This window comes from Mesoplodon mirus (assembly GCF_964341445.2).
Source record: "Mesoplodon mirus genome assembly, contig: HAP1_SCAFFOLD_34, whole genome shotgun sequence".
Taxonomy (NCBI): domain Eukaryota; kingdom Metazoa; phylum Chordata; class Mammalia; order Artiodactyla; family Ziphiidae; genus Mesoplodon; species Mesoplodon mirus.
In genome coordinates this window covers 2890713-2962801 of record NW_028295813.1, presented here as the reverse complement: position 1 = coordinate 2962801, position 72089 = coordinate 2890713, and positions in this window count along the sequence as shown.

Genomic DNA, 72089 nt, shown 5'->3' with positions numbered 1-72089 from the left:
CACTTGTCATCACAATGCTCCCTAACACTTGTCATCAGAATGCTCCTTGAACCCTGTCACGAAATGCTCCCTGCCTTTTTAAGCACAATGGCCCATGCCGTTTTCATCACAATGCTCCATGTCATTGTCATCAAAATACTCCACAAGCTTGTCATCAGAATTTTCTATGACCCTTGTCATCACACTTCATGCACTTGTCAGCACAATGCTCCCTAACCATTTTCATCACAATGCTCCAAGCCATTGTCATCACAATGCTCCATTACCTTTGTCATCAGGATCCTCCATGACACTTGGCATCACAATGCCCCATGCCATTGTCATCACAATGGGCCATTACATATGTCATCACAATGCTCCCTGACACCTGTCTTCACAATAATGCATGACATGGTCATCACAATTCTCCATGCCCTTGTCATCACAATGTGCCATTCCAACTGTCATCGCAATAATCCATGCAACTTATTAGACCAATGTTCCATGCCCTTGTCATCACAATGCTCCATGACCTTGTTATCACAATGTACCGAGACCCCTGTAATCACAATGCGCCATGCCCATGTCATCAAAAAACTCCATGACACATGTCATCAGAATGTTCCATGGAATTCTCATCATAATGCTCCATGCCCTAGGCATCACAATGCTCCAAGACCCCTGAAATCACAATGATCCAGGCCCCTTTTCATCAGAATACTCCATGAGACTTGTCATCACAAGTCTTCATGGTCTTCTCATCACAGTGCTGCAGGACCTTGTCATCACCATGCTCCATTCCCTTGTCATCACAATGCTCCATGACCACTGTCATCACAACACTCCATGACACTTGAAAACACAATGATCCGGGACTCTTGTCATCACAATGCTCCATTCCCTAGTCATCACAGTGCTCCATGACCCGTGTCATCACAATACTCCATGACACAAGTCATTAGAATGCTGCATGGAGTTCTCATCACAATGCTCCATGCGCTCGTCATCACAATGCTCCAAGACCCCTGTAATCACAATGCTCCATGCACCTTTTCATCAGAATGCTCCATGAGACTTGTCATCACAAGTCGCCATGGACATCTCATCACAATGCTCCAGGACCTTGTCATCACCATGCTCCATTCCCTTGTCATCACAATGCTCCATGACACTGTCATCACAATAATCCATGAACATTTTCAGCCCAATGCTCCACGATCTACTCATCACAATGCTACTTGGCCAATATCATCACAATGCTCCATGGCCACTGTTATCACAACACTCCATGACACCTGACAACACAATGATCCGGAACTCTTGTCATCACAGTACTCCATTCCCTAGTCATCACAATGCTCCATGACCCCTGTCATCACAACATTCCATGAACATTTTCAGCCCAGTGTTCCATGACCCTTGTCATCACAATGATCCATTCCCATGTCATCCCAATGCTCCATGACCCCTGTATTCACAATGCTCCATGAGGCTTGTCATCAGAGTGCTCCATGACACCTGTCATCACAATGCTCCATGCCTTTGTCAGCAAAATGCTACATGACCTTGTCATTACAATGCTCTATGTGCTTGTCATCAGAATACTCAATTTCCATTGTCATCACAATCCTCCATGAAACTTGGGATCACATTGCTTCATGCCCTTGTCATCACAATGCTCCATGCTCCTTGAAATCAAAATGATCCATGACCTCTGTTATCACAATACATCAAATTCTTGTGATCACAATGTTCCATAACACTTGTCATCACAACGCTCCATGATGCCTGTCATCACAATACTCCATGCCCTTTTCATCACAATGCTCCATGACTTTTGTCATCACAATGCTCAATACACTTGTCATCACAATGCTCCCTGACACTTGTCATCAGAATGCTCCTTGACCCATGTCACGAAAAGTCTCCATGAAATTTTCATCACAATGCCCCATGCCGTTTTCATCACAATGCTCCATGCCATTGTCATCAAAATACTCCACAAGCTTGTCATCAGAATGCTCCATGACCCTTGTCATCACAATTCTCCATGCACTTGTCAGCACAATGCACCCTGACCCTTGTCATCACAATGCTCCAAGCCATTGTCATCACAAAGCTCCATTATCTTTGTCATCAGAATCCTCCATGACACTTGACATCACAATGTTCCATGCCATTGTCATTGCAATGGGCCATTACATATGTCATCTCAATGCGCCCTGACACCTGTCTTCACATTACTGCATGACCTGGTCATCACAATGCTCCATGCCCTTGTCATCACAATGTGCAATTCCAACTGTCATCGCAATAATCCATGAAACTTATTAGACCAATGTTCCATGTCCTTGTCATCACAATGCTCCATGCCCTTGTTATCACAATGCTCCATGACCCCTGTCATCACAATGCTCCGTGACTCCAGTCATCACAATGCTCCATGACCCGTGTCATCAACAGTATCTTTGACCTTTTTAACCACAATGCTCCATGAACTTTTCATCACAATGCTCTTTGACCCTTGTCATCACAATGCTCCATGTGCTTGTCAGCACAATGCTCGATGACACATGTCATCACAATGCACCATGCGCTTGTCATCACAGTGCTCCACAATCTTGTCATCACATTCTCCTTAAAATTTGTCATCACAATGCTGCATGCACTTCTCATCAAAATGCTCTCTCACCACTGATATCACAATGCTACATCACTATTTGTCACAATACTCTCTCACCCCTGTCATCACAATGTTCCATGACTCCTGTCATCACAATGATACATGCACTTATCATCACAATGTTCGATGACCCCTGACATCACAATGTTCCATAACACCTGTCATCACAATATTCCATGACACTTTTCATCAAATTGCTCCATTACCCTGTTATCACAATGCTCCCTGCCCTTCTCATCACAATGCACAACGCCCTTGCTATCAAAATGCTCCATGACTTTTTTCATCACAAAGATCCATGACCCTTGGCATCACAATGCTCCATGTCATTGTCATCACAATGCTGCATGAACGCTCTCATCACATTGCTCCATGACACATGTCATCAGGAATGCTCCATGGCCTTCTCAACACAATGCTCCACGCACTTGCCATCAGAATGCTCCATTACACCTGACATAACAATGCTCCATGACCCCTGCCATCACTAGGTTCCATGCATTTTTCATCACAAAGCTCCATGACCCATCTCATCATAATGCTCCAGGGACCCTGTAATCACAATGCTCTATGCCCCTTTTCATCTCAATGATCCATGAACATTGTCATCACAATGCACCATGCCCATCATCATAATGCTTCATGCTATTGTCATAACAATGATACCAAAATGCTCCATGACCTCTGTCATAACAATGCTCCAAACCCTTGTGATCACAATATAACATATCACTTGTCATCACAATGCCCCATGATGCTCGTCATCACAATTATCAATGGTCTTCTCATCACAATGCTCCATGACCTTTGTCCTCACAATGCTCTATACACTTGTCATCAACATGCTCCCTGACACTTGTTGTCTGTATGCTCCTTGAATCCTGTCATGACAAGGCTCCATGACGTTTTCATCACAATAATCCATGTCCTTTTCATCACAATGCTCCAAGACACATGTAATCTCAATGTCCGATGCCCTTGTCATCACAAAGCTCAATGACGCAGGCCATCAGAATGCTCCTTGGTCTTCTCCTCACAATGCTTCATGCCCTTGTCATCACAATGTTCCAAGACCCCTGTAATCACAATGCTCCATGCCCTTGTCATCAAAAACTCCATGACGCATGTCGTCAGAAGGCTCTATGGCCTTCTCATCACAATGCTCCATGCCCTAGTCATCACAATGCTCCAAGACCCCTGTAATCACAATGCTCCATGCCCATTTTCATCAGAATGCTCCATGAGACTTGTCATCACAAGTCTCCATGGTCTTCTCATCACAATGCTCCAGGACCTTGTCATCACCATGCTCCATTACCTTGTCATCACAATGCTCCATGACCCCTGTCATCACAATAATCCATGAATATTTTCAGCCCAATGCACCACGACCTACTCATCACAATTCTCCATGGCCAATATCATCACAATGTTCCATGACCACTGTCTTCACAACACTCCATGACACCTCACAACACAATGATCCGGGACTGTTGTCATCACAATGCTCCATTCCCTAGTCATCACAATGCTCCATGACCCCTGTCATCACAACACTCCATGAACATTGTCAGCCCAGTGCTCCATGACCCTTGTCATCACAATGATCCATGCCCTTGTAATCCCAATGCTCCATGACCTCTGTATTCACAATGCTCCGTGACGCTTGTCATCACAGTGCTCCATGACACATGTCATTACAATGATCCATGCCTTTGTCAGCAAAATGCTACTTGACCTTGTCATTACAATGCTCTATGTGCTTGTCATCACAATACTCCATTTCCATTGTCATCACAATCCTCCATGAAACTTGGGATCACATTGTTTCATGCCCTTTTCATCACAATGCTCCATGCTCCTTGAAATCAAAATGATCCATGACCCCTCTCATCACAATGCTCCAAAACCTTGTGATCACAGTGTTCCATAACACTTGTCATCACAACGCTCCATGATGACTGTCATCACAATAATCCATGCCCTTATCATCACAATGCTACATGACCTTTGTCATCACAATTCTCAATACACTTGTCCTCACAATGCTCCCTGACACTTGTCATCAGAATGCTCCTTGAACCCTGTCACGAAAAGGCTCCATGCCTTTTTCAGCACAATGTCCCATGCCGTTTTCATCACAATGCTCCATGTCATTGTCAACAAAATACTCCACAAGCTTGTCATCAGAATGCTCCATGACCCTTGTCATCACAATTCTCCATGCACTTGTCAGCACAATCCTCCCTGACACTTGTCATAACAATGTTGCAAGCCATTGTCATCACAATGATCCATGACATTTGGCATCACAATGCTCCATGCCATTGTCATCGCAATGGGCCATTACATATGTCATCCCAATGGTCCCGGACACCTGTAGTCACAATACTGCATGACCTGGTCATCACAATGCTCCATGCCCTTGTCATCACAATGCGCCATTCCAACTGTCATCGTAATAATCCATGAAACTTATTACACCAATGTTCCATGCCCCTCTCATCACAATGCTCCATGCCCTTGTTATCACAATGCTCAATGACCCCGGTCAACACCATGCTCTGTGACTCCAGTCATCTCAATGCTTCATAACGTTTGTCATCATGATGGTCCATGCCCGCGTCATCACAAGGCTCTCTGACATTTTTAACCACAATGCTACATGAAATTTTCATCACAATGCTCTTTGACAATTGTCATCACAATTCTCCATGCGCTTGTCATCACAGTGCTCCTCAAATTTGTCATCACAATGCTCCATAAAATTTGTCATCACAATGCTCCTTGCACATCTCATCAAAATGCTCTCTCACCACTGATATCACAATGCTACATCACTATTTGTCACAATACTCCCTCACCCCTGTCATCACAATGTTCCATGATTCCTCTCATCACAATGCTACATGCACTTATCATCACAATGTTCGATGAACCCTGACATCACAATGTTCCATAACAACTGTCATAAAAATGTTCCATGACACTTTTCATCAAATTGTTCCATGACCCTGTCATCACAATGCTCCCGGCCCTTCTCATCACAATGCACAACGCCCTTGCTATCAAAATGCTCCATGACCTTTTTCATCAAAAATATCCAAGACACTTGGCATCACAATGATCCATGTCATTGTCATCAAAATGGTCCATGAACGCTCTCATCACATTGCTCCATGCCCTTGTCTTCACAAAGCTCCATGACGCATGTCATCACAATGCTCCATGGCCTTCTCATCACAATGCTCCACGACCTTGCCATCACAATGCTCCATTACCACTTTCATAACAATGCTCCATGACCCCTGCCATCACGATGTTCCATGGCCTTGTCATCACAAAGCTCCATGACCCTTCTCATCACAATGCTCCAAGAACCCTGTAATCACAATGCTCTATGCCCCTTTTTGTCTCAATGATCCATGAATCCTGTCATCACAATGCCTCATGCCCATCATCATAAGGCTTCATGCTATTGTCATCACAATGAAATCAAAATGCTCCATGACCTCTGTCATAACAATGCTCTAAACCCTTGTGATCACAATATTCCATATCACTTGTCATCACAATGCCCCATGACGCTCGTCATCAAAATTATCCATGGTCTTCTCATCACAATGCTCCATGACCTTTGTCATTACAATGCTCAATACACTTGTCATCAAAATGCTCCCTGACACTTGTTGTCTGTATGCTCCAAGAATCCTGTCATGACAAGGCTCCATGCTTTTTTCATCTCAAAGTTCCATGCAATTTTCATCACAATGCTCCAAGACCCATGTAATCACAGTGCTCCATGCCCTTGTTATCACAAAGCACAATGACACGTGCCATAAGAATGCTCCTTGGTCTTCTCCTCACAATGCTCCATGTCCTTGTCATCACAATGTTCCAAGACCCCTGTAATCACAATACTCCATGCCCCTTTTCATCAGTATGCTCCAAGAGACTTGTTATCACAAAGCTCCATGGTTTTGTCATCAGAATGCTCCAGGAAATTTTCATCACAATGCTTCACGACCTTTTCATGAAAATTTTCAATGGCCCTTATCATCATAATGCTCCAAGCCGTAACCATCACAATGCTCCATTATATTTGTCATCACAATCCTCCATTACATTCGGCATCACAGTGCTCCATGCCATTGTCATCGCAGTGGACTATGACATATGTCATCACAATTCTCCCTGACACCTGTCTTCACAATACTCCATGACCTTCTCATCACAATGCTCCATGCCCTTGTCATCACAATGCACCATGCCCACTGTGATCACAATAATCTATGAAACTTGTCAGACCAATGCTCCATTCCCCTGTCAAAACAATGCTCCATGCCCTTGTCATCACAATGTTCAATGACCCGTGTCATCACAATGCTCCATGACTCCAGTCATCTCAATGCTTCATAACGTTTGTCATCAAAATGGTCCATACCCACGTCATCACAAGGCTCTGTGACCTTTGTAACCACAATGCTCCATGAACATTTCATCACAATTCTCTGTGACCCTTGTCATCACAATGCTCCATGTCTTTGTCAGAACAATGCTCCATGACCATTGTCATCACAATGTGCCACGCGCATTTCCTCACAACGTTTCACAACTTTGTCATTGCAATGCTCCATAAATCTTGTAATCACAATGGTCCATGCTCTTCTCATCAAAATGCTCTCTCACAAGAGATATCACAATGATCCATCACTAGTCATCACAATACGCCCTCACCCCTGTAATCACAGTGTTCCATGACCCTGTCATCCCAATGCTACATCCCTTTATCATCACAATGTACCATGACCCCTGACATCACAATGTTCCATAACCCCTGTCATCAAAATGCTCCATGACACTTTTCATCCCAAAGCTCTAAGACCCCTGACATCACAATGTTCTATAACCCCTGCCATCAAAATATTCCATTACACTTTTTATCAAATTGCTGCATGAACTGGTCATCAAAATGCTCCCTGCCCTTCTCATCACAATGCACCAAGCCCTTGTCATCAAAATGCTCCATGACTTGTCATAACAAAGCTCCATGACACTTGTCATCACAATGCTCCATGACATTGTCCTCACAATGCTCCATGAACCCTCTCATCACATTGCTCCATGCCCTTGTCATCACAAAGCTCCATGACACTTGTCATCACAATTCTCGATGTCCTTCTCATCACAATGTTCCATGCCCTTTTCATTACAGTCCTGCATGACACATGTATCACAGTGTTCTGTGCACTTGTCATCACAATGCTCCATGCCCATTCTCCTCACAATAATCCATGAAATACTTCAGACCAATATTCCCTACGCTTCTCATCACAATGCTCCATTACCCCTGTCATAACAATGCACCATGACCACCGCCATCAAAATGTTCCACGGCCTAATCATCACAATATTCCATGACACTTCTCATCACAATGCTCAACACCCCTGAAATCACAATGCTCCATTCCCTTGTCATCACATAGCTCCATGACGCCTGTCATCAGAATGTTCCATGACCTTCTCATGACAATGCTCCATGCCCTTGTCATCACAATGCTCCAAGACCCTTGTAATCACAGTGCTCCTTGCCGCTTTTCATCTCAATGCTCCATGAACCCTGTAATCACAATGCACCATGCCCATCATCATAATGCTTCAGGCTATTGTCATCACAGTGAAATCAATATTCTGCATGACCTCTGTCATCATAATGCTCCAAACCCTTGTGATCACAATGTTGCATAACACTTATCATCAAAACACCCCATGACGCTCATCATCACAATTATCCATGGTCTTCTTATCACAATGCTCCATGATCTTTGTCATCACAATGCTCAGTACACTTGTCATCACAATGCTCCCTGACCCTTGTCATCAGTATGCTCCTTGAACACTATCATGACAAGGCTCCATGCCGTTTTCATCAAAATGATCCATGACCTTTTCTTCACAATGCTCCACGATCCCTGTAATCGCAATGCTCCATGCCCTTGTCATCACAAAACTCCATGACGCATGTCATCAAAATGCTCCATGGCCTTCTCATCACAATGCTCCATGCCCTAGTCATCACAGTGCTCCAAGACTCTTGTAATCACAATGCTCCATGACAGTTTTCATCAGAATGCTCCATGAGACTTGTCATCACAAGTCTCCATGGACTTCTCATCACAATGCTCCAGGGCCTTGTCATCACCATGCTCCATTTCCTTGTCATCACAATGCTCCATGACCCCTGTCATCACAATAATCTATGAATATTTTCAGCCCAATGCTCCATGACACTTGTCATCACAATGATCCATGCCCTTGTCATCCCAGTGCTCCATGACCCCTGTATTCACAATGCTACGTGACGCTTGTCATCACAGTGCTCCATGACACCTGTCATCACAATGATCCATTCCTTTGTCAGCAAAATGCTACATGACCCTGTCATTACAATGCTCTATGCGCTTGTCATCACAATACTCCATTACCATTGTCATCACAACCCTCCATGAACTTTGGGATCACATTGCTTCATGCCCTTGCCATCACAATGTTCCATGCTCCTTGAAATCAAAATGATCCATGACCTCTGTCATCACAATGCTACAAAGCCTTGTGATCACAATGTTCCATAGCCCTTGTCATCAAACGCTCCATGATGCCTGTCATCACAATACTCCATGCCCTTTTCATCACAATGCTCCATGACATTTGTCATCACAATTCTCAATACACTTGTCACCACAATGCTCCCTGACACTTGTCGTCAGAATGCTCCTTGAACCCTGTCACGAAAAGGCTCCATAACTTTTTCATCACAATGCCCCATGCCGTTTTCATCACAATGCTCCATGCCATTGTCATCAAAATACTCCTCAAGATTGTCATCAGAATGCTCCATGACCCTTGTCATCACAATTCTCCATGCACTTTTCTGCACAATGCTCCCTGACACTTGTCATCATAATGTTGCAAGCCATTGTCATCACAATGATCCAAGACATTTGGCATTACAATGCTCCATGCCATTGTCATCACAATGGGCCATTACATATGTCATCACAATGCTCCCTGACACTTGTCTTCACAAAACTGCAACACCTGGTCATCAGAATGCTCCATGCACTTGTTATCACAATGTTCCATGACCCCTATCATCACAATGCTCCGTGAATCCAGTCATCACAATGCTTCATGACCTTTTTCATCACAATGGTCCATGCGCTCATCATCAACAGTCTCTGTTACTTTTTAACCACAATGCTCCATTAACTTTTCATCACAATGCTCTTGGACCCTTGTCATCACAATGCTCTATGCCTTTCTCAGCACAATGCACCTTGACGCATGTCATCACAATGCTCCATGGCATTCTCCTGACAACGCTCTTTGCCCTTGTCATCACAGTGCTCCAAGACCCCTATAATCACAATTCTCCATGCCCCTTTTCATCAGAATGCTCCATGATACTTGTCACCACAGGTCTCCATGGTCATGTCATCACAATGCTCAAGGACCTTATCATCACAATGCTCCATGACTCCAGTCATCACAATGCTTCATAATATTTGTCATCACAGTGGTCCATGCCCGCGTCATCACAAGGCTCTGTTACATTTGTAACCACAATGCTCCATGAACATTTCATCACAATGCTCCGTGACAATTGTCATCACAATGCTCCATGCCTGTGTCACAAATATGCTCGATGACCATCGTCATCACAATGTGCCACGTGCTTTTCATCACAACGGTCCACAAATTTGTCATCACAATGCTCCATAAAACTTGTAAGCACAATGCTGCATGTCCTTCAAATCACAATGCTCCATTACCCCTGTCATAACAATGCTCCATGACCCCTGTCATCACAATGTTCCACGGCCTTGTCATAACAACGCTCCATGACACTTTTCATCACAATGCTCCAAGACCCCATTAATCACAATGCTCCATGCTGTTGTCATCACAAAGCTTCATGACATATGTCATCAGAATGTTCCATGGCCTTCTCATCAAAATGCTCCATGCACTTGTCATCACAATGCTCCAAGACCCCTGTAAACACAAAGCTCCATGCCCCTTTTCATCTCAATGCTCCATGACCCATGTCATCACAATACTCCATGAATATTTTCAGCCCAATGCTCCAAGACTTTCTCATCACAATGCTCCATGACCAATATCATCACAATGCTCCATGACCAATGTCATCACAACACTCCATGACACCTGACAACACAATGATCCGGGACTCTTGTCATCACAATGCTCTATTCCCTAGTCATCACAATGCTCCATGACCCCTGTCAGCACAGTACTCCATGAACATTTTCAGCCCAATGCTCCATGACGGGTGTCATCACAATGATCCATGCCCTTGTCATCCCAATGCTCCATGACCACTGTATTCACAATGATCCGTGACGCTTGTCATCACAGTGCTCCATGACACCTGTCATCACAATGCTCCATGCCTTTGTCAGCAAAATGCTACATGACCTTGTCATTACAATGCTCTTTGCGCTTGTTATCACAATACTCCATTGCCATTGTCATCACAATCCTCCATGAACCTTGGGATCACATTGCTTCATGCTCTTGTCATCACAATGCTCCATGCTCTTTGAAATCAAAATGATCCAAGACGTCTGTCATCACAATGCTCCAAACACTTGTGATCACAATGTTCCATAACGCTTGTAATCACAGCACTCCATGATGCCTGTCATCACAATACTCCATGCCCTTTTCATCACAATGCTCCATGACCTTTGTCATCACAATTCTCAATACACTTGTCATCACAATGCTCCCTGACACTTGTCGTCAGAATGCTCCTTGAACCCTGTCACAAAAAGGCTCCATGCCTTTTTCATAACAAAGCCCCATGCCATTTTCATCACAATGCTCCATGCCATTGTCATCAAAATACTCCACAAGCTCGTCATCAGAATGCTCCATGATGCTTGTCATCACAATTCTCCATGCACTTGTCAGCACAATGCTCCCTGACCCTTGTCATCACCATGCTCCAAGCCATTGTCATCACAATGCTCCATTACCTTTGTCATCAGAATCCTCCATGACACTTGGCATCACAATGCTCCATGCCATTGTCATCACAGTGGGCCATTACATATGTCATCACAATGCTCACTGACACCTCTCTTCATAATACTGCACGACCTGGTCATCACAATGCTCCATGCCCTTGTCATCACAATGTGCCATTCCAACTGTCATCACAAAAATCCATGAAACTTATTAGACCAATGCTCCATGCCCTTGTCATCACAATGCTCCATGCCCTTGTTATCACAATCTTCCAAGACCCCTGTGAGCAGAATCCTCCATGCCCCTTTTCATCAGTATGATCCATGAGATTTGTCATCACAAGGCTCCATGGATTTCTCATCACAATGCTCCAGGACTTTGTCATCACAATGCTTCACGACATTGTCAGGAAAATTCTCAATGGCCCTTGTCATCATAATATTCCAAGCCCTAGTCTTCAAAATGCTCCATTATATTTGCCATCACAATCCTCAATTACATTAGGCATCACAATGCTCCATGCCATTGTCATCGCAATGGACCATGACAAATGTCATCACAATGCTCCCGGACACATGTCTTAACAATACTCCATGCCCTTGTCTTCAAAATGCTCAATGCCCTTGTCATCACAATGCACCATGCCAACTGTCATCACAATAATCTATGAAACATGTCAGACCAATGCTCCATGCCACTTTTCATTAGAATGCTCCATGAGACTTGTCATCTCAAGTCTCCATGGTCATCTCATCACAGTGCTCCAGGAACTTGTCATCACCATGCTCCATTTCTTTGTCATCACAATGCTCCATGACGCCTGTCATCACAATACTCCATGAATATTTTCAGCCCAATGCTCCATGAATTTCTCATCACAATGCTCCATGACCAATATCATCAAAATGCTCAATGACTACTGTCATCAAAACACTCCATGACACCTGACAACACAATGATCCGGGACACTTGTCATCACAATGCTCAAACAACCCTGTAATCACAATGTTCCATGACACCTGTCATCACAATACTCCATGCACATTTTCTGCACAATGCTCCATGAACCTTGTCATCAAAATGATCCGTGCCCTTGTCATCCCAATGCTCCATGACCCCTGTATTCACAATGCTCCGTGACACTTGTCATCACAGTGCTCCATGACACCTGTCATCACAATGCTCCATGCCTTTGTCAGCAAAATGCTACATGACCTTTTCATTTCAATGCTCTATGTGCTTGTCATCACAATACTCCATTACCATTGTCATCACAATCCTCCATGAACCTTGGGATCACATTGCTTCATGCCCTTGTCATCGAAATGCTCCATGCTCCTTGAAATCAAAATGATCCATGACCTTTTTCATCAAAATGCTCCAAACCCTTGTGATCACAATGTTCCATAACACTTGTCATCACAACGCACCATGATGCCTGTCATCACAATACTCCATGCCCTTTTCATCACAATGCTCCATGACCTTTGTCATCACAATTCTCAATATACATGTCATCACAATGCTCCCTGACACTTGTCATCAGAATGCTCTTTGAACCCTGTCACGAAAAGGCTCCATGCATTTTTCAACACAAAGTCCCATGCCATTTTCATCACAATGCTCCATGCCATTGTCATCAAAATCCTCCACAAGCTCGTCATCAGAATGCTCCATGACCCTTGTCATCACAATTCACCATGCAATTGTCAGCACAATGCTCCCTGACCCTTGTCATCACAATGCTCCAAGACATTGTCATCACAATGCTCCATTACATTTGTCATCAGAATCCTCCATAACACTTGGCATCACAATGCTCCATGCCATTGTCATCACAATGGGCCATTACATATGTCATCACAATGCTCCGTGACAACTCTCTTCACAATACTGCATGACCTGGTCATCCCAATGTTCCATGCCCTTGTCATCACAATGCGCCATTCCAACTGTCATCACAATAATCCATGAAACTTATTAGACCAATGCTCCATGCCCTTGTCATCACAATGCTCCATGCCCATGTTATCACAATTTTCCAAGACCCCTGTAATCAGAATGCTCCATGCCCGTTTTCATCAGAATGATCCATGAGATTTTTAATCACAAAGCTTCATGGTTTTCTCATCACAATGCTCCAGGACCTTGTCATCACAGTGCTTCACGACATTGTCATGAAAAATTCTCAATGGCCCTTGACATCATAATGCTCCAAACCCTAGTCATCACAATGTTCCATTATATTTGTCATCACAATCCTCCATTACATTTGGCATCACAATGCTCCATGCCAATGTCATCGCAATGGACCATGACATATGTCATCACAATGCTCCCTGAAACAAGTATTCACAGTACTCCATTCCCTTTTCTTCAAAATGCTCCATGCCCTTGTCATCACAATGCACCATGCCCACTGTCATCACAATAATCTATGAAAATTGTCAGACCAATGCTCCATGCCCCTGTCATCACAATGCTCCATGCCATTGTCATCACAATGCTCCATGACCCCTGTCATCACAATGCTCCATGACTCCAGTCATCACAATGCTTCATAACGTTTGTCATCACAAAGGTCCATGCCCACTGTCATCACAATAATCTATGAAAATTGTCAGACCAATGCTCCATGCCCCTGTCATCACAATGCTCCATGCCATTGTCATCACAATGCTCCATGACCCCTGTCATCACAATGCTCCGTGACTCCAGTCATCACAATGCTTCATAACGTTTGTCATCACAACGGTCCATGCCCGCATCATCACAAGGCTCTGTGACCTTTGAAACCACAATGCTCCATGAACTTTTCATCACAATTCTCCGTGACCTTTGTCATGACAATGTTCCATGCGTTTTTCAGAACAATGCTCCATGACCCTTGTCATCACAATGTGCCATGCGCTTTTCATCACAATGATCCACAACCTTGTCATCGCTATGCTCCATAAACCTTGTAATCACAATGCTCCATGCACTTCTCATCCAAATGCTCTCTCACATGTGATATCACAATGTTCCATCACTAGTCATCACAATCCTCTTTCACCCATGTTATTAAAATGTTCCATGACACCTGTCATCACAATGCTACATCCCATTATCAGCACAATGTTCCATGACACCTGACATCACAATGATCCATAACACCTGTCATCAAAATGCTCCATGACCCTTTTCATCCCAAAGCTTCAAGACCCCTGGCATCACAATGTTCTATAAACCCTGCCATCAAAATGTTCCATTACACTTTTCTTCAAATTGCTGCATGACCCGGTCATCAAAATGCTCCCTGCCCTTCTCATCACAATGCACCACACCCTTGTCATCAAAATGCTCCATGACCTTTGTCATCACAAAGCTCCTTGACACTTGGCATCACAATGCTCCATGTCATTGTCATCACAATGCTCCATGAACCCTCTCATCACATGTCTCCATGCCCTTGTCATCACAAAGCTCCATGACACTTGTCATCACAATGCTCGATGCCCGTCTCATCACAATGCTCCATGCCCTTGTCATTACAATCCTCCATGACCCATGTATAACAGTGTTCCTTGCCCTTGTCATCACAATGCTCCATGCCCACTCTCATCAAAATAATCCATGAAATTTTTCAGACCAATGCTCAATGCCCTTCTCATCACAATGCTCCATTACCTCTGTCATAACAATGCTCCATGACCCGTGCCATCACAATGTTCCATGGCCTTGTCATCACAAGGCTCCATGACCCTTGTCATCACAATGCTCCAAGACCCCTGTAATCACAATTCTTCATGCCCTTGTCTTCACAAAGCTCCATGACACATGCCATCAGAATATTCCATGGCCTTCTCATCACAATGCTCCATGCCCTTCTCATGAAGATGCTGCAAGACCACTGTAATCACAATGCTCCATGCCCCTTTTCATCTCAATGCTCCATGAACCCTGTAATCAAAATGCACCATGCCCATCATCATAATGCTTCAGGCTCTTGTCATCACAATGAAATCAAATTTCTCGATTACCACTGTCATCATAATGCTCCAAATCCTTGTGATCACAATGTTCCTTAACACTTATCATCACAACACCCTATGACGCTCCTCATCACAATTATCCATGGTCCTCTCATCACAATGCTCCATGATCTTTGTCATCACAATTCTCAATACACTTGTCATCACAATGCTCCCTGACACTTGTCGTCAGTATGCTCCTTGAACCATGTCATGACATGGCTCCATGCCTTTTCATCACAATGAACCATGCCCTTTTCATCACAATGCTCCAAGACCCCTTTAATCACAATGCTCCATGCCCTTGTCATCACAAAGCTCCATGACGCATGTCATCAGTATGCTCCATGGCCTCCTCCTCACAATGCTCCATGCACTTGTCAGCACAATGCTCCCTGACCCTTGTCATCACAATGCTCCAAGCCATTGTCATCACAATGCTCCATTACCTTTGTCACCAGAATCCTCCATGACACTTGGCATCACAATGCTCCATGCCATTGTCATCACAATGGGCCATTACATATGTCATCACAATGCTCCCTGATAACTCTCTTCACAATACTGCATAACCTGGTCATCACAATGCTCCAAGCCATTGTCATCACAATGCTCCATTACCTTTGTGATCAGAATTCTCCATGACACTTGGCATCACAATGCTCCATGCCATTGTCATCACAATGGGCCCTTACAAATGTCATCCCATTGCTCCCTGATACCTCTCTTCACAATACTGTATGACCTGGTCATCACAATGCTCCATGCCCTTGTCATCACAATGCGCCATTCCTACTGTCATCACAATAATCCATGAAACTTATTAGACCAATGTTCCATGCCCTTGTCATCACAATGCTCCATGCCCTTGTTATCACATAGTTCCAACACCCCTGTAATCAGAATGCTCCATACCCCTTTTAATCAATATGCTCCATGAGACTTGTCATCACAAGGCTCCATGGTTTTCTCATCACAATGCTCAAGAACCTTGTCATCACAATGCTTCACGACATTGTCATGAAAATTCTCAATGGCCCTTGTTATCATAATGCTCCAAGCCCTAGTCATCACAATGCTCCATTATATTTGTCATCACATCCTCCGTTACATTTGGCATCACAATTCTCCATGCCATTGTCATCGCATGGACCATGGCATATGTCATCACAATGATCCCTGACACCTGTCTTCACAATACTCCATTCCCTTGTCATCACAATGCACGATGTCCACTGTCATCACAATAATCTATGAAACTTGTCAGACCAATGCTCCATGCCCCTGTCATCACAATGCTACATGCCCTTGTCATCACAATGCTCCATGACCCCTGTCATCACAATGTTCCGTGACTCCAGTCATCACAATGCTTCATAACGTTTGCCATCACAACGGTCCATGCCTGCATCATCACAAGGCTCTGTGACCATTGTAACCACAATGTTCCATGAAGTTTTCATCACAATGCTCCGTGATCCTTGTCATCACAATGCTCCATGCCTGTGTCAGTACAATGCTCCAGGACCCTTGTCATCACAATGAGCCATGCGCTTTTCATCACAATGATCCACAACCTTGTCATCGCTATGCTCCATGAACTTTGTAATCACAATGATCCATGCACTTCTCATCCATATGCTCTCTCTCATGAGATATCTCAATGTTCCATCACTAGTCATCACAATCCTCGCTCACCCCTGTTATCACAATGTTCCATGACCCCTATCATCACAATGCTTTATCCCCTTATCAGCACAATGTTCCATGACCCCTGATATCACATTGTTCCATAACCCCTGTCATCAAAGTGCTCCATGACAATTTTCATCCCAAAGCTCCATGAACCATGGCATCACAATGTTCTATAAACACTGTCATCAAAATATTCCATTACACTTTTCATCAAATTGCTGCATGACCCTGTCATCAAAATGCTCCCTGCAATTCTCATCACAATGCACCACGCCCTTGTCATCAAAATGCTCCATGACCTATGTCATCACAAACTCCATGACCGTTGGCATCACAATGCTCCATGTCATTGTCATCACGATGCTCCATGAACCCTCTCATCACATTGCTCCATGCCCTTGTCATCACAAAGCTCTATGACACTTGTCATCACAATGCTCGATGCCCTTCTCATCACAATGCTCCATGCCCTTGACATTACAATCGTCCATGACCCAAGTATCACAGGGTTCCGTGCCCTTCTCTTCACAATGCTCCATATCCAATCTCATCACAATAATCCATGAAATATTTCAGACCAATCCTCAAAGCCCTTCTCATCACAATGCTCCATTACCTCTGTCATAACAATGCTCCATGACCCGCGCCATCACAAGGTTCCACAGCCTTGTCATCACAAGGCCCCATGACCCTTGTCATCACAATGCTCCAAGACCCCTCTAATCACAAAGCTCCATGCCCTTGTCATCACAAAGCTCCATGACACATGTCATCAGAATGTTCCATGGCCTTCTCCTCACAATGCTCCATGCCCTTGTCATCACAATGCTCCAAGACCCCTGTAGTCACAGTGATCCATGCAACTTTTCATCAGAATGCTCCATGAGATTTGTCATCACAATTCTCCATGGTCATCTCATCACAGTGCTGCAGGACATTGTCATCACCATGCTCCATGCACTTGTCATCACAATGCTCCAAGACACCTGTAATCACAATGCTCCATGCCCCTTATCATCAGAATGCTCCATGAGACTTGTTATCACAAGTATCCATGGTCTTCTCATCACAACGCTCCAGGATATTGTTATCACCATGCTCCATTCCCTTGTCATCACAATGCTCCATGACCCCTGTCATCACAATACTCTATGAATATATTCAGCCAAATGCTCCATGACATTCTCATCACAATGCTCCATGACCAATATCATCACAATGCTCCATGACCACTGTCATCACAACATTCCATGACACCTGACAACACAGTGATCCGGGACTCTTGTAATCACAATGCTCCAAGTCCCCTGTAATCAGAGTGATCCATGACCCCTGTCATCACAATAATCCATGAACATTTTCAGCCCAATGCTCCATGACCCTTGTCATCAAAATGATCCATGCCCTTGTCATCCCAATGCTCCATGACCCCTGTATTCACAATGTTCCGTGATGCTTTTCATCACAGTGCTCCATGACACCTGTCATCACAATGCTCCATGCCTTTGTCAGCAAAATGCTACATGACCTTGTCATCACAATGCTTCACGACATTGTCATGAAAATTTTCAATGGCCCTTGTCATCATAATGCTCCAAGCCCTACTCATCACAATGCTCCATTATATTAGTTATCACAATCCTCCATTACATTTGGCATCACAATGCTCCATGCCATTGTCATCGCAATGGACCATGACATATGTCATCACAATGCTCCCTGACACCTGTCTTCACAATACTCCATGACCTTCTCATCACAATGATCCATGCCCTTGTCCTCACAAAGCACCTTGCCCACTGTCATCACAATAATCTAGGAAACTTGTCAGACCAATGCTCCATGCGCCTGTTCTCACAATGCTCCATGCCCTTGTCCTCACAATGCTCCATGACCCCTTTCATCACAATGCTCCATGACCCCAGTCATCACAATGCTTCATAACGTTTGTCATCACAATGGTCCCTGCCCGCGTCATCACAAGGCTCTGTGACCTTTGTAACCACAATGCTCCATGAACATTTCATCACAATTCTCTGTGACCCTTGTCATCACAATGCTCCATGTCTTTGTCAGAACAAGGCTCCATGACCATTGTCATCACGATGTGCCCCAGGCATTTCATCACAACGGTCCACAACTTTGTCATTGCAATGCTCCATAAACCTTTTAATCACAATGCTCCATGCACTTCTCATCAAAATGCTCTCTCACCAGTGATATCACAGTGTTCCATCACTAGTCATCACAGTACACCCTCACCCCTGTAATCACAATGTTCCATGACCCTGTCATCACACTGCTACATCCGCTTATCATCACAAAGTTCCATGACCCCTGACATCACAATGTTCCATAACCCCTGTCATCAAAATGCCCCATGACCCTTTTCATCCCAAAGCTCCAAGACCCCTGACATCACAATGTTCTATAACCCCTGCCATAAAAATGTTCCATTACACTTTTCATCAATTTGCTGCATGACACGGTCATCAAAATGCTCCCTTCCCTTCTCATCACAATGCACCATGCCCTTGTCATCAAAATGCTCCATGACTTGTCATCACAAAGCTCCATGACCCTTGGCATCACAATGCTCCATGTCATTGTCATCACAATGCTCCATAAACCCTCTCATAACATTGCTCAATGCCCTTGTCATCACAAAGCTCCATGACACTTGTCATCACAATGCTCGATGCCCTTCTCATCACAATGCTCCAGGCACTTGTCATTACAATCCCGCATGACCCATGTATCATAGTGTTCCGTACCCTTGTCATCACAATGCTCCATGCCCACTCTCATCACAATAATCCATGAAACATTTCAGACCAATGTTCCATGCCCTTCTCATCACAATGCTCCATTACCTCTGTCATAACAATGCACCATGACACCTGCCATCACAATGTTCCACGGCCTAGTAATCACAAGGCTCCATGACACTTGTCATCACAATGCTGAAGGCCCCTGTAATCACAATGCTCCATGCCCTTGTCATCACAAAGCTCCATGACGCATGTCATCAGAATGTTCCATGGCCTTCTCATCACAATGCTCCATGACCTTGTCATCAAAATGCTCCATGTCCCTTTTCATCTCAATGCTCCATGAAACCTGTAATCACAATGCACCATGCCCATCATCATAATGCTTCAGGCTATTGTCATCACAATGAAATCAATATTCTCCATGACCTCTGTCATCATAATGCTCCAAACCCTTGTGATCACAATGTTCCATAACACTTATCATCACAACACCCCATGACGCTCATCATCACAATTATCCATGGCCTTCTCATCACAATGCTCCATGATCTTTGTCATCACAATGCTCAGTACACTTGTCATCAAAATGCTCCCTGACTCTTGTCATCAGTATGCTCCTTGAACCCTGTCATGACAAGGCTCCATGCCTTTTTCATCACAATAATCCATGCCCTTTTCATCACAATGATCCAAGATCCCTGTAATCACAATGCTCCATGCCCTTGTCATCACAAAACTCCATGATGCATGTCATCAGAATGCTTCATGGCCTTCTCATCACAATGCTCCATGTCATTGTCATCACAATGCTCCATGAACACTCTCATCACATTGCTCCATGCACTTATCTTCACAAAGCTCCATGACACATGTCATCAGAATGCTCCATGGCCTTCTCATCACAATGCTCCATGCCCTTGCCATCACAATGCTCCATTACCCCTCTCATAACAATGCTCCATGACCCCTGCCATCAGGATATTCCAAGGCCTTGTCATCACAAGGCTCGATCACCCTTCTCATCACAATGCTCCAAGAACCCTGTAATCACAATGCTCTATGCCCCTTTTCATTTCAATGATCCATGAATCCTGTCATCACAATGCACCATGCCCATCATCATAATGCTTCATCTATTGTCATCACAATGAAATCAAAATGCTCCATGACCTCTGTCATAACAATGCTCAAAACCCTTGTGATCACAATATTCTATAACACTTGTCATCACAATGACCCATGACGCTCGTCATCACATTTATCCATGGTCTTCTCATCAGAATGTTCCATGAGCTTTGTCATCACAATGCTCAATACACTTGTCTTCAAAATTCTCCCTGACACTTGTTTTATGTAAGCTCCTTGAAACCTGTCATGACAAGGCTCCATGCCTTTTTCATCACAATGATCCATTCCCTTTTCATCACAATGCTTCAAGACCACTGTAATCACAATGCTCCATGCCTTTGCCATCACAAAGCTCAATGACACATGTCATCAGAATGCTCCTTGGCCTTCTGCTCACAATGCTCCATGCCCTTGTCATCACAATGCTCCATGCCCTTGTCATCACAATGTGGCAAGACCCCTGTAATCACAATGCTCCATGCCCTTTTTCATCAGTATGCTCCATGAGACTTGTCATCAGAAAGCCACATGTTTCTCTCATCACAATGCTCCAGGATCTTGTCATCACAATGCTTCACGACCTTGTCATGAAAATTCTCAATGGCCCTTGTCATCATAATGCTCTAAGCCCTAGTCATCACAATGCTCCATTATATATTTGTCATCACAATCCTCCATTACATTGGGCATCACATAACTCCCTGCCATTGTCATCGAAATGGACCATGACATATGTCATCCCAATGCTCCCTGACACCTGTCTTCACAATACTCCAAGAGCTTCTCTTCACAATGCTCCATGCTATTGTCATCACCATGCACTATGTCCACTGTCATCACAATAATCTATGAAACTTGTCAGACCAATGCTCCATGCCCCGGTCATAACAATGCTCCATGTCCCTGTCATCACAATGCTCCATGCCCTTGTCATCACAATGCTCTATGATTTTTCATCACAAAGCTCCTTGACCCATGACCCATGTATCACAGTGTTCCATGCCCTTGTCATCACAATGCACCATGCCACTCTCATCACAATACTCCATGAAATATTTCAGACCAATGTTCCATGCCCTTCTCATCAAAATGCTCCATTATCCCTGTCATAACAATACTCCATGACCCCTGCTATCAAAATGTTACACGGCCTTGTCATCACAAGGCTCCATGAAACTTGTCATCACAATGCCCCATGACGCTCGTCATCACAATTATCCATGGACTTCTCATCACAATGTTCCATGATCTTTGTCATCACAATGCTCAAAACACTTGTCATCACAATGCTCCATGACAGTTGTCGTCAGTATGCGCCTTGAACCATGTCATTACAAGGCTCCATGCCTTTTTCATCACAATAATCCATGCCCTTTTCATCACAATGCTCCAAGATCCCTGTAATCACAATGCTTCCTACCCTTGTCATCACAAAGCTCCATGACGCATGTCATCAGAATGCTCCAAGGACTTCTCATCACCATGATTCATGCCCATGTCATCACAATGCTCCAAGACCCCTGTAATCACAATGCTCCATGCCCCTTTTCAACAGAATGCTCCATGAGACTTCTCATCAAAAGTCTCCATGGTCTTCTTATCACAAGGCTCCAGGACATTGTCATCACCATGCTCCATTCCCTTGTCATCGCAATGCACCATGACCAATATCCTCACAATTCTCCATGACCACTGTCATCACAACACTCCATGACACCTGACAACACAATGATCCGAGACTCTTGTCATCACAATGCTCCATTCCCTAGTCATCACAATGCTCCATGACACTTGTCATCAAAATGATCCATGCCCTTGTCATCCCAATGCTTCATAAACCCTGTATACACAATGATCTGTGACGCTTGTCATCACAGTGCTCCATGACAACTGTCAACACAATGCTCCATGCCTTTGTCAACAAAATGCTACATGACCTTGTCATTACAATGCTCTATGCGCTTGTCATCACAATACTCCATTTCCATTGTCATCACAATCCTCCATGAACCTTGGGATCACATTGCTTTATGCCCTTGTCATCACAATGCTCCATGCTCCTTGAAATCAAAATGATCCATGACCTCTGTCATCACAATGCTCCAAAGTCTTGTGATCACAATGTTCCATAACACTTGTCATCTCAACGCTCCATGATGCCTGCCATCACAATACTCCATGCTCTTTTCATCACAATGCTCCATGACCTTTGTCATCACAATGCTCAATACACATGTCATCACAATACTCCGTGACACTTGTCGTCAGAATGCTCCTTGAACCCTGTCACGAAAAGGCTCCATGCCTTTTAATCACAATGCCCCATGCCGTTTACATCACAATGCTCCATTGCATTGTCATCAGAATACTCCAAAAGCTTGTCATCAGAATGCTCCATGACCCTTGTCATCACAAATCTCCATGCACTTGTCAGCACAATGCACCCTGACTCTTGTCATCACAATGCTCCAAGCCATTGTCATCACAATGCTCGTTTACATTTGTCATCAGAATCCTCCATGACACTTGGCATCACAATGCTCCATGCCATTGTCATCACAATGGGCCATTACATATGTCATCACAATGCTCCCTGACAACTGTCTTCACAATACTGCATGACCTGGTCATCACAATGCTCCATGCCCTTGTCATCACAATGCGCCATTCCAAATCTCATCGCAATAATTCATGAAACTTATTAGACCAGTGTTCCATGCTCTTGTGATCACAATGCTCCATGCCCTTGTTGTCACAATGCCCCATGACCCCTGTCATCGCAATGCTCCGTGACTCCAGTCATCACAATGCTTCATGACCTTTGTCATCACAATGGTCCATGCCCTCGTCATCAACAGTCTCTGTGACCATTTTAACCACAATGCTTCATGAACTTTTCATCTCAATGTTCTTTGACCCTTGTCATCAAAATGCTCTCTGCCTTTCTCAGCACAATGCTCCATGACCCTTCTCATCACAATGCTCCAGGCGCTTGTCAGCACAATGCTCCATGACACATGTCATCACACTGCACCATGCGCTTGTCATCACAGTGCTCCACCATCTTGTCATCACAGTGCTCCATAAAGCTTGTCATCATAATGCTCCATGCACTTCTCATCAAAATGCTCTCTCACAACTGATATCACAATGCTACATCACTATTTGTCACAATACTCCCTCACCCCTGTCATCACAATGTTCCATGACTCCTGTCATCACAATGCTACATGCACTTATCATCACAATGTACGATGACCCATGACATCACAATGTTCCATAACACCTGTGATCAAAATGCTCCATGACCCTTTTCATCAAAATGCTCCATGACCCCTGACATCACAATGTTCCATAACACCTGTCATCAAAATGTTCCATGACACTTTTCATTAAATTGCTCCATGACCCTGTCATCACAATGATCCCTGCCCTTCTCATCAAAATGCACAGCGCCCTTGCCATCAAAATGCTCCCTGACCTTTGTCGTCACAAATAGCCATGACCCTTGGCATCACAATGTTCCATGTTATTGTCATCACACTGCTCCATGAACGCTCTCATCACATTGCTCCGTGCACTTGTCTTCATAAAGCTCCATGACACATGTCATCAGAATGATCCATGGCCTTCTCATCACAATTCTCCATGCCCTTACAATCACAGTGCTCCATTAAACCTGTCATAAAAATGCTCCATGACCCCTGCCATCACGATGATCCATGGCCTTGTCATCACAAGGCTCCATGACCCTTCTCATCACATGCTCCAAGAACCCTCTAATCACAATGCACTATGCCCCTTTTCATCTCAATGATCCATGAACCCTGTCATCACAATGCACAATGCCCATCATCATGCTTCATGCTATTGTCATCACAATGAAATCAAAATGCTCCATGACCTCTGTCATAACAATGTTCCAAAACCTTGTGATCACAATATTCCATAACACTTGTCATCACAATGCCCGATGACGCTCGTCATCACAATTATCCATGGTTTCTCATCACAATGCTCCATGACTTTTGTCATCACAATCCTCAATACACTTGTCATCACAATGCTCCCTGACACTTCATCAGTATGCTCCTGGAACACTGTCATGACAAGGCTCCATACCATTTTCATAATAATAATCCATGCCAATTTCATCACAATGCTCCAAGTCACCAGTAATCACAATGCTCCATGCCCTTGTCATCACAATGCCCCAAGACCCCGGTAATCACAATACTCCATGCCCCTTTTCATCAGAATGCTCCATGAGACTTGTTATTACAAGGCTCCATGGTCTTCTCATCACAATGCTCCAGGAAATTTTCATCACAGTGCTCCATTCCCTTGTCATCACTATGCTCCATGACCCCTGTCCTCACAATACTTCCTGAACATTTTCAGTCCAATTCTCCAGGAAATTCTCATCACAATGCTTCATGATCCCTATCATCACAATGCTCCATGACCACTGTCATCACAACGCTCCATGACCCCTGACAACACAGTGATCCGGGACTCTTGTCATCACAATGCTCCATTCCCTAGTCAGCACAATGCTCCATGAACATTTTCAGCCCAATGCTGCATGACACTTGTCATCACAATGATCCATGCCCTTGTCATCCCAATGCTCCATGACCCCTATAATCACAATGATCCGTGATGCTTCTCATCACAGTGCTCTATGACCCTTATCATCACAATGCTCCATGCCTGTGTCAGCAAAATGCTACATGACCTTGTCATCAAAATGCTCCATTTGCTTGTCATCACAATCCTCCCTTACCATTGTCATCAAAATCCTCCATGAACCTTGGGATCACATTGATTCATGCCCTTGTCATCCCAATGCTCCATGCTCATTGAAAACAAAATGATCCATGACTTCTATCATCACAATGCTCCAAACCCTTGTGATCCCAAAGTTCCATAACACTTGTCATAACAATGCTCTAAACAGTAGTCTGTGCTTTCCTTAATTAGGACCCTGAATTAATGTACAAACAGCACCATGTGTCAGAGCCCTGCCCGTGCAACACCCAGACAGTCCAGGGTCAGTGGTGATCCAGGACCATGACGTCCACTGAGTCAACGGCCTTTAGAAGTAGCCAGCAGTCCAGGCGGTCATATTGGCCACCATCACCGTGGTGTCTGTAGGGTTTTCTATGGTGAAAGCGTGATATACGTTTCCCCCGCCAAGCTTATTAGCTCCCCTCTGGGTGCAGTAAGTCCTGCAAGCAGTAGTCTGCTCTTTCGCGGCACAGTCTTCTTGTTTTCTGAGAGAAACTCCAGGTCAAGTGATGGTCACACGAGTCATCTTGGGGGCCCGTTGCCCCCATTTGTCTCTCTGGAGGTAGGAGTTTGAGGGCCTCCTCACTCGAGGTCAGTGTGTCCACAGAGCGACCCCTGCAACTTCAGGACATGATGGGTGGTTAGGATCACCACGTGGGGTCCTTTTCCCTTGGGAGGGAGCTGGCCTTGTGGGCTGCTGATTTCCAGCTTTTTAGAAACCCCAGTATCCTGGCCTGATGAGTCCGTGGGAAAAGCCCTTGGTGACCATAGTTTATCATACCTGAAGGGCATTCTTGTGTTGCTCCATTTCAAGTGGTCCCAGTTTTTGCACTAAGGCTCCAAGGGCGATTAACCTTTGACCGGGTATGTAAAGGTCAAAGGGTTTAGCTAAATTAGCGAGTTCCTGGGCAAGGATCTGAATTGATTGCTCTTTCCATTCTTGAAAGGCTGCTTCTGGATTCTATTCAAAAAGATCATCATCTTTTCGTGTCAGTGTTTCATGTAGAGGCCCAGCTATTAGACTGTAGTTAGGGATCCAGATGCAGAAAACCGTGGCCTCCCCAGGAACCCCTAAGCTGTCTTCTAGTTTTAGAAGAGGTAAGGCTGCAAATGGCTTCTTCCCTATCCTGGGATGCGTTTCTCTGAATATCTGTGAGAATGAAGCCCAGGCATGTCACCTGAGCCTGGGATATTTGAGCCTTTTTCTTGGACACCTTCTATCCTTTCTTGGCTAGGTAGTTCAGAGGCGTCTTTAGTAGGCCTGGCGATCAGAATGTCATCTGCATATTGAAGGAGGGTTCCCTTTTACAGAGGTAGAACGTTTAGGTCTTTAGAGGACATTTCCCCAATGATGGTGTGGGGATTTTTGAACCATTGGGGCAGGACGGCCCAGCATTATTGGTTTTGTTGCATGTTGTGTCCTGCCACTCACAAGCCAAAAATTCTTGTGACTCTGAGATGAATGGAATACAGAAGAAGGCATCATTGAAGTCTAATACAGAATGCCATGGCCTGGTGGATGGTAGAATGAGCAGCAGGGTGTAGGAAATAGGAGCTACTGGATGTATATCCTCGGTAGCTTCACTGACTGTCCTGATATCTTTACCAGGTCTCCAGCAGCCCATGGGGCTCTCGTGGTCAGGCCAATCCCAGGATATGGAGCTCACCTGGGCTGCATCCCTCACCCCACAGCCCATGGGGTTCTTGTGTTCAAGTCCCTCCCAGGGTATGGAGCTCACCTCTGCAGCTACCCAGCAGCCCATGGGGCTCTCATAGTCTGGCCCTTCCCAGGATACGGAACTACCCTGGGCAGGTACCCCAGCAGAGCTGGACACACAGGAACTGTGCACATAGCCCACCTTGCAGAGAACCCCCAGCTCACCTGTCGCTCACAGCTGACACAGAACACCTCAGAGCAGGACTTGAACTAACAAACAGCAGCTCTGACAGGTCTGTGACCCTGGCTATCACTCCGTGCAGCCTCTCTCTGCCTGGTCTTCCAGACACTTCCACTGCAGCCAGGGCACCAGGCCTCTGTCTCCACCCACCATCACTCCTCTCCCTGACTCCTGGGTTCCTCTCATTAGGATAGGGTCTTCTTGAAGTTGTTTTCCACTCATGGACCAGATAAAATGATAAGAAAACAAGCCGCAGCTGCAGCCCCTTGTCTAGCCTGACTCTCAAGAGCCCACACCTGTTCCTTGGGACTGACCCGTTTAGCAAGGTTCATTTTCTGCAACTGTGAGCCCCTGAGGGGTAAGGATTGGTTGATTTGGGCAGCCTGACACTGCCTGCCAGCGCCCCCCCCACAGGTGTGCTTGGGTTGAGGTCAATATAAACACCTCTCCAGTCAGCAAGAGCCCCTGTAGCTGTGCCTGACGCCATATTCTCTGCCCCGTCAGCAGTGTCGGGGCTGGGGTGGTGGGAGGGAGTGAGGGGCTGTGGCTTTGTGGGTGGCCCAGTGTAAGTGGGGCTCTGCTGGACTCTCTGCAGGAGTTGCCAGGCTGCCACCTGCTAAAGAAGAGGATGTGTCACCCATACCTGCCACTGGAATTTCTCCCCAGGCAGAGGTGAGGAAGTAAAAAAGCAGTGGGGGCTGTGGCAGGAGGGGTATCTCAGGCAGGGAAATGGAAAGATTCCAGAAGATCATCTGGGGCCAGGACGATCCTGGCTGGCCTGCAGGCACCAAGTCGGCCTGCGTGCTCTCGCTAGTGTGGCACCACAGCCCTTCCTCTAGGCTTGCAAGTGCTTGTACATATTCAGGTGTTTTACCTGGAAAGGGTGGGAAGAGTTCAGCTGCAGCAGGACTGGGGCTCAGATCACATTTACTCACAAACGCCTCGACACAGTCCCCCAGCTTTGCAATGAGGATGCTCCTTGTGGGGGGGAGCGCTGCTGACGGCATGGGAGACGATTTCCCAACTCTGACCAACTTAAGAATTTTTTGCCACTGGAGCAAGTGCCCTGATACGATTTTACTCTGTATAACTGGTGAGTTCTGTTTTTTTTTTTTTTTTTTTTTCTTTTTGGTTCAAGTTAGATTTTATTTATTCATTTTTTTTTAATTTGGAGATATAAACATGGAAATAATGCATTAATATAAAGACGTCTATGTGAAGGGAAAAACTATTTTTCTGTTTTATTTTATTAAATGTTATTTATTTATTTTTAATTTTTTAAAATTTATTTCTTTTATACAGCAGGTTCTTATTGGATATGTATTTTATACATATAAGTGTGCACATGTGAATCCCAGTCTCCCAATTCATCCCACCACCACCCTCACATGGCGTTCCCTCCTTGGTGTCCATATGTTTGTTCTCTACATCTGTCTCTATCTCTGCCCTGCAAACTGGTTCATCTGTACAATTTTTCTAGGTTCCACATATATGCATTAATATACAATATTTGTTTTTCTCTTTCTGACTTACTTCACTCTGTATGACAGTCTCTAGATCCATCAAGGTCTCTACAAATGACCCAATTTCATTCCTATGTATGGCTGAGTAATATTCCGTTGTATATATGTACCACGTCTTTATCCATTCGTCTGTCTGTGGGCACTTAGGTTGCTTTCATTACCTGTCTATTGTAAATAGTGCTGCAGTGAACATTGTGGTGAATGTGTCTTTTTGATTTATGGTTTTCTCTGGGTATATGCCCAGTAGTGGGATTGCTGGATTATATGGTAATTCTATTTTTAGTTTCTTAAGGAACCTCCATACTGTTCTCCATAGAGACTGTATCGATTTACATTCCCACCAATAGTGGAAGAATGTTCCTTTTCTCCACACCCTCTCCAGCATTTGTTGTTTGTAGATTTTCTGATGATGCCCATTCTAACAGGTGTGACGTGATACCTCATTGTAGTTTCGATTTCCATTTCTCTAATAATTAGTGATGTTGAGTAGACTTTCATGTGCGTACTGGCCATCTCTATGTCTTCTTGGAAGAAATGTCTATTTAGATCTTCCATTTTTGTATTGGGTTGTTTGTTTTATTAATATTGAGCTGCATGAGCTGTTTATATATATTGGAGATTAATCATTTGTCCATTGATTCGTTTGCAAATATTTTCTGCCATTCTGAGGGTTGTCTTTTCGTCTTGTTTGTAGTTTCCCTTCCTTTGCAAAAGCTTTTATGTTTCATTAGTCCCATCTGTTTAGTTTTCTTTTTTATTTCATTACTATAGGAGGTGGATCAAAAAAGATCTTGCTGTGATTTACGTCAGAGTATCCTTCGTAAGTTTTCCTCTCAGAGTTTTATACTGTCTGGTCTTACATTAAGGTCTCTAATCCATTTTGAATATATTTTTATGTATGGTGTTGGGGAGTGTTCTAATTTCATTCTTTTACATGGAGCTGTCCATATTTCCCAGCACCAATGATTGAAGAGACTGTCTTATCTCCATTGTATAGTCTTGCCTCCTTTCTCATAGATTAGTTGACCATAGGTGTGTAGGTTTATCCTTGGGCTTTCTTTTTTTTTTTTTTCTTTTGCACGTTTATTGGAGTATAATTGCTTTACAATGGAGTGTTCGTTTCTGCTGTATAACAAAGTGAATCAGCTATACATATACAAATATCACCAGATCCCCTCCCTCATGCATCTCCCTCCCGAACACCATAACCCACCCCTTTATGTGGTCACAAAGCACCGTGCTGATCTCCCTGTTCTATGTGGCTGATTCTCAGTAGGTATCAGTGTTACATTTGGTAATGTATTTATGTCCATGCCACTCTCTCACTTCGTCCCAGCTTACCCATCCCCCTTCCGGTGTCCTCAAGTCCTTTCTCTATGTCTGTGTCCTTAATCCTGTCCTGCCACTAGGTTCTTCAAAATCATTTTTTTTTCTTCATTAGATTCCATATATCTCTGTTAACATACAGTATTTGTTTTTCCCTTTCTGACTTACTTCACTGTGTAGGACAGATTCTAAGTCCATCCACCTCAGTACAAATAACTCAGTTTTGCTTCTTTTTATGGTTGAGTAATATTTGATTGTATATATGTGCCAGATCTTCTTTATCCATTCATCTGTCAAAGGACACTTAGGTTGCTTCCATGTCCTGGCTAATGCAAATAGAGCTGCAATGAACATTTTTGTACATAACTCTTTTTGAATTATGGTTTTCACAAGGCAAATGCCCAGTAGTTGGATTGTTGTGTCATATGGTACTTCTATTGTTAGTTATTTAAAGGAACCTCCGTACTGTTCTCCCTAGTGCTCATATCAATTTACATTCCAACCCACAGTGCAAATGTGTTCCCTTTTCTCCAATAAAGGCCTCTCCAGCATTTATTGTTTTGTAGAATTTTTTGATGATTGCCACTCTGATTGCTGTGAGGTGATACCTCACGGTAGTTTTGATTTGCATTACTGTAATGATTAGTGATGTTCAGCAACCTTTCATGTGTTTCTTGGTAATCTGTATATCTTCTTTGGAGAAATGTCTATTAGGTCTTCTGCCCGTTTTTGGATTCGGTTGTTTGTTTTTGTGATATTGAGCTACATGCGGTGCTTGTAAAGTTAGGAGATTAATCCTTTGTCAATTGCTTCATTTGAAAATATTTTCTCCCATTCTGAGGGTTGTTTTTGCATCTTGTTTATGTTTTCCTGTACTGTGTAAAAGCTTTTAAGTTTCATTAGGTCCCATTTGTTGATTTCTGTTTTTATTTCCATTTCTCTAGGAGGTGGGTCCAAAAGGATCTTGCTGTGATTTATGTCATAGAGTGTTCTGCCTATGGTTTCCTCTAAGTGTTTTATAGTGTCTGGTCTTATATTTCGATCTCTAATCAATTTAGAGTCTATTTTTGTGTATGGTGTTATGGAGTGTTCTAATTTCATTCTTTTATGTGTAGGGGTCCAGTTTTTCCAGCACCAATTACTGAAGAGACTGTCTTTTCTCCATTGTATATCCTTAGCTCCTTTGTCATAGATGAGATAGCCATAGGTATGTAGGTTTATCTCTGGGCTTTCTGTCCTGTTCCATTGATCTGTGTTTATGCCAATCTACATAAACTTGATTCCATTATGGAGACATATAAATACATAGGTTTCAAGGTTATTACCAGTCAGATATATTCCTCTTCAGTGAATAGGGTGTTTTGTGTCCAGTTCATTGAGAAAGGAGTAGGTCTTGTCTATTACATATTTGGTATATGAAATGGAATCTGTGCTAATTTCAAACTCTGCTTTTACACATCACCCCACGTCACCTTTCCCCTTAAGGAGGCATAAGTGTGTTTTCTAAATGTGTAACTCTGTTCTCTTTTGAAATTCAGTTCATGTGTAGCCATGTTTACATTTCCTCTATAAGTGATATATTACAATAAGTTTCTTTTTCTTTGTGGCTCATTTCACTTAGCATCATCGTACCTAAAGCCACTCATTATGCTGCTATTGGCCTTATGACATTGATTTTATGTCTGAGTGACATTCCATTGTATATAAGTACCACAACATCTATATCCATTTTTTTTCCTTTCCTGGGATATATAAAGTGTACCGAAGCCGAGGTTCTTGTAAACAGAGCAGCCCTAAAGTTTGGGCTGGCTGTGTGTTGTGGATTTTTAGTTTTCCCAAAATACACACCCATGAGTGGAAGTGTGCTATGCTCTGTAGCTCTGTTTTAGAAAACAACATACAGTTCTCCAGAGAGGCTTTTGGCAATTTACATCCTGTCCATCATTGTAACCAGGCTCCCTTTTCTCCATGGCCTGTCCTGCATTTGTGGTTTTTACACTATTTGTGGATGGCCCTTTTGACTGGAGGTAAGGGACACTTCTATGTAGTGTGGATTTGCAATGCCTGATGGCTTGCTTGGCCAAAAAGGGCGTATGCATTTTTTCCCGAATATATTCAAGAAAATACACATACTCCCTTTTCAATCAAGGGCAACATTGTCGAAATTCTGTCCCTTTTCATGTGCTTTAAAGACGACTCCAATCTACCTCTTGAAATATGTTTCCTTCAATTCTGCCTTGCATTCAAATCCTCTTCACTGCCTTACCTCAATATATTTCTGGATGATAGTTGTCCTTTATAACTCTGCAAGTTTGTGAATTGCTGTGCCCCTGATTTCCATTTTTTCAACTCGCCTCTTTGTGAGCTGGCTGCAATACCGCAGCATGGCTGTAGGCCATAATCTGGTTCCATGGTGTCAGGCTGAGCCTTTGGTTAATTATTCTTCCTGATGGGAAACTAGAGTGACATGTGCCCATCCAAACACCTACAGCTAATCTCTCATTTGTCTCCCCTCTTCCTGTTCATCCTCTGCACAATTTGCAAACTGTGCATATCAGTAGGGTAAAGGCGCTGACACTCCAAGTGGGGAGATTTTGAGTAATGCAGATGGAATGGCGAAGCCGAGCACGAGAAAAGGAAAAATGAGGTACCTTTTAGAAAACTTTCCCAATTACACAGTGTACCATCCACTGGGTTTCCCATGCATGTTTTAACTGTAGGAGGATTCCCTTAAACCTGGAGAGTTGGGACCACTAGAATGGGTAGCACACAGTATTGCTCTAAGTGGTGTTCTTTTGTTCACACAACTTCAGCAATCTTGTCAGCCCCAAGTGTCCAGTTATATGTCTCATCCAGCTGTGGGTGTAAAGGTGGTCAATCTAGCTTGCATCACAGGCCCTGAACGTAATTTTTAAGACTTTCTCTCTGTTTTTGCATTTTGCTTTTGAAATTTATTTTTATAAGTGGGTTTAACTGAATTTCAGTGCTGTGTTCATGCCGTTATACACACACATGATTCCATTATGGAGACATGAGAATACATATGTTTTAAAATACTTAGAGTCAGACATATTCCTCTGCAATGAATAGGGGGTGTTGAGTCCAGTTCATTGTGCCGGGAGTAGGTGTTGTTTATTACATACATGGCTTATATAATGGTATCTGTGCTAATTTAAAATTGTGGTTTTATGCATCACCCCACTTCGGCTTTCCAATTAAGCAGGCAGAAGATGTTTTCTAAATGTGTGACTCTGTTGTGTTTGTAATTCAGTTCATGTGTAGTCATGTGTACATTCCCGCTATGAGTGATAATTTATGATAAGATTAGTTACTCTGTAATCTTTCCTAACTCAGTTCATGTGTAGCCATGTTTACAGGACCTTCATATGTGATATCTTATGATAAGTTTCTTTTTCTGTGTGACTTATTTCACTTAGAATCATCGTACCTGAATCCACTCATTTTGCTGCTACTGGCCTTATGACATTGATTTCATGGCTGAGCGATATTCCATCGTACATAAGTACCACAATATCTTGAACCATTTTGTCTTTCCTGGGATACATAAGGTGTACCCAAGTTGAGGTTCTTGTAAGCAGTGCAGCGCTAAATTTTAGGGTGGCTCTGTCTTATTGATTTTCAGTTTTCCCAAGGTATATTCCCTAGACTGGAAGTGCCCTTGACTGTGTAGATCTGTTGTTTACTTGTTTTAGGGAACACAATGCACTCCTCCAGAGAGGCAGTTGGCAACTTACATCCCGCCCATCAGCATAACAAGGCTGCCTGATCTCCAGCGCCTGTCTTGCCTTTCTGGTTTTTACACATTTTGCGGATGTCCCTTTTGACCGGTGGAAAGGGATACTTCTTTGTAGTGCAGATTTGCATTGCTGCTTGCTTACTTGGCCAAAATGGGCGTATGCATTTTCTCCTGAATATATTCAGGAGAAAAAGCATACGCCCTTTATGGCCAAGTGCATCATTGTCGAAGTTGTGCCCCTCTTCTTGTGCTTGAAAGGTGATTCCAAGGTACCTCTTGAAATCTGTTTCCTGCTATTCTGCCTCGTTTTAAAGTCTGCCTCTCTGCCTTCACTCAAAAGATTTTTGTAAGATAGTTGTCCTCTATTACTCTGCCTGTTTGTAAATTGCTGTGCCCCTGTGCTCCATTATTCAACTCGTTTTTGTGAGCTGACCGCAAATCCAAAATTATGGTTCAAAACCTATACTGGTTCCCGGCGGTGGCTGAGACATTGGTTAATTCTACTTCCTGCCGGGCAATTAAAGTGACATGTACCTGTCCAAATGCCTAACATCTACTCTATCATTGGTTCTCCCTCTTCCCTTTCATCCTTTGCCAAATTGGCAACCTGTGCGAACCAGGAGGTTAAAGGAGCTGCTCTCCAAGTTGGGAGATTGATAGTAAAGCACTTGAAAAGTCAAACTGGAGCACAAGGAGAGACAGTATCCGTTGAGTTTTAGAAAATTTTCGTATTCACTGTATGTCCATTCTCTACGTTTCCCATACATGTTATAGCTTTAGTAATATTCCCTACAACCTGGAGAGTTGCGAACCATGGAATGTGTGCCATGCATTATTGCTTTAAAGGGTCTGCGTTTGCTCACCAATTCTCACCAACCCTCTCAGTCCCATGTGTCCAGCCTTATGCCACATCCAGCTTTTGTTGTAGATAGGGTCATTCCAGGTTTCATCAGAGAATCTGAAGGAATTGTAAATAATTTGCCTGTTTTTTTGTTTTGTTTTTGAAATTCATTTTTATAGTTGGTTTGAGCTGATTCTCGCTGCCATGTTTATGCCAGTGTAGACACACTTGATTCCCTTATGGAGACATATCAATACATAGGTTTTAAGATTCTTACTAGTCAGATATATTCCTGTGCGGGAAATATGGGGTTTTGAGTCCCTTTCACTGAGGAAGGTGTAGGTGTTGTTTATTCCATAGTTGGTTTTTGGAAGGGTACCTGTGCTTATATCAAACTCTGGTTTTGTGCATCACCCCACCTCTCCTTCCCCCTTTAGCAGGCATAAGAGTGTTTTCTAAATGTGAGACTCTGTTCTCTTTCCTAACTCAGTTCATGTGTAGCCATGTTTACAGGATCTTCATAAGTGATATCTTATGATAAGTCTTTTTTCTTCTGTGTGACTTAATTCACTTAGAATCATCGTACCTGAATCCACTCTTTTTGCTGCTACTGGTCTTATGACATTGATTTCAAGGCTGAGGGATATTCCATCATACGTAAGTACCACAATTTTTTGAACCATTTTTACCTTTCCTGGGATACTTAAGGTGAACCCAAGTTGAGGTTCTTGTAAGCAGTGCAGCCCTAAATTTTGGGGTGGCTCTGTCTTATTCATTTTCAGTTTTCCCAATGTATATTCCCTAGACTGGGAGTGTACTTGGCTCTGTAGCTCTGTTGTTTATTTGTTTTAGGGAACACAATGCACTACTCCAGAGAGGCAGTTGGCAATTTACATCAGGGCCATCAGCATAACAAGGCTCCCTGTTCTCCAGGGCCTGTCTTGCCTTTCTGGTTTTTACCCATTTTGTGGATGTCCCTTGTGACCTGTGGGAAGTGATACTTCTTTGTAGTGCAGACTTGCATTGCCCACTTGCTTGCTTGGCGAAAAGTGTGTATGCGTTTTCCCCTGAATATATTAAGGGGAAAACGCATACGGCCTTTTTGGCCATGTGCATCATTGTCGAAGTTTTGTTCCTCTTCCTGTGCTTTAAAGGCGATTCCAACGTACCTCTTGAAATCTGTTTCCTGCTATTCTGCCTCGCTTTCAAGTCCGCCTAGTTGCCTTCCCTCAACAGATTGTTGGAAGATAGTTGCCCTTTATTACTCTGCCAGTTTGTGAATTGCTTTGCCCCTGAGCTCCATTTTTTAACTCGTTTTTTGTGAGCTGAACACAAGTCCAGTATTTTGGTTCAGGACCTATACTGGTTTTTGGTGGGTGGCTGAGGCTTTTGTTAATTCTTCTTCTGGCCGGAAAATTAGAGTGACATTTGGCTGTCCAAATGCTTAACAGCTACTCTCTCATTGGTTCTCCCTCTTCCCTTTCATCCTCTGCCAAATTGGCAACCTGTGAGAAACAGGAGGTTAAAGGGGCTGTCTCTCCAAGTTGGGAGATTGATAGTACAGCAGTTGGAAAATCAAACCGTAGCACCAGGAGAGGGACTATTAGTTTAGTTTTAGAAACCTTTTGTATCCACAGTGTGTCCATTCTCTAGGTTTCCCGAATATGTTATAGCTGTTGTAATATTACCTTCAACCTGGAGAGTTGGGACCCATGGAATGGGTGCCACTCATTATTGCTTTAAAGGGTCTGCATTTGCTCACCCAATCTCAACATTCCTCTCAGTCCAAAGTGTCCAGCCTTATGCCACATCCAGCTGTCATTGTAGATAGGGTCATTCCAGGTTTCATCAGTGACCCTGAAGGAATTGTAAGGAATTTCTCTGTTTTTTTGTTTTGTTTTTGAAATTCCTTTTTATGGTTGGTTGAGCTGATTCTCACTGCCATGTTTATGCCAGTCTAGACACACTTGATTCCCTTATGGAGACATATCAATACATAGGTTTTAAGATTCTTACTAGTAAGATATATTACTCTGCATTGAATATGTGGTGTTGAGCCCCTTTCACTGAGGAACGTGTAGGTCTTGTCTATTCTGTATTTGATTTTTGGAACTGTACCTGTACTAATATCAAACTCTGGTTTTATGCATCACCCCACCTCTCCTTCCCCCTTAAGAAGGCATAAGGTTGTTTTCTAAATGTGAGACCCCCTTCTCTTTCCTATCTCAGTTCATATGTAGCCATGTTTACAGGATCTTCATAATTGATATCTTATGATAATTTTCTTTTTGTGTTTGACTTACTTCACTTAGAATTATCGTACCTGAATCCACTCGTTTTGCTGCTACTGGTCTTATGACATTGATTTCATGGCTGAGGGATATTCTGTCATACGTAAGTACCACAATTTCTTGAACCATTTTTGTCTTTCCTGGGATATTTAAGGTGTACCCAAGTTGAGGTTTTTGTAAGCAGTGCAGCCCTGAATTTTGGTGTGGATCTGTCTTATTAATTTTCAGTTTTCCCAAGCTATATTACGTAGACTGGAAGTCCCATTGGCTCTGTAGCTCTGTTGTTTACTTGTTTTAGGGAACTCAGTGCACTCCTCCAGAGAGGCAGTTGGCAATTTACATCCCGCCCATCAGCATAACAAGGCTCCCTGTTCCCCAGGGCCTGTCTTGCCTGTCTGTTTTTTACACATTTTGCGGATGTCCCTTTTGGCTGGTGGGAAGTGACACTTCTTTTTAGTGCAGATTTGCATTGCCTGCTTGTTTGCCTTGCTGAAAAGGGCATATGCGTTTTCTCCTGAATATATTCGCGTGAAAACCCATATGCCCTTTATGGCCATTTCCATTATTTTCAAAGTTGTGATGTTTTTCCTGTGTTTAAAGGCGATTCCAATGTACCTCTTGAAATCTGTTTCATGACATTCTGCCTCATTTTCTCTTCCGCCTCGTGGCTTTCCCTCAACAGATTTTTGGAAGACAGTAGTCCTTTATAACTGTGCAGGTTAGTGAATTGCTGTGGCCCTGAGCTCCATTTTATAACTCGTGTGTTTGTGAGCTGCCCGCAAATCCACAGTTTTGCTTCTGGACCTATACTGGTTCTGGGGGGGGCAGGCTGAGTCTTTGGTTAATTCCTCTTCATGACGGGTAATTAGAGTGAAATGTGGCCGTCCAAATGCCTACAGCTACTCTCTCATTGGTTCTCTCTCTTCCCTTATATCCTCTGCACAATTTTCCAAATGTGCGAACCAGGAGATTATAGGGGCTGACTCTCCAAGTTGGGAGATTGATAGTAAAGCAGTTGGAATGTCAAACTGGAGCACAAGGAGAGAAAAAAAAAGTAGTAGAGTTTTAGAAACCTTTCACCATCAGATGGTTTCCATTCTCTAGGTTCCCATACATGTTATAACTGTAGTGATATTCCCTTCTACTTGGAGAGTTGGGAACCATGGAAAGCGTGGCAGACATAATTGCTTTAAAGGGTCTGCATTTTTTCACCCAATCTCACCAATCCTCTCAGTCCCAAGTGACCAGCGTTATGCCACATCCAGCTGTCATTGTAGATAGGGTCATTCCAGGTTTCATCAGAACCCCTGAAGGTATTGTGTTAGAATTTTACTATTTTTATGTTTTGTTTTGAAATTCATTTTTATAGTGGGTTTGAGCTGATTCTCACTGCCATGTTTATGTCGTTCTAGAAACACTTGGTTCCCTTACGGAGACATATCAATACATAGGTTTTTAAATTCTTACTAGTCAGATATATTTCTCTGTGGGGAATAAGGATGTTGAGTTCCGTTTACTGAGGAAGGAGTAGGGCTTGTCTCTTCTCTTTTTGGATTATGGAACGGTACCTGTGCTAATATCAAACTTTTGTTTTGTGCATCTCCCCACCTGTCTTTCCCCTTAAGCAAGCATTAGAGTGTTTTCTAAATCTGAGACTCTGTTCTCTTCCCTAATTCAGTTCATATGTAGCCATGTTTACATTCCCTTCATAAGTGATATCTTATGTCAGAATGCACCATGGCCTTGTCATAATAATGCTCCATGACCCCTGTCATCACAATGCTCCATGCCCTGGTTATCACAAAGCTCCATGTCCCTTGTCATCACAATTCTCCACGTCCTTGTCATCACAATGCTACATGACACTACTCATCAAAATATTACATGCTCTTGTCATCACAATTCTCCATGCATTTGAAATTGCAATGCTCCATGCACTTGTCATCACAATGCTCCATGCATTTGTCATCACAATGCTCCATGCCCTTGTCATCACATTGCTCCATGACACCTGTCATCACAATGCTCCCTGACACCTGTCATCACAATGCTTCATGCCCCTTTTCATTATAGTGCTCCATGATGCTCGACACCACAATTACCCAAGGTCTTCTCATCACAATGCTCCACGGTTTTGCCATCACCATGCTCCATGCCTAGTCATCACAAACTAAATGTCCCTTGTCCTCACAATTCTCCACGTCCTTGTCATTACAATGCTCCTGGCACTTCACATCAAAATGTTATATGCTCTTGTCATCACAATACTCCATGCACTTGTCATCGCAATGCTCCATGACCCCTGTTATAGGAAGCTCCATGCACTGTTCATCACAATGTTTCACGACCTGGACATTAAAATTATCAATGGCCCTTGATATCATAATGCTCCATGCCCTTGTCATCACAATGCTCCTTTACTTTGTCACAGCAAACCTCCATGACACTTGGCTTCACAGTGTTCCATGATATTGTCATCAAACTGGAACATGACATATTTCATCACAATGCTCCCTGACACCTTTCTTCACAATAATCCATGACCTTGTCATCACAGTGCTCCATGCCCTTGGCATTACAATGTGCCATGCCCAATCTTATCACAATAATCCATGAAACTTGTCAGACCAATGCTCCATGCCACTTTTCATCACAATGCTCCATGAACGCTGTCATCAAAATGCAACATGCCCATCATTATAATGCTTCATGCTATTGTCATCACAATGAAATCAGTAATCTCCATGACCTCTGTCATCATAATGCTCCAAAACCTATTGATCACAATGTTCCATAACACTTATCATCACAACACACCATGACACTCATCATCACAATTATCCATGGTCTTCTCATCACAATGCTCCATGACATTTGTCATCACAATGCTCAATACACTTGTCATCACAATGCTCCCTGACACTTGTCGTCAGTATGCTCCTTGAAACCTGTCATGACAAGGCTCCATGCCTTTTTCATCACAATGATCCATGCCCTTTTCATCACAATGCTCCAAGACCCCTGTAATCACAATGCTCCATGCCCTTGTCATCACAAAGCTCCATGACGCATGTCATCAGAATGCTGCATGGCCGTCTCATGACAATGCTCCATGCCCTTGTCATCACAATGCTCCAAGACCACTGTAATCACAATGATCCATGCCCCTTTTCATTAGAAAGCTCCATGAAACTTGTCATCACAAGCCTCCATGGTCTTCTCATCACAGTGCTACAGGACCTTGTCATCACCAAGCTCCATGACCCTTGTCATCACAATACTCAATGAATATTATCAGCACAATGCTCCATAACATTCTCATCACAATGCTCCATGACCAATATCATCACAATGCACCATGACAACTGTCATCACAATACTCCATGAATATTATCAGCAAAATGCTCCATGACCTTCTCATCACAATGCTCCATGTCCAATATCCTCACAATGCACCATGACAATTGTCATCACAACACTCCATGACAGCTGACAACACAATGATCCGGGACTCTTGTCATCACTATGCTCCATTCCCTAGTCATCAAAATTATCGATGACCCCTGTCATCACAATGCTCCGTGACACCTGTCATCACAATGCTTCATAACGTTTGTCATCACAATGGTCCATGCCCGCGTTATCCCAAGTCTCTCTGACCTTTATAACCACAATTCTCAATGAACTTTTCATCACAATGCTCCGTGACTCTTGTCATCACAATGCTCCATGACACATGTCATCAGAAAGCTCCATGGCTTTCTCATCACAAAGCTCCTTGCCCTTGCCATCACAATGCTACATTACTCCTGTCATAAAAATGCTCCATGATCCCTGTCATCACGATGTTCCATGGCAATGTCATCACAAGGCTCCATGACCCTTCTCATCACAATGCTCCAAGAACACTGTAATCACAATGTTCCATGCCCCTTTTCATCTCAATGATCCATGAACCCTGTCATCACAATGCACCATGCCCATCATCCTAAAGCTTCATGCTATTGTCATCACAATGAAATTAAAATTCTCCATGACCTCTGTCATAACAATGCTCCAAACCCTTGTGATCACAATATTCCATAACACTTGTCATCACAATGCCCCATGATGCTCGTCATCACAGTTATCTATGGTCTTTTCATCACAAAGCTCCATGACCTTTGTCATCACAATGCTCAGTACTCTTATCATCAAAATGCTCCCTGACACTTGTTGTCTGTACTCTCCTTGAACCCTGTCATAACAAGGTCCCATGACCTTTTCATCACAATATTCCAAGACCCCTGTAATCACAATGGTCCATGAACATTTTCATCAGTATGCTCCATGAGATTTGTCATCACAAGGCTCCATGGTTTTCTCATCACAATGCTCCAGGACCTTTTCATCAAAATGCTTCATGAACTTGTCATGAAAATTATCAATGGCCCTTGTCATCATAATGCTCCAAGCCCTAGTCATCACAATGTTTCATTATATTTGTCATAACAATCCTCCATTACATTTGGCATCACAATGCTCCATGCCATTGTCATCGCAATGGACCATGACATAGGTCATCACAATGCTCCCGGAAACCTGTCTTCACAATACTCCATCACCTTCTCATCACAATGCTCCATGCCCTTTTCATCACAATGCTCCGTGACTCCAGTCATCACAATGCTTCATGACTTTTGTCATCCCAATGCTCCATGCCCTTGTCATTACAATCCTGCATGACTCATGCATCATAGTGTTCTGTACCCTTGTCATCACAATGCTCTATGCCCACTCTCATCACAATAATCCATGAAACATTTTAGACCAATGTTCCATGCCCTTCTCATCACAATGCTCCATTACCTCTGTCATAACAATACACCATGACCCCTGCCATCACAATGTTCAATGGCATAGTCATCACAAGGTTCCATGAGACTTGTTATCACAATGCTGAAGACCCTTGTAATCACAATGCTCGATACCCTTGTCATCACAAAGCTCCATGACGCATGTCATCAGAATGTTCCATGGCCTTCTCATCACAATGCTCCATGTCCTTGTCATCAGAATGCTCCAAGACCACTGTAATCACAGTGCTCCATGACCCTTTTCATCTCAATGCTCCATGAACACTGTCATCACAATGCACCATGCCCATCATCATAATGCTTCAGGCTATTGTCATCACAATGAAATCAGTAATCTCCATGACCTCTGTCATCATAATGCTCCAAACCCTTGTGATCACAAAGTTCCATAACACTTATCATCACAACACCCCATGACGCTCATCATAACAATTAACCATGGTCTTCTTATCACAATGCTCCATGATCTTTGTCATCACAATGCTCAATACACTTGTCATGACAATGCTCCCTGACACTAGTCGTCAGTATGCTCATTGAAGCCTGTCATGACAAGGCTCCATACCTTTTTCATAACAATGATCCGTGCCGTTTTCATAACAATGCTCCAAGATCCCTGTAATCACAATGCTCCATGCCCTTGTCATCACAAAACTCCATGTCACATGTCATCAGAATGCTCCATGGCCTTCTCATCACAAAGCTCCATGCCCTAGTCATCACAGTGCTCCAAGACCCCTGTAATCACAATGCTCCATGCCCCTTTTCATCAGAATGCTCTATGAGACTTGTCATCACGAGTCTCCATGGTCTTCTCATCACAATGCTCCAGGACCTTGTCATCACCATGCTCCATTCCCTAGTCATCACAATGCTCCATGACCCGTATCATCACAATAATCCATGAACATATTCAGACCAATGCTCCACGTCCTACACATCTCAGTGCTCCATGGCCAATATCATCACAATGCTCCATGACCACTGTCATCACAACACTCCATTACTCCTGACAACACAATGATCCGGGACTCTTGTCATCACAATGCTCCATGACCCCTGTCATCACAACACTCCATGAACATTTCATCCCAATGCTCCATGACCCCTGTATTCACAATGCTCCGTGACGCCTGTTATCACAGTGCTCCATGACACATGTCATCACAATGCTCCATGCCTTTGTAAGAAAAATGCTACATGACCTTGTCATTACAATGTCATCATCCATGCTCCTTGAAATCAAAATGATCCATGACCTCTATCATCACAATGCTCCAAACCCTTGTGATCACAATGTTCCATAACACTTGTCATCACAACACTCCATGATGCCTGTCATCACAATATTCCATGCCTTTTTCATCACAATGCTCCATGACCTTTGTCATCAAAATGCTCAATACACTTGTCATCACAATGCTCCCTGACATTTGTCATCAGAATGCTCCTTGAACCCTGTCACAAAAAGGCTCAATGCCTTTTTCATCACAATACCCAATGCCGTTTTCATCACAATGCTCCATGCCATTGTCATCAAAATACTCCAGAAGCTTGTCATCAGAATGCTCCATGACCCTTGTCAGCACAATTCTCCATGCACTTGTCGGCACAATGCTCCCTGACACTTGTCATCACAATGCTCCAAGCCATTGTCATCACAACTCTCCATTACATTTGTCATCAGAATCCTCCATGACACTTGGCATCACAATGCTCCATGCCATTGTCATCACAAAAGGCCATTGCATATGTCATCACAATGCTCTCTGACAGCTGTCTTCACAATACTGCATGACCTGGTCATCACAAGGCTCCGTGCCCCTGTCATCACAATGCGCCATTCCAGCTGTCATCGCAATAATCCATGAAACTTATTAAACCAATGTTCCATGCCCTTGTCATCACAATTCTCTATTCCCTTATTATCACAATGCTCCATGACCCCTGTCATCACAATGCTCCGTGACTCCAGTCATCACAATGCTATATGACCTTTGTCATCACAATGGTCCGTGCCCTCGTCATCAACAGTCTCTGTGACCTTTTTAACCACAATGCTCCATGAAATTTTCATCAGAATTCTCTTTGACCCTTGTCATCACAATGCTCTATGCCTTTCTCACCACAATGCTCCATGACCCTTTTCATCACAATGCTCCATGCGCTTGTCAGCAGAATGCTCCATGACACATGTCATCACAATGCTTCATGACCCCTGTCATCACAATGCTCCGTGACTCCAGTCATCAAAATGCTTAATAACCTTTGTCATCACAGTGGTCCATGCCCGCGTCATCACAAGGCTCTTTGACCTTTGTAACCACAATGCTCCATGAATATTTCTTCACAATTCTCTGTGACCCTTGTCATCACAATGCTCCAAGACCCCTGTAATCACAATGCTCCATGCCCCTTTTCATCAGTATGCTCCATGAGACTTGTCATCACAAGGCTCCATAGTTTTGTCATCACAATGCTCCAGGACTTTGTCATCACAATGCTTCACGAACTTGTCATGAAAATTCTCAATGACCCTTGTCATCATAATGCTCCAAGCGCTAATCATCACAATGCTCCATTATATTTGTCATCACAATCCTCCATTACATTCGGTATCACAATGCTCCATGCCATTTTCATCGCAATGGACCATGACATATGTCATCACAATGCTCCCTGACACCTGTCTTCACAATACTCCATGACCTTCTCATCACAATGCTCCATGCCCTTGTCATCACAATGCACCATGCCCACTGTCATCACAATAATCTATAAAATTTGTTAGACGAATGCTCCATTCTCCTTTCAAAACAGTGCTCCATGCCCTTGTCATTACAATGCTCCATGACCCCTGTCATCCCAATGCTCCATGACTGCAGTCATCACAATTCTTCATAACGTTTGTCATCACAATGGTCCATTCCAGCGTCATCACAAGGCTCTGTGACCTTTGTAACCACAATGATCCATGAAATTTTCATCACAATTCTCTGTGACCCTTGTCATCACAATTCTCCATGTCTTTGTCAGAACAATGCTCCATGACCATTGTCATCACAATGTGCCACACACATTTCATCACAAAGGTCCACAAACTTATCATTGCAATGCTCCATAAACTTTGTAATCACAATGGTCCATGCACTTCTCATCAAAATGCTCTCACCAGAGATATCACAATGTTCCATCACTAGTCACCACAATACTCCCTCACCCCTGGAATCACAATATTCCATGACCCTGTCATCACAATGCTACATCCCCTTATCATCACAATTTTCCTTGAACCCTGACATAACCATGTTCCATAACCCCTGTCATCAAAATGCTCCATGACCATTGTCAACACAATTCTCCATGCACTTGCCAGCAAAATGCTCCCTGACCCTTGTAATCACAATGCTCCAAGCCATTGTCATCACAATGCTCCATTACCTTTGTCATCAGAATTCTCCATGACGCTTGTCATCACAGTGCTCCATGACACCTGTCATCACAATGCTCCATGCCTTTGTCAGCAAAATGCTACATGACCTTGTCATTACAATGCTCCATGACTTGTCCTCACAAAGCTCCATGACCCATGACCCATGTATCAGAGTGTTCCATGTCCTTGTCATCACAATGCACCATGCAACTCTCATGACAATAATCCATGAAATATTTCAGACAAATGCTCCATGCCCTTCTCATCAAAATGCTCCATTACACCTGTCATAACAATGTTCCACGACCCCTGCCATCACAATGTTCCACGGCCTTGTCATCACAAGGCCTCATGACACTTGTCATCACAATGCCCCATGACACTCGTCATCACAAGTATCCATGGTCTTCTCATCACAATATTCCATGATCTTTGTCATCACAATGCTCAATAAACTTGTCATCACAATGATCCCTGACACTTGTCGTCAGTATGATCCTGTAACCTGTCATGACAAGGCTGCATGCCTTTTTCATCACAATGTTCCATGCCCTTTTCATAACAATGCTCCAAGACCCCTGTAATCACCATGCTCCATGCCCTTGTCATCACAAAGCTCCAGGACGCATGTCATCAGAATGCTCCATGGCCTTCTCATCACCATGATCCATGCCCTTCTCATCACAATGCTCCAAGACCCCTGTAATCACAATGATCCATGCCCCTTTTCAACAGAATGCTCCATGAGACTTCTCATCAAAAGTCTCCATGGTCTTCTCATCACAATGCTCCAGGACTTTGTCATCAACATGCTCCATTCCCTTGTCATCGCAATGCTCCATGACCAATATCATCACAATTCTCCATGACCAATGTCATCACAACAATCCATGACACCTGACAACACAATGATCCGGGACTCTTGTCATCACAATGCTCCATTCCCTAGTCATCACAATGCTCCAGGACAATTGTCCTCACAGTGATCCATGCCCTTGACATCCCAATGTTCCATAAATCCTGGATTCACAATGCTCCATGACGCTTGTCATCACAGTGCTCCATGACCCCTGTCATCAGAATGCTCCATGACCCATTTCATCCGAAAGCTCCAAGACCCCTGACATCACAATATTCTATAACCCCTGCCATCAAAATATTCCATTACACGTTTCATCAAATTGCTGCATGGCACGGTCATCAAAATGCTCCCTGCCCTTCTCATCACAATGCACAATGCCCTTGTCATCAAAATGCTCCATGACTTGTCATCACAAAGCTCCATGACGCATGTCATCAGAATGTTCCATGGCCTTCTCATCACAATGCTCCATGCCCTAGTCATCACAATGCTCCAAGACCCCTGTAAACACAATGCTCCTTGCCCCTTTTCATCTCAATGCTCCATGAACCCTGTCATCACAATGCACCATGCCCATCATCATAATGCTTCAGGCTATTGTCATCACAATGAAATCAATATTCTCCATGACATCTGTCATCATAATGCTCCAAACCCTGGTGAACACAATGTTCCATAACACTTATCATCACAACACCCCATGACGCTCCTCATCACAATTATCCATGGTCTTCTCATCACAATGCTCCATGAACTTTGTCATCACAATGCTCAATACAGTTGTCCTCACAATGCTCTCTGACACTTGTCGTCAGTATACTCTTTGAACCGAGTCATGACAAGGCTCCATGCCTTTTTCATCACAATAACCCATGCCCTTTTCATCACAGTGCTCCAAGATACCTGTAATCACAATGCTCCATGCGCTTGTCATCAAAAAGCTCCATGACGCATGTCATCAGAATGTTTCATGGCCTTCTCATCACAGTGCACAATGCCCTTGCCATCAAAATGCTCCATGACCTTTGTCATCACAATGATCCATGACCCTTTGAATCACAATGCTCCATATCATTGTCATCACAATGCTCCATGAACGCTCTCATCACATTGCTCCATGCCCTTGTCTACACAAAGCTCCATGACACATGTCATCAGAATGCTCCATGGCCTTCTCATCACAATGCTCCATGCCCTTGCCATCACAATGCTCCATTACCCCTCTCATAACAATGCTCCATAACCCCTGCCCTCACGATGTTCCATGGCCTTGTCATCACAAGGCTCCATGACCATTCTCATCACAACAATCCAAGAACCCTGTAATCACAATGCTCCATGCCCCTTTTCATCTCAATGATCCATGAACCCTGCCATCACAATGCACCATGCCCATCATCATAATGCTTCATGCTATTGTCATCACAGTGAAATCAAAATGCTCCCTGACCTCTGTCGTAACAATGCTCCAAACCCTTGTGATCACAATATTCCATATCACTTGTCATCACAGTGCCCCATGACGCTCGTCATCACAATTATCCATGGTCTTCTCATCACAATGCTCCATGACCTTTGTCATCACAATGCTCAATACACTTGTCATCAAAATGCTCCCTGACACTTGTTGTCTGTATGCTCCATGAACCCTGTCATGACAAGGCTCCATGGCATTTTCATCACAATGATCCATGCCATTTGCATCACAATGCTCCAAGACCCATGTAATCACAATGCTCCATGACCTTGTCATCACAAAGCTCAATGACGCATGCCATCAGAATGCTCCTTGGTCTTCTCCTCACAATGTTCCATGTTCTTGTCATCACAATGTTCCATGACCCCTGTAATCACAATGCTCCATGCCCCTTTTAATCAGTATGCTCCATGAGACTGGTCATAACAAGGCTCCATAGATTTGTCATCACAATGCTCCAGGACCTTGTCATCAAAATGCTTCACGACCTTGTCATGAAAATTCTCAATGGCCCTTGTCATCATAGTGCTCCAAGCCCTAATCATCACAATGCTCCATCATATTTGTCATCACAATCCTCCATTACATTTGGCATCACAATGCTCCATGCCATTGTCATCGCAGTGGACCATGTCATATGTCATCACAATGCTCCCTCACACCGGTCTTCACAATATTCCATGACCTTCTCATCACAATGCTCCATGCACTTGTCATCACAATGCACCATGCCCAATGTCATCACAATAATCTATGAAATTTGTCAGATCAATGCTCCATTCCCCTGTCATCACAATGCTCCATGCCGTTGTCATCACAATACTCCATGACCCCTGTCATCACAATTCTCCGTGATTCCAGTCATCACAATGCTTCATAACGTTTGTCATCACAATGGTCCATGCTTGCGTCATCACAAGGCTCTGTGACATTTGTATCCACAATGCTCCATGAACATTTCATCACAATTCTCTGTGACTCTTGTCATCACACTGCTCCATGTCTTTGTTAGAACAATGCTCATTGACCATTGTCATCACAATGTGCCACGCACATTTCATCACAACGGTCCACAACCTTATCATTGCAATGCTCCATAAGCTTTGTAATCACAACTGTCCATGCACTTCTCATCAAAATGCTCTCTCACCAGAGATATCGCAATGTTCCATCACTAGTCATCACAATACTCCCTCACCCCTGTAATCATAATGTTCCATGACCCTGTCATCACAATGCTACCTCCCCTTATCATCACAATGTTCCATGACCCCTGTCATCAAAATGCTCCATGACCCTTTTCATCCCAAAGCTCCAAGAACCCTGACATCACAATGTTCTATAACCCCTGCCATCAAAATGTTCCATTACACTTTTTATCAAATTGCTGCATGACCCGGTCATCAAAATGCTCCCTGCACTTCTCATCACAATGCACGATTCCCTTGTCATCAAAATGCTCCATGACTTGTCATCACAAAGCTCCATGACACTTGGCATCACAATGCTCCATGTCATTGTCATCACAATGCTCCATCAACACTCTCATCACATTGCTCCATGCCCTTGTCATCACAAAGCTCCATGACACTTGTCATCTCAATGATCGATGCCCTTCTCATCACAATGCTCCATGCCCTAGTCATTAAAATCCTGCATAACCCATGTATCACAGTGTTCCGTGCCCTTGTCATCACAATGCTCCATGCCCACTCTCATCACAATAATCCATGAAACATTTCAGACCAATATGCCATGCCCTTCTCATCACAATGCTCCATTACACCTGTCATAACAATGCTCCATGACCCCTGCCATCACAGTGTTCCACGGCCTTGTCATCACAAGGCTCCATGTCCCCTGTCATCACAATACTCCATGAACATTTTCAGCCCAGTGCTCCATGACACTTGTCATCACAATGATCCATGCCCTTGTCATCACAGTACTCCATGACACCTTTCATCACAATGCTCCGTGACTCCAGTCATCACAATGCTTCATAACATTTGTCATCACAGTTGTCCCTGCCCGCCTCATCACAAGGCTCTGTGACGTTTGTAACCACAATGCTCCATAACTTTTTCATCACAATTATCCGTGATCCTTGTCATCACAGTTATCCATGCCTTTGTCAGAAAAATGCTCCATGACCCCTGTCATCACAATGTGCCACGCAATTTTCATCACAACAGTCCACAAATTTGTCATAGCAATGCTCCATAAACCTTGTAATCACAATGCTCCATGCCCTTCTCATCACAATGCTCCATTACCCCTGTCATAACAATGCTCCATGACCCCTGTCATCACAATGTTCCACGGCCTAGTCATCACAAGGCTCCATGACACTTGTCATCACAGGGCTCCAAGACCCATTTAATCACAATGCTCCATGCCCTTTCATCAAAATGTTCCATAACAACTGTCATCAAAATATTCCATGACACTTTTCATCAAATTGTTCCATGACCCGGTCATCACAATGCTACCTGCCCTTCTCATCACAGTGCACAACACACTTGTCATCAAAATGCTCCATGACCTTTGTCATCACAAAGATCCATGACCCTTGGCATCACAATGCTCCAAGTCATTGTCATCACAATGCTCCATGAACACTCTCATCACATTGCTCCATGACTTGTCATCACAAAGCTCCATGACACATGTCATCAGAATGCTCCATGGCCTTCTCATCACAATGCTTCATGTGCTTGCCATCACAGTGCTCCATTACCCCTCTCATAACAATGCTCTATGACCACTGCCATCACGATGTTCCTTGGCCTTGTCATCACAAAGCTCCATGACCCTTCTCATCACAATGCTCCAAGACCCCTTTAATCAAAACGCTTCATGCCCCTTTTCATCTCAATGCTCCAAGAACCCTGTCATCACAGTGCACCATGCCCATCATCATAATGCTTCATGCTATTTTCATCACAATGAAATCAAAATGCTCCATGACCTCTGTAATAACAATGCTCCAAACCCTTGTGATCACAATATTCCATAACACTTGTCATCACAGTGCCCCGTGACGCTCGTCATCACAGTTATCCATGGTCTTCTCATCACAATGCTCCATGACCTTTGTCATCACAATGCTCAATACACTTGTCATCAAAATGCTCCCTGACACTTGTTGTCTGTATGCTCCTTGAACCCGGTCATTACAAGTCTCCATGCCTTTTTCATCACAATGATCCATGCCCTTTTCATCACAATGCTCCAAGTCCCCTTTAAACACAATGCTCCATGCCCTTGGCATCACAAAGCTCAATGAAACATGTCTTCAGAATGCTCCTTGGCCTTCTCCTCACAATGCTCTATGCCCATGTCATCACAATGTTCCAAGACCCCTGTAATCACAATGGTCCATGCCCCTTTTCATCACTATGCTCCCTGAGATTTGTCATCACAAGTCTCTATGCATTTTTCATCACAATGCTCCAGGACCTCGTCATCACAATGCTTCACGACCTTTTTCTGAAAATTCTCAATGGCCCTTGTCATCATAATGCTCCAAGCTGTAGTCTTTACAATGCTCCATTATATTTCTCATCAAAATCCTCCATTACATTTGGCATCACAATGCTACCTGCCATTGTCATTGCAATGGACCATGACATATGTCATCACAATGCTCCCTGACACCTGTCTTAACAATACTCCATGACTTTCTTCTCGCAATGATCCATGGCCTTGTCATCAAAATGCACCATGTCCACTGTCATCACAATAATCTATGAAACTTGTCAGACCAATGCTCCATGCCCCTGTCAACACAATGCTCCATGCCCTTGTCATCAAAATGCTCCATGACCCCTATCATCACAATGCTCTGTGACTCCAGTCATCACAATGATTCATAACGTTTCTCATCAAAACGGTCCATGCCCGCGTCATCACAAGGCTCTGTGACCTTTGTAACCACAATGCTCCATGTACTATTCATCACAATGCTCCGTGACCCTTGTCATCACAATGCTCCATGCCTTTGACAGAACAATGCTCCTTGCCCCTTGTCATCACAATGTGCCACGTGCTTTTCATCACAACGGTCCACAAATTTGTAATCGCTATGCTCCATAAACCTTATAATCACAATGGTCCATGCACTTCTCATCACAATGCTCCATGACTTGTCATCACAATCCTCCATGACCCATGACACATGTATCACAGTGTTCCATGCCCTAGTCATCACAATGCTCCAAGACCCCTGTAATCACAATGCTCCATGCCCCTTTTCATCAGAATGCTCCATGAGACTTGTCATCACAAGTCTCCATGTTCTTCTCTTCACAATGCTGCTGAACCTTGTCATCACCATGCTCAATTCCCTTCTCATCACAATGCTCCATGACCCCTGTCATCACAATAATCCATGAATATGTTCAGCCCAATAATCCAAGACCTATTCATCACAATGCTCCATGGCCAATATCATCACAATGCTCCATGACCACTGTCATCACAACACTCCATGACAACCGACAATACAATGATCCGTGACTCTTGTCATCACAATGCTCCATTCCATAGTCATCACAATGCTCCATGACACCTGTCATCACAACACTCCATGAACATTATCAGCCCAGTGCTCCATGACCCTTGTCATCACAGTGATCCATGCCGTTGTTATCACAATGCTCCATGACCCCTGTCATCACAATGCTCCGTGACTCCAATCATCACAATGCTTCATGACCTTCGTCATCACAATTGTCCATGCCCTGGTCATCAACAGTCTCTGTGACCTTTTTAACCACAATGCTCCATGAACTTTTCATCACAATGCTCTTTGACCCTTGTCATCACAAGGCTCCATGCGCTTGGCAGCACAATGCTCCATGACACATGTCATCACAATGCACCATGTGCTTGGCATCACAGTGCTCCACAATCTTGTCATCACAATGCTCCATAAAATTTGTCATCACAATGCTCCATGCACTTCTCATCAAAATGCTCTCTCACAACTGATATCACAATGCTACATCACTATTTGTCACAATACTCCGTCACTCCTGTCATCACAATGCTACATGCACTTATCATCACAATGTTCGATGACCCCTGACATCACAATGTTCCATAACACCTGTCATCAAAATGTTCCATGACACTTTTCATCAAATTGCTCAAAGACCCTGTCATCAGAATGTTCCCTGCCTTTCTCATCACAATGCACAACGCCCTTGCCATCAAAATGCTCCATGACCTTTGTCATCACAAAGATCCATGACCCTTTGCATCACAATGCTCCATGTCATTGTCATCACAATGCTCCGTGCACGCTCTCATCACATTGCTCCATGCCCTTGTCTTCACAAAGCTCCATGACACGTGTCATCAGAATGCTCCATGGCCTTCTCATCACAATGATCCATGCCCTTGCCATCACAATGCTCCATTACCACTGTCATAACAATGCTCCATGACCCCTGCCATCACGATGTTCCATGGCCTTGTCATCACAAAGCTCCATGACCCTTCTCATCACAATGCTCCAAGAACGCTGTAATCACAATGCTCTATGCCCCTTTTCATCTCAATGATCCATGAACCTTGTCATCACAATGCACCATGCCCATCATCATAATGCTTCATGCTATTGTCATCACAATGAAATCAAATTGCTCCATGACCTGTGTCATAACAATGCTCCAAACCCTTGTGATCACAATATTCCATAACACTTGTCATCACAATGCCCCATGACGCTCGTCATCACAATTATCCATGGTCTTCTCATCACAATGCTACATGACCATTGTCATCACAATGCTCAATACACTTGTCATCAAAATGCTCCCTGACACTTGTTGTCTCTATGCTCCTTGAACCGTCTCATGACAAGGCTCCATGCCTATTTCATCACAATGATCCATGCCATTTTCATCACAATGCTCCAAGACCCATGTAATCACAATGCTCCATGCCATTGTCATCACAAAGCTCGATGACGCATGCCATCAGAATGCTCCTTGAGCACTTCAAGATGGCGGAAGAATAAGACGTGGAGATCACCTTCCTCCCCACGGATACACCAGAAATACAGCTACACGTGGAACAACTCCTACAGAACACCTACTGAACGCTGGCAGAAGACCCCAGACCTCCCAAAAGGCAAGAAACTCCCCACATACCTGGGTAGGGCAAAGCGGAGAGATCCCTACACAGAGGATCGGTGCCGAGCGGCACTCACCAGCCCGAGAGTCTTGTCTGCTCGCCCGCCGGGGCAGTCAGCTGTGGGAGCTGAGGCGCGGGCTTCGGTCAGAGCGCAGGGAGAGGACTGGGGCAGGCGGCGAGAACTCAGCCTGAAGGGGGCTAATGTGCCACAGCTAGCCGGGAGGGAGTCCGGGAAAACTCTGGAGCTGCCGAAGAGGCAAGAGACTTTTCCTTCCCTCTTGGTTTCCTGGTGCGCGAGGAGAGGGGATTAAGAGCGCTGCTTAAAGGGGCTCCACAGACGGGCGTGAGTCGCGACTGAAAGCGCCGAGCCCAGTGACAGGCGTGGGACGCTGGGGCTGCTGCTGCCGCCGCCAAGAAGCCTGTGTGCGAGCGCAGGTCACTGCCCACACCGCCCTTCCGGGAGCCTGTGCAGCCCGCCACTGCCGGGGTCCCGGGATCCAGGGGCGGCTTCCCTGGGAGAACGCACGGCGCGCCTCGGGCTGGTGCAACGTCACGCCGACCTCTGCCGCTGCAGGCCCGCCCCGCACTCCGTGCCCCTCCCTCCCTCCCGGCCTGAGTGAGCCAGAGTCCCCGAAGAGGCTGCTCCTTTAACCCTGTCCTGTCTGAGCGAAGAACAGACGCCCTCCGGCGACCTACACGCAGAGGCGGGGCCAAATCCAAAGCTGAGACCCAGGAGCTGTGAGAACAAAGAAGAGAAAGGGAAACCTCTCCCAGCAGCCTCAGAAGCAGCGGATTAAAGCTCCACAATCAACTTGATGTACCCTGCATCTGTGGAATACATGAATAGACAACACATCATCCCAAATTGAGGAGCCCGGAGTCAGTGCTGTGCCTCTGAGGTGGGAGAGCCAACTTCAGGACACTGGTCCACAAGAGACCTCCCAGCTCCACATAATATCAAACGGCAAAAATCTTCCAGAGATCTCCATCTCAACACCAGCACCCAGCTTCACTCAACGACCAGCAAGCTACAGTGCTGGACACCCTAAGCCAAACAACTAGCAAGACAGGAACACAACGCCACCCATTAGCAGAGAGGTGGCCTAAAATCATAAAAAGTCCACAGACACCCCAAAACACACCACCAGACGTGGACCTGCCCACCAGAAAGACAAGATCCAGCCTCATCCACCAGAACACAGGCACTAGTCCCCTCTACCAGGAAGCCTACACATCCCACTAAACCAACCTTAGCCACTGGGGACAGACACCAAAAACAACAGGAACTACGAACCTGCAGCCTGCAAAAAGGAGACCCCAAACACAGTAACATAAGCAAAATGAGAAGACAGAAAAACACACAGCAGGAGAAGGAGCAAGATAAAAACCCACCAGACCTAACAAATGAAGAGGTAATAGGCACTCTACCTGAAAAAGAATTCAGAATAATGATGGTAAAGATGATCCAAGATTCTATTTCCCAGATCCAAAATCTTGGAAATAGAATAGACAAAATGCAAGAAACAGTTAACAAGGACCTAGAAGAACTAAAGATGAATCAAGCATCGATTAAAAACACAATACATGAAATGAAAAATACTCTAGACGGGATCAATAGCAGAATAACTGAGGCAGAAGAACGGATAAGTGAGGTGGAAGATAAAATAGTGGAAATAACTGCTGCAGAGCAAAATAAAGAAAAAAGAATGAAAAGAACAGAGGACAGTCTCAGAGACCTCTGGGACAACATTAAACGCACCAACATTCGAATTATAGGGGTTCCAGAAGAAGAAGAGAAAAAGAAAGGGACTGAGAAAATATTTGAAGAGATTATAGTTGAAAACTTCCCTAATATGGGAAAGGAAATAGTTAATCAAGTCCAGGAGGCACAGAGAGTCCCATACAGAATAAATCCAAGGAGAAATATGCCAAGACACATATTAATCAAACTGTCAAAAATTAAACACAAAGAAATCATATTAAAAGCAGCAAGGCAAAAACAACAAATAACACACAAGGGAATCCCCATCAGGATAACAGCTGATCTCTCAGCAGAAACTCTACAAGCCAGAAGGGAGTGGCAGGACATAATTAAAGTGATGAAGGAGAAAAACCTGCAACCAAGATTACTCTACCCAGCAAGGATCTCATTCAGATTTGATGGAGAAATTAAAACCTTTACAGACAAGCAAAAGCTGAGAGAGTTCAGCACCACCAAACCAGCTTTACAACAAATGCTAAAGGAACTTCTCTAGGCAAGAAACACAACAGAAGGAAAAGACCTACAATAACGAACCCAAAACAATTAAGAAAATGGGAATAGGAACATACATATCGATAATTACCTTAAATGTAAATGGACTAAATGCTCCCACCAAAAGACACAGAGTGGATGAATGGATACAAAAACAAGACCCATATATATGCTGTCTACAAGAGACCCACTTCAGACCTAGAGACACATACAGACTGAAAGTAAGGGGATGGAAAAAGATATTCCATGCAAATGGAAACCAAAAGAAAGCTGGAGTAGCAATTCTCATATCAGACAAAATAGACTTTAAAATAAAGACTACTAGAAGAGATAAAGAAGGACACTACATAATGATCAAGGGATCGATCCAAGAAGAAGATATAACAATTGTAAATATTTACGCACCCAACATAGGAGCACCTCAATACATAAGGCAAATACTAACAGCCATAAAAGGAGAAATCGACAGTAACACACTCATAGTAGGGGACTTTAACACCCCACTTTCACCAATGGACAGATCATCCAAAATGAAAATAAATAAGGAAACACAAGCTTTAAATGATACATTAAACAAGATGGACTTAATTGATATTTATAGGACATTCCATCCAAAAACAACAGAATACACATTTTTCTCAAGAGCTCATGGAACATTCTCCAGGATAGATCATATCTTGGGTCACAAATCAAGCCTTGGTAAATTTAAGAAAATTGAAATTGTATCAAGTATCTTTTCCGACCACAATGCTATGAGACTAGATATCAATTACAGGAAAAGATCTGTAAAAAATACAAACACATGGAGGCTAAACAATACACTACTTAATAACGAAGTGATCACTGAAGAAATCAAAGAGGAAATTAAAAAATACCTAGAAACAAATGACAATGGAGACACGACGACCCAAAACCTATGGGATGCAGCAAAAGCAGTTCTAAGAGGGAAGTTTATCGCAATACAATCCCACCTTAAGAAACAGGAAACATCTCGAATAAACAACCTAACCTTGCACCTAAAGCAATTAGAGAAAGAAGAACAAAAACATCCCAAAGTTAGCAGAAGGAAAGAAATCATAAAAATCAGATCAGAAATAAATGAAAAAGAAATGAAGGAAACGATAGCAAAGATCAATAAAACTAAAAGCTGGTTCTTTGAGAATATAAACAAAATTGATAAACCATTAGCAGACTCATCAAGAAAAAAAGGGAGAAGACTCAAATCAATAGAATTAGAAATGAAAAAGGAGAAGTAACAACTGACACTGCAGAAATACAAAAGATCATAAGAGATTACTATAAGCAACTCTATGCCAATAAAATGGACAACCTGGAAGAAATGGACAAATTCTTAGAAATGCACAACCTGCCAAGACTGAATCAGGAAGAAATAGAAAATATGAACAGACCAATCACAAGCACTGAAATTGAAACTGTGATAAAAAATCTTCCAACAAACAAAAGCCCAGGGCCAGATGGCTTCACAGGCGAATTCTATCAAGCATTTAGAGAAGAGCTAAAACCCATCCTTCTGAAACTCTTCCAAAATATAGCAGAGGGAGGAACACTCCCAAATTCATTCTACGAGGCCACCATCACCTTGATACCAAAACCAGGCAAGGATGTCACAAAGAAAGAAAACTACAGGCCAATATCACTGATGAACATAGATGCAAAAATCCTCAACAAAATACTAGCAAACAGAATCCAACAGCACATTAAAAGGATCATACACCATGATCAAGTGGGGTTTATTCCAGGAATGCAAGGATTCTTCAATATACGCAAATCAATCAACGTGATACACCATATTAACAAATTGAAGGAGAAAAACCATATGATCATCTCAATAGATGCAGAGAAAGCTTTCGACAAAATTCAACACCCATTTATGATAAAAACCCTGCAGAAAGTAGGCATAGAGGGAACTTTCCTCAACATAATAAAGGCCATATATGACAAACCCACAGCCAGCATCGTCCTCAATGGTGAAAAACTGAAACCATTTCCACTAAGATCAGGAACTAGACAAGGTTGCCCACTTTCACCACTCTTATTCAACCTAGTTTTGGAAGTTTTAGCCACAGCAATCAGAGAAGAAAAGGAAATAAAAGGAATCCAAATTGGAAAAGAAGAAGTAAAGCTGTCACTGTTTGCAGATGACATGATACTATACATAGAGAATCCTAAAGATGCTACCAGAAAACTACTAGAGTTAATCAATGAATTTGGTCAAGTTGCAGGATACAAAATTAATGCACAGAAATCTCTGGCATTCCTATATACTGATGATGAAAAATCTGAAAGTGAAATCAAGGAAACACTCCCATTTACCATTGCAACAAAAAGAATAAAATATCTAGGAATAAACCTACCTAAGGAGACAAAAGACCTGTATGCAGAAAATTATAAGACACTGATGAAAGAAATTAAAGATGATACAAATAGATGGAGAGATGTACCATGTTCTTGGATTGGAAGAATCAACATTGTGAAAATGACTCTACTACCCAAAGCAATCTACAGGTTCAATGCAATCCCTATCAAACTACCACTGGCATTTTTCACAGAACTAGAACAAAAAATTTCACAATTTGTATGGAAACACAAAAGACCCCGAATAGCCAAAGCAATCTTGAGAACGAAAAATGGAGCTGGAGGAATCAGGCTCCCTGACTTCAGACTATACTACAAAGCTACAGTAATCAAGACAGTATGGTACTGGCACAAAAACAGAAAGATAGATCAATGGAACAGGATAGAAAGCCCAGAGTTAAACCCACGGACATATGGTCACCTTATCTTTGATAAAGGAGGCAGGAATGTACAGTGGAGAAAGGACAGTCTCTTCAATAAGTGGTGCTGGGAAAACTGGATAGGGACATGTAAAAGTATGAGATTAGATCACTCCCTAACACCATACACAAAAATAAGCTCAAAATGGATTAAAGACCTAAATGTAAGGCCAGACACTCTCAAACTCTTAGAGGAAAACATAGGCAGAACACTCTATGACATAAATCACAGCAAGATCCTTTTTGACCCACCTCCTAGAGAAATGGAAATAAAGACAAAAATAAACACATGGGACCTAATGAAACTTCAAAGCTTTTGCACAGCAAAGGAAACCATAAACAAGACCAAAAGACAACCCTCAGAATGGGAGAAAATATTTGCAAATGAAGCAACTGACAAAGGATTAATCTCCAAAATTTATAAGCAGCTCATGCAGCTCAATAACAAAAAAACAAACAACCCAATCCAAAAATGGGCAGAAGACCTAAATACACATTTCTCCACAGAAGATATACAGACTGCCAACAAACACATGAAAGGATGCTCAACATCTTTACTCATTAGAGAAATGCAAATCAAAACTACCATGTGATATCATCTCACACCAGTCAGAATGGCCATCATCAAAAAATCTAGAAACAATAAATGCTGGAGAGGGTGTGGAAAAAAGGGAACACTCTTGCACTGCTGGTGGGAATGTGAATTGGTAGAGCCGCTATGGAGAACGGTATGGAGGTTCCTTAAAAAACTACAAATAGAACTACCATATGACCCAGCAATCCCACTACTGGGCATATACCCTGAGGAAACCATAATTCAAAAAGAGACATGTACCAAAATGTTCATAGCAGCCCTATTTACAATAGCCCGGAGATGGAAACAACCTAAGTGTCCATCATCGGATGAATGGATAAAGAAGATGTGGCACATATATACAATGGAATATTACTCAGCCATAAAAAGAAATGAAATTGAGCTATTTGTAATGAGGTGGATAGACCTAGAGTCTGTCATACAGAGTGAAGTAAGTCAGAAAGAGAAAGACAAATACTGTATGCTAACACATATATATGGAATTTAAGAAAAAAAATGTCATGAATAACATAGGGGTAAGACAGGAATAAAGACACAGACCTACTAGAGAATGGACTTGAGGATATGGGGAGGGGGAAGGGTAAGCTGTGAAAAAGTGAAAGAGCGGCATGGACATATATACACTACCAAACGTGAGGTAGATAGCTAGTGGGAAGTAGCCGCATAGCACAGGGAAATCAGCTCGATACTTTGTGACCGCCTGGAGGGGTGGGATAGGGAGGGTGGGAGGGAGACGCAAAAGGGAGAGGATATGGAAACATATGTATATGTATAACTGATTAAATTTGTTATAAAGCAAAAAAATAAAATAAAATAAAATTAAAAAAAAAAAAAAAGAATGCTCCTTGGTCTTCTCCTCACAATGCTCCATGCCGTTGTCATCACAATGTTCCAAGACCCTTTTCATCAGTATGCTCCATGAGACTTGTCATCACAAGGCTCCATGGTTTTGTCATCACAATGCTCAAGGAACTTGTCATCACAATGATTCACGACCTTGTCATGGAAATTCTCAATGGCCATTGTCATCATAATGCTCCAAGCCATAGTCATCACGATGCTGCATTTTATTTGTCATCACAATTCTCCATTTCATTTGGCATCACTATACTCCCTGCCATTGTCATCGCAATGGACCATGACATATGTCATCACAATGCTCCCTGACACCTGTCTTCACAATACACCATGACCTTCTCTACACAATGATCCATGCCCTTGTCATCACAATGCACCATGTCCACTGTCATCACAATAATCTATGAATCTTGTCAGACAAATGCTCCATGCTCCTGTCATCACAATGATCCATGTCCTTGTCATCACAATGCTCCATGACTTGTCATCACAATCCTCCATGACCCATGACACATGTATCACAGTGTTCCATGCCCTAGTCATCACAATGCTCCAAGACCCCTGTAATCACAATGCTCCATGCCCCTTTTCATCAGAATGCTCCATGAGACTTGTCATGACAAGTCTCCATGGTCTTCTCATCACAATGCTCTTGGACCTTGTCATCACCATGTTCCATTCCCTTCTCATCACAATGCTCCATGACCCCTGTCATCACAATAATCCATGGATATTTTCAGCCCAATGCTCCAAGACCTATTCGTCACAATGCTCCATGGCCAATATCATCACAATGCTCCATGACCACTGTCATCACAACACTCCATGACACCCGACAACACAATGATCCGTGACTCTTGTCATCACAATGCTCCATTCCATAGTCATCACAATGCTCCATGACACCTGTCATCACAACACTCCACGAACATTATCAGCCCAGTGCTCCATGACCCTTGTCATCACAATGATCCATGCCCTTGTCATCCCAATGCTCCATGACCCCTGTATTCACAATGCTCCGTGACGCTTGTCATCACAGTTCTCCATGACACATATCATCACAATGCTCCATGCCTTTGTCAGCAAAATGCTACATGACCTTGTGATTACAATGCTCTACGCGCTTCTCATCACAATACTCCATTTCCATTGTCATCACAATCCTCCATGAAACTTGGGATCACATTGCTTCATGCCCTTGTCCTCACAATGCTCCATGCTCCTTGAAATCAAAATGATCCATGACCTCTGTCATCACAATGCTCCAAACCCTTGTGATCACAATGTTCCATAACACTTGTCATCACAACGCTCCATGATGCTTGTCATCACAATACTCCATGCTCTTTTCATCACAATGCTCCATGACCTTTGTCATCACAATTCTCAATACTCTTGTCATCAGAAGGCTCCCTGACACTTGTCATCAGTATGCTCCTTGAACCCTGTCAGGAAAAGGCTCCATGCCTTTTTCATCACAATGCCCCATGCCGTTTTCATCACAATGCTCCATGCCATTGTCATCAAAATACTCCACAAGCTTGTCATCAGAATGCTCCATGACCCTTGTCATCACATTTCTCCATGCAATTGTCAGCACAATGCTCCCTGACCCTTGTCATCACAATGCTGCAAGCCATTGTCATCACAATGCTCCATTACCTTTGCCATCAGAATCCTCAGTGTCACTTGGCATCCCAATGCTCCATGCCATTGTCATCACAATGGGCCATTGCATATGTCATCACAATGCTCCCTGACACCTGTCTTCACAATACTGCATGACCTGGCCATCACAATGCTCCATGCCCTTGTCATCATAATGCGCCATTCCAACTGTCATCACAATAATCCATGAAACTTATTAGACCAATGCTCCTTGCCCTGGTCATCACAATGCTCCATGCCCTTGTTATCACAATGCTCAATGACCCCTGCCATCACAATGCTCTGTGACTCCAGTCCTCACAATGCTTCATGACCTTTGTCAACACAATGGGCCATGCCCTCGTAATCATCACTCTCTGTGAGCTTTTTAACCAAAATGATCCATGAACTTTTCATCACAATGCTCTTTGACCCTTGTCATCACAATGCTCTATGCCTTTCTCAGCACAATGCTCCATGACCCTTGTCATCACAATGCTCCATGCGCTTGTCAGCACAATGCTCCATGACACATGTCATCACAATGCTCCATGACCCCTGTCATCACAATGCTCCCTGACTCCAGCCATCACAATGCTTCATAACGTTTGTCATCACAATGATCCATGCCCGTGTCATCACAAGGTTCTGTGACCTTTGTAACCACAATGCTCCATGAACTTTTCATCACAATTCACAGTGACACTTGTCATCACAATGCTCCATGTCTTTGTCAGAACAATGCTCCATGACCATTGTCTTCACAATGTGCCACGTGCATTTCATCACAACGGTCCACAACCTTGTCATTGCAATGCTCCATAAACCTTGTAATCACAATGGTCCATGCACTTCTCATCAAAATGCTCTCTCACCAGAGATATCACAGTGTTCCATGACTAGCCATCACAATACACCCTCACCTCTGTAATCACAATGTTCCATGACCCTGTCATCACACTGCTACATCCGCTTATCATCACAATGTTCCATGACCCCTGACATCACAATGTTCCATAACACCTGTCATCAAAATGTTCCATGACACTTTTCATCAAATTGCTCAAAGACCCTGTCATCAGAATGTTCCCTGCCTTTCTCATCACAATGCACAACGCCCTTGCCATCAAAATGCTCCATGACCTTTGTCATCACAAAGATCCATGACCCTTGGCATCACAATGCTCCATGTCATTGTCATCACAATGCTCCATGCACGCTCTCATCACATTGCTCCATGCCCTTGTCTTCACAAAGCTCCATGACACATGTCATCAGAATGCTCCATGGCCTTCTCATCACAATGCTCCATGCCCTTGCCATCACGATGTTCCATGGCCTTGTCATCACAAAGCTCCATGACCCTTCTCATCACAATGCTCCAAGAACGCTGTAATCACAATGCTCTATGCCCCTTTTCATCTCAATGATCCATGAACCTTGTCATCACAATGCACCATGCCCATCATCATGATGCTTCATGCTATTGTCATCACAATGAAATCAAATAGCTCCATGACCTCTGTCATAACAATGCTCCAAACCCTTGTGATCACAATATTCCATAACACTTGTCATCACAATGCCCCATGACGCTCGTCATCACAATTATCCATGGTCTTCTCATCACAATGCTCCATGACCATTGTCATCACAATGCTCAATACACTTGTCAACAAAATGCTCCCTGACACTTGTTGTCTCTATGCTCCTTGAACCCTGTCATGACAAGGCTCCATGCCTATTTCATCACAATGATCCATGCCATTTTCATCACAATGCTCCAAGACCCATGTAATCACAATGCTCCATGCCTTTGTGTTCACAAAGCTCGAAGACGCATGCCATCAGAATGCGCCTTGGACTTCTCCTCACAATGCTCCATGCCCTTGTCATCACAATGTTCCAAGACCCTTTTCATCAGTATGCTCCATGAGACTTGTCATCACAAGGCTCAATGGTTTTGTCATCACAATGCTCAAGGAACTTGTCATCACAATGATTCACGACCTTGTCATGAAAATTCTCAATGGCCATTGTCATCATAATGCTCCAAGCCATAGTCATCACGATGCTGCATTTATTTGTCATCACAATTCTCCATTTCATTTGGCATCACTATACTCCCTGCCATTGTCATTGCAATGGACCATGACATATGTCATCACAATGCTCCCTGACACATGTCTTCACAATACACCATGACTTTCTCTACACAATGATCCATGCCCTTGTCATCACAATGCACCATGTCCACTGTCATCACAATAATCTATGAATCTTCTCAGACAAATGCTCCATGCTCCTGTCATCACAATGCTCCATGCCCTTGTCATCACAATGCTCCATGACTTGTCATCACAATCCTCTATGACGCGTGACACATGTATCACAGTGTTCCATGCCCTAGTCATCACAATGCTCCAAGACCCCTGTAATCACAATGCTCCATGCCCCTTTTCATCAGAATGCTCCATGAGACTTGTCATGACAAATCTCCATGGTCTTCTCATCACAATGCTCCTGGACCTTGTCATCACCATGCTCCATTCCGTTCTCATCACAATGCTCCATGACCCCTGTCATCACAATAATCCATGAATATTTTCAGCCCAATGCTCCAAGACCTATTCATCACAATGCTCCATGGCCAATATCATCACAATGCTCCATGACCCTTGTCATCACAATTCTCCATGCACTTGTCAGCACAATGCTCCCTGACCCATGGCATCACAATGCTCCAAGCCATTATCATCACAATGCTCCATTACCTTTGTCTTCAGAATCCTCCATGACACTTGCTATCACAATGCTCATGCTACTGTCATCAAAATGGGCCATTACTTATGTCATCACAATGCGCCCTGACACCTCTCTTCAAAATACTTCATGCCCTTATCATCACAATGCTCCATGCCCTTGTCATCACAAATCGCCATTCCAACTCTCATCGAAATAATCCATTAAAACTTATTAGACCAATGCTCCATGCCCTTGTCATCAAAATGCTCCAAGCCCTTGTTATCACAATGCTCCATGACCCCTGTCATCACAACGTTCCATGACTCCAGTCATCACAATGCTTCATGACCTTTGTCATCACAATGGTCCATGCCCTCATCATCAACAGTCTGTGTGACATTTTTAACCACAATGCTCCATGAACTTTTCATCACAATGATCTTTGACCCTTGTCATCGCAATTCTCTATGCCTTTCTCAGCACAATGCTCCATGACCATTTTCATCACAATGCTCCCTGCGCTTGTCAGCACCATGCTCCTCGACACATGTCATCACAATACACCATGCGTTTGTCATCACAGTGCTCCACAATCTTGTCATCACAATGCTCCATAAACATTGTCATCACAATGCTCCATGCGCTTCTCATCAAAATGCTCTCTCCCCACAGATATCACAATGTTACATCACTATTCGTCACAATACTCCCTCACCCCTGTCATCACAATCTTCCATGACTCCTGTCATCAGAATGCTACATGCATTATGATCACAATGTTCGATGACCACTGACATCACAATGTTAAATAACCCCTGTCATCAAAATGCTCTATGACCCTTTTCATCAAAATGCTCCATGACCCCTGACATCACAGTGTTCCATAACCCCTGCCATCAAAATGTTCCATGACACTTTTCATCAAATTGCTCCATGACCCTGTAACCACAATTCTCCCTGCCCTTCTCATCACAATGCACAACGCCCTTGTCATCAAAATGCTCCATGACCTTTGCCATCACAAAGATCCATGACCCTTGGCATCACAATGTTCCATGTCATTGTCATCACGATGCTCCATGAACGCTCTCATCACATTGCTCCATGCCCTTGTCATCAGAAAGCTCCATGACACATGTCATCAAAATGCTCCATGGCCTTCTCATCACAATGCTCCATGCCCTTGCCATCACAATGCTCCATTACCCCTGTCATAACAATGCTCCATGGCGCCTGCCAAAAGAATGTTCCATGGCCTTGTCATCACAAAGCTCCATGACCCTTCTCATCACAATGCTTCAAGACCCCTGTAATCACAATGCTCCAGGCACTTCTCATCCAAATGCTCTCTCACCTGAGATATCACAATGTTCCATCACTAGTCATCACAAGCCTCCCTCAACCCTGTAATCACAATGTTCCATGACCCCTGACATCACAATATTCCATAACCACTGTCATCACAATGCTCCATGACACATTTCATCCAAAAGCTCCATGACCCATGGCATCACAATGTTCTGTAATCCCTTTCATCAAAATGTTACATTACACTTTTCATCAAATTGCAGCATGAAACTGTCATCAAAATGCTCCCTCTCCTTCTCATCACAATGCACCACACGCTTGTCATCAAAATGCTCCATGACCGTTGTCATCACAAAGCTCCATGACCCTTGGCATCACAATGCTCCATGTCATTGTCATCACAATGCTCCCTGAACGCTCTCATCCCATTGCTCCATGCCCTTGTCATCACAAAGCTCCATGACACTTGTCATCACAATGCTTGATGCCCTTCTCATCAAAATGCTCCATGCCATTTTCCTCACAATCCTCCATGACCCATGTATCACAGTGTTCCGTGCCCATGTCATCACAATGCTCCATGCCCACTCTCATCACAATAATCCATGAAAACATTCGGGCCAATGCTCAATGCACTTCTCATCACAATGCTCCATTACCTCTGTCATAAAAATGCTCCATGACCCCTGCCATCACAATGTTCCACGTCCTTGTCATCACAAGGCTCCCTGACCCTTGACATCACAATGCTCCAAGACCCCTGTAATCACAATGCTCCATGCCACTTTGCATCTCAATGCTCCATGAACGCTGTCATCACAATGCACCATGCCCATCATCATAATGCTTCAGGCTATTGTCATCACAATGAAATCAAAATTCTCCATGACCTCTGTCATCATAATGCTCCAACCCCTTGTGATCACAATGTTCCATAACACTTATCATCACAAATCCCCATGACGCTCATCATCACAAATATACATGGTATTCTCATCACAATGCTCCATGAGCTTTGTCATCACAATGCTCAATACACTTGTCATCACAATGCTCCCTGACACTTGTCGTCAGTATGCTCCTTGAAACTTGTCATGACAAGGCTCCATGCCTTTTTCATCACAATGATCCGTGCCCTTTTCATCACAATGCTCCAAGATCAATGTCATCACAATTCTCCATGTGCTTGTCATCACAAAACTCCATGAAGCATGTCATCAGAATGCCCCATGGCCTTCTCATCAAAATGCTCCATGCCCTAGTCATCACAATGCTCCAAGACCCCAGTAATCACAATGCTCCATGCCCCTTTTCATCAGAATGCTCCATGAGAATTCTCATCACAAGTCTCCATGGTCATCTCATCACAAAGCTCCAGGACCTTGTCATCACCATTCTCCAGTCCCATGTCATCACAATGCTCCATAACCCCTGTCATCACAATGATCCATTAACATATTCAGCCCAATGCTCCACGACCTACACATCACAATACTCCATGGCCAATATCATCACAATGCGCCATGACCACTGTCATCACAACACTCCATGACTCCTGACAACACAATGATCCGGGACTCTTGTCATCACAATGCTCCATTCCCTACTCATCACTATGCTCCATGACCCCTGTCATCACAACACTCCATGAACATTTTCAGCCCAGTGCTCCATGACACTTGTCTGCACAATGATCCATGCCCTTGTCATCCCAATGCTCCATGACCCCTGTATTCACAATGCTCCATGACACTTGTCATCACAGTGCTCCATGACACATGTCATCACAATGCTCCATGCCTTTATCAGCAAAATGCTACATGACCTTGTCATTACAATGCTCTATGCGCTTGTCATCACAATCCTCCATTTCCATTGTCATCACAATCCTCCATGAACGTTGGGATCACATTGCTTCATGCCCTTGTCATCACAATGCTCGATGCACCTTGAAATCAATATGGTCCATGACCTCTGTCATCACAATGCTCCAAACCCTTGTGATCACAATGTTCCATAACACTTGTCATCACAACGCTCCATGATGCCTGTCATCACAATACTCCATGCCCTTTTCATCACAATGCTCCATAACCTTTGTCATCACAATTCTCAATATACATGTCATCACAATGCTCCCTGACATTGTCATCAGAATGCTCCTTGAAACCTGCCACGAAAAGGCTCCATGCTATTTTCTTCACAATGCCCCATGCCATTTTCATCACAATGCTCCATGCCATTGTCATCAAAATACTCCACAGGCTTGTCATCAGAATGCTCCATGACCCTTGCCATCACAATTCTCCATGCAATTGTCAGCACAATGCTCCCTGTCCCATGTCATCACAATGCTCCAAGCCATTGTCATCACAGTGTTCCTTAATCTTTGTCATCAGAATCCTCCATGACACTTGGCATCCCAATGCTCCATGCCATTGTTATCACAATGGGCCATTACATATGTCATCACAGTGCTCCCTGACACCTCTCTTCACAATACTGCATGACCTGGTCATCACAATGCTCCATGCCCTTGTCATCACAGTGTGTCATTCGAACTGTCATCGCAACAATCCATGGAACTTATTAGACTAATGTACCATGCCCCTGTCCTCGCAGTGCTCCATGCCCTTGTTATCACAATGCTCCCTGACCCCTGTCATCACAATCCTCCGTGACTCCAGTCATCACAATGCTTCATGACATTTGTCATCACAATGGTCCATGCCCTCGTCATCAACAGTCTCTGTGACCATTTTAACCACAATGCCCCATGAACTTTTCATCATAATGCTCTTTGACCCTTGTCATCACAATGCTCTATGCCTATCTCAGGACAATGCTCCATGAACCTTGTCATCACAATGCTCCTTGCGTTTGTCAGCACAATGCTCCATGACACATGTCATCACAATGCACCATGCGCTTGACATCACAGTGCTCTACAATCTTTTCATCACAATGCTCCATAAACATTGTCATCATAATCTTCCATGCACTTCTCATCAAAATGCTCTCTCACCACTGATATCACAATGCTACATCACTATTTGTAACAATACTCCTTCCAACCTGTCATCCAAATGTTCCATGACTCCTGTCATCACAGTGCTACATGCACTTATCATCCAAATGTTCGATGACCCCTGACATCACAAAGTTCCATAACACCTGTCATCAAAATGTTCCATGAAAATTTTCAACAAATTGCTCCATGAACCTGTCATCACAATTCTCCCTGCCCTTCTCATCACAATGCACAACGCCCTTGCCATCAAAATGCTCTATGGCCTTTGTCATCTCAAAGATCCCTGACCCTTGGCATCACAGTGCTCCATGTCATTGTCATCACAGTGCTCCATGAACGCTCTCATCACATTGCTCCATGCCCTTGTCTTCACAAATCTCCATGACACATGTCATCAGAATTCTACATGGCATTCTCATCACAATGTTCCATGCCCTTGCCATCACAATGCTCCATTACTCCTCTCATAACAATGCTCCATGACCCTGCCATCACGATATTCCATGGCCTTGTCATCACAAGGCTCCATGACCCTTCTCATCACAACACTCCAAGAACCCTGTAATCACAATGCTCCATGCCCTTTTTCATCTCAATGATCCATTAAACCTGTCATCACAATGCACCATGCCTATCATCATAATGCTTCATGCTATTGTCAGCACAATGAAATCAAAATGCACCATGACCTCTGTCATAACAATGCTCCAATCCCTTGTGATCACAATATTCCATAACACTTGTCATCACAATGCCCCTTGACGCTCGTCATCACAATTATCCTTGGACTTCTAATCACAATGCTCCATGACCTTTGTCATCACAATGCTCAATACACTTGTCATCAAAATGCTCCCTGACACTTGTTGTCTGTATGCTCCTTGAACTCTGTCATGACAAGGCTCCATGCCTTTTTCATCACAATGATCCATGCCCTTTTCATCACAATGCGCCAAGACCAATGTAATCACAATGCTCCATGCCCTTGTCATCACAAATCTCAATGACGCATGCCATCAGAATGCTCCTTGTTCTTCTCCTCACAATGTTCCATGCCCTTGTCATGACAATGTTCCATGTCCCCTGTAATCACAATGCTCCATGCCCCATTTCATCAGGATGCTCCATGAGATTTGTCATAACAAGTCTCTATGCATTTCTCATCACAATGCTCCAGGACCTTGTCATCACAATGCTTCACGACCTTGTTCTGAAAATTCTCAATGACCCTTGTCATCATAATGCTCCAAGCCCTAGTCATCACAATCTTCCATTATATTTGTCATCAAAATCCTCCATTACATTTGACATCACAATGCTCCCTGCCATTGTCATTGCAATGGACCATGACATATGTCATCACAATGCTCCCTGACACCTGTCTTCACAATACTCCATGACCTTCTCATCACAATGATTCATGCCCTTGTCATCACAATGCACCATGTCCACTGTCATCACAATAATCTATGAAACTTGTCAGACCAATGCTCCATGCCCCTGTCACCACAGTTCTCCATGCCCTAGTCATCACAATGCTCCATGACCACTGTCATCACAATGCATCATGCCCATCATCATAATGCTTCCGGCTATTGTCAGCACAATGAAATCAAAATTCTCCATGACCTCTGCAATCACAATGCTCCATGACCCCTGTCATCACAATACACCATGAATATTTTCAGCCCAATTCTCATTGACCCTTGTCATCACAATCATCCATGCCCTTGTCATCCCAATGCTCCATGACCGCTGTATTCACAATGATCCGTGACGCTTGTCATCACAGTGCTCCATGACACCTGTCATCACAATGCTCCATGATTTTGTCAGCAAAATGCTATATGACATTGTCATTACAATGCTCTATGCGCTTGTCATTACAATACTCCATTTCCAATGTCATCACAATCCTCCATGAATCATGGGATCACATTGCTTCATGCTCTTGTCATCACAGTGCTCCATGTTCCTTGAAATCATAATGATCCATGATCTCTCTCATCACAATGCTCCAAACCCTTGTGATCACAATGTCCCATAGCACTTGTCATCACAACGCTCCATGATGCCTGTCATCACAATACTCCATGCCCTTTTCATCACAATGCTCCATGACCTTTGTCATCACAATTCTCAATACACTTGTCATCACAATGCTCCATGACACTGGTCATCAGAATGCTCCTTGAACCTTGTCACAAAAAGGCTCCATGCCTTTTTCATCACAATGCCCCATGCCGTTTTCATCACAATGCTCCATGCCATTGTCATCAAAATACTCCACAAGCTTGTCATCAGAATGCTCCATGACATTTGTTATCA